The sequence below is a fragment of the Oncorhynchus gorbuscha genome, linkage group LG20 (genome assembly GCF_021184085.1).
Source record: "Oncorhynchus gorbuscha isolate QuinsamMale2020 ecotype Even-year linkage group LG20, OgorEven_v1.0, whole genome shotgun sequence".
NCBI classification, from domain to species: domain Eukaryota; kingdom Metazoa; phylum Chordata; class Actinopteri; order Salmoniformes; family Salmonidae; genus Oncorhynchus; species Oncorhynchus gorbuscha.
The window spans coordinates 30,339,971-30,412,059 of record NC_060192.1 but is presented as its reverse complement, the minus strand read 5'-3'; the positions used below and the strand labels follow the sequence as shown (position 1 = coordinate 30,412,059).

The following is a 72,089-nucleotide window of genomic DNA, read 5'->3' as shown; positions in this document are numbered from 1 at the left end:
AGGGCAGATGCGGAAAGAAAATTTGAGCCACTTTCCCAGCTGCCAGATCATGAAAGAGAAGCTCTCTACCAGTGCGTTCCCAGCGCACAGTTGGCTGATAAAATAGGTATGCTTGCCGCTGACTTTCGACGCCGATTTGCTGACTTTGAAGCACAAAAAGCAGGTTGGAACTGCTCGGTAACCCATTTGCTGTTGACGTGGAAAGCTCACCACCAAACCTCCAAATGGAGTTGATTGACCTCCAATGCAATGATGCACTGAGGGCAAAATATGCGGCAGTGGGTGCTGCGGAGTTCGCCCGTTTCCTCCCCGACACAATGCCCCAGCTGCGCATCCAGGCTGCTCAAACGTTGTCTATGTTTGGCAGCACATACCTGTGAACAACTGTTTTCTTTGATGAACTTGAACAAAACATCACACAGAAGTCGACTTACTGCTGAACACCTCCACTCAATTCTGAGGATTTCCTCAGCTCAGAGCCTTACCCCGAACATTGATGAACTTGTGGAAAAGATGGGACACCACCAAGTATCACCCTCAACCTCAAACAAGTGAACATTACTGTGCAATCACATATTTAGAGTTTTTACTCAGTTCAAGTTTAAAAGTTAAAGTTTAATATTTGTTTTCACTGCATGTTACTTCTCCTTAAACAAAGTGTTGTTTTTGATTAATAGATTTTTGCACTTTATTTTATTGTATTTCAATCCAATTATATTTTAAAAATATTTCAGTTGAGTGGATGATAGAAAATTGCTATTATTGTTTTTTTCTTTGAAGTAAATTTAGCCCACTTTTGCTAAAATAAAAAATATAGGCTACTGATGGTGCCTTGAATACCGGTTTCTTTCATTTAATGTTCATGTTATGGGGATTTTTATATAAAGGAAATTTGTCTTTTGTGTCTGTTGAAAATTAAAGATTACTGACAGAGCCATAAGAAAATATTGCTTTATTTATTTATTGCTTTATTTATCTGATCATATTGGAATATATTTGGTTTTCAGGTTTTCAGTAGGTTCAATTAGGTTCACTACACTATATGCGTCATTTAAACATTTTTCAATGAACATTCGAACAGTCCGGCCCTCGGCTTGTAGCTAAATGTTTTATTTGGCCCTCCGTCCATTTGACTTTGACACCCCTGGTTTAGAGGGTTGGCCAGGTCTTGGTAGATTTGCAGTGGTCTGATACTCCTTCCATTTCAATATTATCGCTTGCACAGTGCTCCTTGGGATGTTCAAAGCTTGGGAAATCTTTTTATATCCAAATCCGGCTTTAAACTTCTTCACAACAGTATCTCGGACCTACCTGGTGTGTTCCTTGTTCTTCATGATGCTCTCTGCGCTTTTAACGGACCTCTGAGACTATCACAGTGCAGGTGCATTTATACGGAGACTTGATTACACACAGGTGGATTGTATTTATCATCATTAGTCATTAAGGTCAACATTGGATCATTCAGAGATCCTCACTGAACTTCTGGAGAGAGTTTGCTGCACTGAAAGTAAAGGGGCTGAATAATTTTGCACGCCCAATTTTTCAGTTTTTGATTTGTTAAAAAAGTTTGAAATGTCCAATAAATGTTGTTCCACTTCATGATTGTGTCCCACTTGTTGTTGATTCTTCACAAAAAAATACAGTTTTATATCTTTATGTTTGAAGCCTGAAATGTGGCAAAAGGTCGCAAAGTTCAAGGGGGCCGAATACTTTCGCAAGGCACTGTATATATATATATATATATATATATATATATATATATATATATATATATATATATATATATATATATATATATATATATATATACATATTACAGTTGTAGTCGGCAGTTTACTTAAACTTAGGTTGTCGTCATTAAAACTCGTTTTTCAACCACTCCACAAATTTATTGTGAACAAACTATAGTTTTGGCAAGTCGGTTAGGACATCTACTTTGTGCATGACACAAGTAATTTTTCCAACAATTGTTTACAGACAGATTATTTCACTGTATCACAATTCCAGTGGGTTAGAAGTTTACATACACGTGTAACGCTCGTCGTCGGTGGAAGGAAGAGTGGACCAAAGTTGAAAAAAGTTGATGCTGTTGAGGGGAGGGCAGGCCCACAACAATGGCCAAAGTGAAAATGGAGACAGTAGATACAGCTGGTCTGTTGTAATATAATAAAGACAGTAGATCTAGCTGTCTGTCATAATACACTGCTCAAAAAAATAAAGGGAACACTAAAATAACACATCCTAGATCTGAATGAATGAAATATTCTTATTAAATACTTTTTTCTTTACATAGGTGAATGTGCTGACAAAAAAATCACACAAATTATCAATGGAAATCAAATGTATCAACCCATGGAGGTCTGGATTTGGAGTCACACTCAAAATTAAAGTGGAAAACCACACTACAGGCTGATCCAACCTTGATGTAATGTCCTTAAAACAAGTCAAAATGAGGCTCAGTAGTGTGTGTGTCCTCCATGTGCCCGTATGACCTCCCCACAACGCCTGGGCATGCTCCTGATGAGGTGACGGATGGTCTCCTGAGGGATCTCCTCCCAGACCTGGACTAAAGCATCCGCCAACTCCTGGACAGTGCAACGTGGCGTTGGTGGATGGAGCGAGACATGATGTCCCAGACGTGCTCAATTGGATTCAGGTCTGGGGAACGGGAGGGCTAGTCCATAGCATCAATGCCTTCCTCTTGCAGGAAGTGCTGACACACTCCAGCCACATGAGGTCTAGCATTGTCTTGCATTAGGAGGAACCCAGGGCCAACCGCACCAGCATATGGTCTCACAAGGGGTCTGAGGATCTCATCTCGGTGCCTAATGGCAGTCTGGCTACCTCTGGCGAGCACATGGAGGGCTGTGCGGGCCCCCAAAGAAATGCCACCCCATACCATGACTGACCCACCGCCAAACCGTTCATGCTGGAGGATGTTGCAGGCAGCAGAACGTTCTCCACCACGTCTCCAGACTCTGACACGTCTGTCACGTGCTCAGTGTGAACCTGCTTTCGTCTGTGAAGAGCACAGGGCGCCAGTGGCGAATTTGCCAATCTTGGTGTTCTCTGGCAAATGCCAAATGTCCTGCACGGTGTTGGGCTGTAAAGCACAACCCCCACCTGTGGACATCGGGCCCTCATACCACCCTCATGGAGTCTGTTTCTGACCGTTTGAGCAGACACATGCACATTTGTGGCCTGCTGGAGGTCATTTTGCAGGGCTCTGGCAATGCTCCTCCTGCTCCTCCTTGCACAAAGGCGAAGGTAGCGGTCCTGCTGCTGGGTTGTTGCCCTCCTACGGCCTCCTCCACGTCTCCTGATGTACTGGTCTGTCTCCTTGTAGCTCCTCCATGCTCTGGACACTATGCTGACAGCCACAGCTCGCATTGATGTGCCATCCTGGATGAGCTGCACTACCTGAGCCACTTGTGTGGGTTGTAGACTCCGTCTCATGCTACCAGAGTGAAAGCACCGCCAGCATTCAAAAGTGACCAAAACATCAGCCAGGAAGCATAGCAACTGAGAAGTGGTCTGTGGTCACCACCTGTAGAACCACTCCTTTATTGGGGGTGTCTTGCTAATTGCCTATAATTTCCACCTGTTGTCTATTCCATTAGAACAACAGCATGTGAAATTTATTGTCAATCAGTGTTGCTTCCTAAGTGGACAGTTTGATTTCACAGAAGTGTGATTGACTTGGAGTTACATTGTGTTGTTTAACTGTTCCCTTTATTTTTTTGAGCAGTGTACATCAAAATACTTCATATTTTATTTTTGTTAGTATATTTGTACTGTGTAGTTGAGCTTGTGTCATAAAACATTACTACACTTGAGCAATTTATAAGTCACAATAAGTGGGGATTTGACCTTTGTTGGAGTTTTTTTTTGTGTACGGCACTCATGAAATAATTACTTTTGGGGGTTACATAGATTGCATTTTAAATTACATTTAGTTCCATTTAACTGTTTTTAATGCAAACATTGAAAGGTCAAGCCCCTCACCCCATGTGACTTAGTCCTACAAATAGTTACTTTGAGATAACTACGACTATGAGTACAGATCCCCCCCCAAAATTGCTACTTTTAAAACGTTTTGAATACAGATCTCAGAATGTAATTAAGATTAAGTAAGATCTGAGTAGTGACAACTTTTCAGAATCTACACTTGCGTGCACAATTATTAGGCAAATTGTATTCCTCAGGATTAAATATATTGTTGAACAAACAAACCTGAATGTTTAACAAAGGAAAAGTGAGTTTTGTCTTTCTCAGGGGAATATATAAGTGTGCACAATTATTAGGCAACCATGTTTTTTTATTTCACCTTTATTTAACCAGGTAGGCCAGTTAAGAACAAGTTCTCATTTACAACTGTGACTAGTGTGCAGAATTATTAGGGAACTAAATTACAAAAATAATTTCTCCCAACTCACTTGTTTATTGTTTATTTATTTTTAGAGTAAGTGTAACAAAGGAGTAACACAAAATGACAATTAAATAAAAATGTCTTTCAAAAATATTCAGTGACCAATATACTATCCACCCATCTTTTCAATAACTGCCTTAGCATTCCATCCATGGAGTCTGTCAGTTTCTTGATCTGTTCACGATCAACTTTCGCTGAAGCAGCAACCACAGCCTCCCAAATACTGTGTCTTCACTCACTGTAAATCTTGAAAGGGCCCACAAGTTCTCAATAAGATTTAAGTCAGGTGAGGAAGGGGACCAGGTCATAATTTGGGCATCTTTGAGGCACTTGCTGGCTAGCCAAGCAGTGGAGTACTTGGATACATGTGATGGAGCATTGTCCTGTGTAACAGTATTGCTTCCGTCCCTCTCCTCGCCCCTACCTTGGCTCGAACCAGGGACCCTCTGCACACATCAACAACAGCCACCCACGAAGCATCGTTACCCATCGCTCCACAAAAGCCACGGCCCTTGCAGGGCAAGGGGAACAACTACTTTAAGGCCTCAGAGCGAGTGACGTCACAGATTGAAACGCACCTCAGCCACGCTCAAGACCGCCATCGATAAAAGACAGTACTGTGCAGCCGTCTTCAACGACCTGGCCAAGGCTTTCGACTCTGTCAAGAACCATATTCTTATCGGCAGACTCAGTAGCCTCTGTTTTTCTAATGACTGCCTTTCCTGGTTCACCAACTACTTTGCAGACAGAGTTCAGTGTGTCAAATCGGAGGGCATGTTGTCCGTTCCTCTGGCAGTCTCTATAGGGGTACCACAGGGTTCAATTCTCAGGCTGACTCTTTTCTCTGTATATGTCAATGATGTTGCTCTTGCTGCGGGCGATTCCCTGATCCACCTCTACGCAGACGACACCATTCTGTATACTTCTGGCCCTTCCTTGGACACTGTACTATCTAACCTCCAAACGAGCTTCAATGCCATACAACACTCCTTCCATGTGTAACGGGTGTGAAACGCTAGCTTAGATAGCGGTGGTTCGCACTAAATAGCGTTTCAATTGGTGACGTCACTTGCTCTGAGACCTTGAAGTAGTAGTTCCCCTTGCTCTGCAAGGGCCGTGGGTAACGATGCTTCGTGGGTGTCAGTTGTTGATGTGTGCAGAGGGTCCATGGTTCGCGCAAGAGGACGGTCTAAATTTATACTGTTACATATGGCCTCCAACTGTGTTAAGGTTTTCTTGCGATGAAGGAGAGGAGGACCAAAATGCAGCGTGGTTATCTCGATACATCTTTAATAAAGATAATAACGAACAATACAAAACAAGAAACGAAACGTGAAAAACCTAAACAGCCCTATCTGGTGCAAACAAACACAGAGACAGGAACAATCACCCACGAAACACTCAAAGAATATGGCTGCCTAAATATGGTTCCTAATCAGAGACAATAATAAACACCTGCCTCTGATTGAGAACCACTCTAGGCAACCATAGACTTACCTAAACAACTCTACTATACCACAATCCCATAACCTACAAAAACCCCAAGACAAAACACACCACATAAATAACCCATGTCACACCCTGGCCTGACCAAAATAATAAAGAAAACACAAAATACTAAGACCAGGGCGTGACAAACTGCTCTTAAACGCTAGTAAAACCAAATGCATGCTTTTCAACCGTTCGCTGCCTGCACCCGCACGCCCGACTAGCATCACCGCCCTGGATGGTTCCGACCTAGAATATGTGGACATCTATAAGTACCTAGGTGTCTGGCTAGACTGCAAACTCTCCTTCCAGACTCATATCAAACATCTCCAATCCAATATCAAATCTAGAGTCGGCTTTCTATTTCGCCATAAAGCCTCCTTCACTCACGCCGCAAAACTTACCCTAGTAAAACTGACTATCTTACCGATCCTCGACTTCGGCGATGTCATCTACAAAATAGCTTCCAATACTCTACTCAGCAAACTGGATGCAGTTTATCACAGTGCCATCCGTTTTGTTACTAAAGCACCTTATACCACCCACCACTGCAACCTGTATGCTCTAGTCGGCTGGCCCTCGCTACATGTTCGTCGCCAGACCCACTGGCTCCAGATCATCTACAAGTCTATGCTAGGTAAAGCTCCGCCTTATCTCAGTTCACTGGTCACGTTGGCAACAGCCACCTGTAGCACGCGCTCCAGCAGGTGTATCTCACTGATCATCCCTAAAGCCAAAATCTCATTTGGCCGCCTTTCCTTCCAGTTCTCTGCTGCCTGCGACTGGAACGAATTGCAAAAATCTCTGAAGTTGGAGACTTTTATCTCCCTCACCAACTTTAAACATCTGCTATCTGAGCAGCTAACTGATCGCTGCAGCTGTACATAGTCCATCGGTATATAGCCCACCCAATTTACCTACCTCATCCCCATACTGTTTTTATTTTATTTACTTTTCTGCTCTTTTGCACACCAGTATCTCTACCTGCACATGTTCATCTGATCATTTATCACTCCAGTGTTAATCTGCTAAATTGTAATTATTCACTCCTATGGCCTATTTATTGCCTACCTCCTCATGCCTTTTGCACACAATGTATATAGATTCTTTTTTTCTACTATGTTATTGACTTGTTTATTGTTTATTATTTACTCCATGTGTAACTCTGTGTTGTTGTCTGTTCACACTGCTATGCTTTATCTTGGCCAGGTCGCAGTTGTAAATGAGAACTTGTTCTCAACTAGCCTACCTGGCTAAATAAAGGTGAAAAAAACAAGGCCTTATTTTGATGTTTTATGGGCCACATCAGGCCTGCAAGTATGGTTGCAAATATTACACAACTTTCCCAGTAATTCTGACTAGCCACAGTAATCACATTATTGTGTGCATGTATCTGTACTCATTGGCTCATAGTCTTTTAGATTGAATTCTGATATTTGGCAAGTGTGGTAATGAGTACAGAAATAGCTCATCCCAGGGTAATGTGTCATTTGTTTTACCGATGTTCGTCTTCGGCCAAATTCTGAACCTCGGCATGGATGACCGGGTGCAGTACATGGTGACCGGGTGCAGTACATGATGACCGGGTGCAGTACATGGTGACCGGGTGCAGTACATGATGACCGGGTGCAGTACATTATGACCGGGTGCAGTACATGGTGACCGGGTGCAGTACATGGTGACCGGGTGCAGTACATGGTGACCGGGTGCAGTACATGGTGACCGGGTGCAGTACATGGTGACCGGGTGCAGTACATGGTGACCGGGTGCAGTACATGGTGACCGGGTGCAGTACATGATGACCGGGTGCAGTACATGGATGACCGGGTGCAGTACATGGTGACCGGGTGCAGTACATGGTGACCGGGTGCAGTACATGGTGACCGGGTGCAGTACATGGTGACCGGGTGCAGTACATGGTGACCGGGTGCAGTACATGTTAGACAGGTTCATTTTGGTAGGAGTAGCTTTTGAATATGTTTTGAATATTTGAAACTTCCTTCTTCACCTTCACTTTCCCCGATGTGACGGTCATGGATGTACATGTATTTTTTGAAGCTTTGTTTTTGTAATATATTGATTTAATATTTTAGTGTGTAGATTTCTTTTTGACCATTACCAAGGATTTTCTGGAAACATGACACAACACATTGGCCCCTCTAAGAAAGATCACCCATCAAATCTGAACAACTGGTGTTTTGTCCACAAGATGGAAAAAGGTAACTTAATGTTATACTTAATAAGTTATTTTGATTTATTTTAAGTACTAAACAAAAGTACTTCTTATTTACTGGTTTACAACACATAGCCAACTATTAACAACTTGAAAAAAGAATACAAATTATGATTGAATGATGACGTCAATAATGACAATATGGAAAAGCTTAGGAATAGGTTTTCAACAGCACTAAGTTTGTTGAAAAGGTGAAAGCAAACATTTGTTAAATAAAGGTAAAATAAGATTTTACTTCAGAAATGACGTACAACACACAGATGATAAACCCTACACAGCACCTTTGACTCTGGACCACAGGTGTCCATTTTGTCTCAAAAATGATGACTAGACATGTCGTAGGTTCTTCCTTTTCCGGATTTGCTGCACGACTACACGTGGCGTTTTTCAGACCTGAATATAAAACGATGGTACTTTTGAATTGTTCCTAAAAAAATGATTGCTGAATTTCGCTCACATGCAGACAGAATGACAGGACGGAGCCCTCAAGAATGATTTGGATGACTTGTTTTGGCTCGTCAGATGCAAAAATGTTGATTGGCTCGGTAAACGTAATGTTCCTGCTCAAGTTAAAGGCCGATATTACTTTAATTGGATGATACCTGCTATGGAACTTTCCTCCATAAAGTATTGTTTGTTTGTTCATGTAGCACTGTTTGGTAGCTTTTATCTTAACAATCAAGTATTTACAGTATGTCAAACACTAGATCAGTAGATAAAGATGTGTTTAGCCTATGCTACTTGTTTTGAGGTTTTTTGCCATCTATGTTTTTTAAAGGTCATTTGCTTTAGTAATTGGAGATGGAAGGGAGTTCCGTGTGATCATGGGCTCTGTATAGTACTGTGCGTCCCTGTGACTTGTTGACTGTTTGCAGGATCAGTGTGCTAACAACCCGCTGGGTAGTCCTGGAGTGGTGGTCTACTACCTGTGTACATGTCCCCTGAACCAGACACCTCTTCATGGAGGGCGGAGGTATGACCATGTTAACACCTCTCTGGTTTAGGAGGGAGCTGGGAGAAACCTCTCACTCAGCTGAATGTATCTACCTATCACAGAAGAACCATGTGGATTTTAAGCGATAACATGAAAACGTGATCTTGTGGGATCTCATTTGATCACTTGATTTTATGGGGTTACGTGTAAAATAATCCCCCTGACAAAATTAGGGAACGAAAACCCCCTCTCCCCCCACCTTCGACAGCACCCCAACCCAAAACATCTTCCCGCGGCCATGATAACGTGAGCACATGTGACAACAGGTCTCTGAGTATTAAAGAGATATGGCTCCAGACTTATTGGCAAGAATACATTCCTGCATTTTGCCAAAAACTGCCCAGAATCAAGTAAACAATTGTCCATTTATTGCCACCGACATTACTTAAACGTAAAACTAGCAGTGCTCAAGGACACGTGACACAGAGTATACATGATTGCTTGGGGATTTGAACTTGCAACCTCTTGGTTATGAGCACCAATGGTTCTGCAGTGCCAGCAGGTTCATACTCATTGCTCAGAACATGTATTAAAACACTCCAAAAAATAAGGGTGTGGTTAGGGTACAGTGTTGTTCCCTGGGGTACAAAAAAGTCAACGGTACACTTCACAGGTACACATATTTATTTGTATTTATTTATATGTAACCTTTATTTAACTAGTCAAGTCAGTTAAGAACTAATTCATATGAGCTCACATGGTACAGTCTGGTACCTTGTAGGTATAATGGGACATTTTTCTAGACAATATTTTGAAAATAAGGTATGGTCATCACAGCACTTTGATAGGTGATGGCAATGTACTGGTGGGGCTCATTAGCATAGTTGCGGGAGAGGTCACATATATGTGTATTTGTGCCAACAGTCAGTGGAAGTGTTGTAGCAGTTTAAGTGTTTGATGGTTATGCCAATGCAAATTGAGCATCTCCTTTGACACTGTCTGTTCTGCAAATGTATGTGTTACTGATGAGTGGCAATGCAAACAGGTCATTGTACATTTTCCAGTAATTTAATGGCAACTTGTTGCTGTGAATTTGTAAGTTCTTAACTGAAAATCATTTGTCAGTAAGTACGTTATTGTACAATTCACAACAACTTAGTGGCAAAATGTTTGCCATTAACCTACAGGTGTCTTGCTGACTCTAGCAATACATGCAGGTCACCTACTGTGCCTTCCCTGAGTCTTCTGTTTACACCATGCAACGTTACTTGCTAATTTGCAGCATACCGTAGCAGTGGCAGCCTATCAGAATATTGAAGGTGTGGTTTTCAGCTACTTGTAGCTCTTTTTTGGTCTCCCAAGAAAGGGGATGCCATCCCAGTGAATGTGCTCAATAGAATTCTGTTCATAAACAATAATATATATGCCATTTAGCAGACACTTTTATCCAAAGCAACTTACAGTCATGTGTGAATACATTCTACGTATGGGTGGTCACGGGGATCGAACCCACTACCCTGGCGTTACAAGCGCCATGCTCTACCAACTGAGCTACAGAACAACCAGCAATAAGGTTGTAGAGTGTCAGTTCTCCAGCCTTGTTAAAGGCTGACTGACATAAGTGCATGTTATACCAAAGAGCTCTTCACTTTTTCATTTATAGCTGTTCACTGTCATTGTAATAGTCACTTCCCTGACAAACCGTCTAGTCAGTGAGTTGACATATTACATACGATCATTTACAGCCAAATTTACAATAACTGACTTGCAGCTAGTTGAAATTAAGTTATTGAAAATCAAACATTAACTTTCTGGTAACCCGCTGCCATTAAGCTACTGTAAACGACACATTAAAACCCCATAACAGTGCAGCTCTTGATTGTCACAAGTTCTTACCAGGGCCGACGCCAAAACGAATCAGTAGAGGCTGTTGAGAAGCCTCTTGGACCTAGACTTGGTGCTCCGGCACCGCTTGCCGTGCGGTAGCAGAGAGAACAGTCTATGACTAGGGTGGCTAGAGTCTTTGACAATTTTTAGGGCCTTCCTCTGACACCGCCTGGTATAGAGGTCCTGCATAGCAGGAAGCTTGGCCCCGGTGATGTACTGGGCCGTACGCCCTCCTTAGTGCCTTGCGGTCGTCATGTTATTACACTAAATTATCCGCACATGCACTCTAAAACGGTACCGACCAGCACCATGTGAATTCCTTTCTGTACCTCTGAAGGTACCTTATGTTAATGAGATTTTTGTAAACCAGGGAACAACACTCTACTGTAACCATACTCTTTTTTTAGAGTGGTATGTTCTTGGTTTCAAATAAATATCTGGTGGCACTTCTGAGACATTAATCCACTCCAGACCAAAAGGTTGCAAGTTCAAATCCGGAGAGCATTTGTGCACACTTAATGTCAAGTGTACTGAGCACTGCTACTTTTTTGTTGGTGTTTTCAGATAGTCACATAACTACTGACCTGATTCTTGGCAACTTTTAGAAATGTATTCTTGACAATAAACTTGTGTCCGATCTCTGTCATGGCCACAGACCTGGTGGTGTAGCAGGAAATTCCAATCGCTGGCATCCCCCTTACAGAAAAACCACATGACTTTACATGTGGAAAATCACATGATTTGTTGTCAGAACACAGCACGTGACATTTCACATGTGAAATCGTTTGATTGCATGTTTAAGAATTTCTCAAAACATTGGTTCTACCAGTCGTCAGGACGTCATGGGATGGTCCTTAATGGTCTCAATCCATCCCAAACCATTATAAGCAAAGTAATGAAATGGTTGTTTTAAAGTTAGAGGTTCACTGTTCAGCTAAAGTATGACCGCACGTGGGATTTGAACTCACAATCTCAAGTGCACTGTACTTTCTTCTGCGACACAAAGTCTATAGCATTCTTATACACATTCATTACATATAAAACATCTCTGCAAAAGAGTGGCATTGATATGTTTTTTATTTTATTTAACTATGTAAGTCAGCTAAGAACAAACTCTTAATAACAATGACGGCCTGCACCGGCCACACCCAGACGACATTGGGCCAATTGTGTGCCGCCCTATGGGACTTCCAATCATGGCCGGTTGTGATACAGCCTGGAATCGAACCACTGCGTTTTATGTTTAGTTGTCTAATGATGGAGTGGCATAGTATTCTGTATAGTTGTCTAATGATGGAGGGGCATAATATTCTGTATAGTTGTCTAATGATGGAGGGGCATAATATTCTGTATAGTTGTCTAATGATGGACGGACATAATATTCTGTATAGTTGTCTAATGATGGAGGGGCATAATATTCTGTATAGTTGTCTAATGATGGAGGGACATAATATTCTGTTTCAATGTTATGCCTCAATCACTTTGAGAAAATATTATATTTATCTTGAATTTATCTGAGATTCACTTTGAATTCCAAAGTGTAGGCATACAGGTGAAATCTGTTATTGACACAGACATAATGGTGAAGTGGTGTAGTGTCAAGATCCAAACTCTGGGAACCAATAGGTTGTGAGTTCAAACCCAGGTTGAGGACATGTTGAACAATAATTACTGTGACATAATGTCTTTTTTCTATAAGGACTGTTTAATTATCTATTTAATTGTTTTGCTTGTTTCCCATTTGTGCTTTTCTAGTCAGATTAACGATGAGGATCCAGACGAAACCATGGAGGTAAATGACACACACACTGTGTGCCTTTATTTGATCATTTTATACAATACCTGTTTTACATATTTGGGGGGTTTTAAAGGGCAATACCACCAAAGTAATGCATGTCTATTGACTGTTCAGTGATGAGCAAATTGGTAAACTGAAGCAAAGATCATACCCCAAGACATAACCTCTGTGGTTAATGGTAATAGTGAGAGATTGGCATGTCTTGGGGTTATGATCTTTGACCCTCTGTAACATTCTCACTCATCATAATTCACAATACATTCAGGATTATCCCTAATCTTTAAAAAAAACATGTTTTAATTTTTTATTAACAACAAATCAAAACAGGAAGTACATGTGGGAACACAAGTATATATACATAATATACAAAGGACAATTGGGCTAGGTGGTACAATATCACATTAAGGGACATACATACACTTAGAGGGACATACATACACTTAGAATTCTAACAGATTTTTTGTTAGTAAGAAAGTGTGGTGTTTTGTTTGTAAGATGTTATTTCTGAACCAATATTCTAAAAACAAAGAAACCAACTAGCTGCAACATGAATTTAAGGACACCAAAAGTAGAGAAGACATTACATTACATTACATAGAAGTGGGTCTTCTTAGGAATTGTTTTATCCAATTGATCTTAAAAGTATTATTTAAGTTAGTGAAGTCCAGAAAATTAGTAAAGGTGTGCCTGGAGTGATGGTCTACAACAAGTGGACCTGTCCCATACATATACTGCCTACTGTAAGAAACACATTGTTTCATTATATTTTCCATTCATTCCCCTGGTCTGAGATTTTTTTTTAAATACAAAAACAAAGGCATTATCACACATTAATATATTCTGTATAGTTGTCTAATGATGGAGGGGCATAATTTTCTGTTTCAATGTTATGCCTCAATCACTTTGAGAAAATATTATATTTATCTTGAATTTATTTTTTAACAAAGCTGAGCTTCACTTTGAATTCCAAAGTGTAGGAATACAGGTGAAAATTGTTATTGACACAGACATAGTGGTGTAGTGGCAAGATTGAAATGCTGTGAACCAATAATTTGTGAGTTCAAAACCAGGTGAAGACAAGGTTGAATAATCATTTCTGTGATATCATTAGATTTTTCTGTAGGGACGGTTTATTAATTGTCTTTTGAATTATGTTGATTGTTTCCCATTTGTGTTTTTCTATTCAGATTAACGATGATGAGGAACCCATGGAGTAAAACCGACACACACTGTGTGCCTTATTTGATCATTGCCTGTTTTATATATTTGGGGCAATACCACCAGGGGTGGCAGCGTAGCCTAGTGGTTAGAGCGTTGGACTAGTAACTGGAAGGTTGCAAGTTCAAACCCCTGAGCTGACTAGGTACAAATCTGTTGTTCTGCCCCTGAGCCTCTTTGAAAATAAGAATTTGTTCTTAACTGACTTGCCTAGTTAAATAAAGATAAAAGAAATGCATGTCTATTGTCTGTTCAGTGGTGAGCAAATTGGTGAACTGAAGCAAAGACAAAACCTCTGTGGGTAATAGTGAGAGCATGACCCTCTGTAACATTCTCACTCATCACAATTCATTCATCATTGGTGTCATTAGGCCTTGGCTTCCAATGCTGTTTTTGATGGTAAAAGAAAAATGTTATGCGTTTCAATAAACACACATCATTTGCACTATAGAGTTCTTTAAAAAAAAAAAGTTTTACTGACCAATTCTTTAATAATTAAATATATTGCGCTTGGTAGTAGCAGGCACTGCAAGAAGCCCCTGGAGTGACACGGTGTCCGCTGTGATTGGTCGAGATATCACCACGCGGTGGACTACCACGTCCCTTGACCCCACCCCTACGGCACCGGGAAGATGTAAACGTCATCACTCAGAAAAACGCCTGTCACTCAGTTAGTCTGCCGCATAGCATTAATGCTCAGCATCCTTAGGCTATTGGGTTTCAGTCAGATTTATTTAATTGTATATTTAGTGAATGAGCAAGATAAGGGTGTTGATATAAATCATGATATTAGGAAAAGTGTTCATTTCTAGCGAGTGTATTTGATTTGAGTTTCGTTTCTTGGCTGATTAGCTATTGGCTGGCTAGCTAGCTGAGATTGAAGAGATGAGAACGTTTGCTGATTGAATCACACATCTTTTGACCGTGACACAGTGCCCCCTGTGGACTGAAGCTGAACTTTACTACAACATATTTAACCCTGTTTGAAATGTGTAATGTTGAGGTGGGAGAACTGACGGTGTTCCCCTGCCAGAATTCTCCCCTTCGTGTAAACGCGCACGCACCCAATTCTTCATTGCTGCGACTTGCCTGCTAGTTGAGAATTCTGATCAAATTAGGCAGCGTTTCATTTGATTTTTTAAGTCGGTTTGATCACGGGGGATGCTCTAGTAATGTCTGCAGTTTTCGGTTTGTCTATTTGTTTCAAGTGTATTAGTCTATCTATAAATCTCTTTGCCAAAATTCGTCATCAGCAAGGCTATTTTCTTGCCTGTCGAAATTCTCAGCCCCCCCTTCCATCTTGGGACTGCAAGAAAATGGCCTTATCGAAATCCCCCCCGCCCTTCTAATTTCCTTAATTTTGTGGTTGTTTTTTAAAAACTATTTTTTATTCACAATAGCTATTTAATTGTTTAATATTGCATTATTGAGAGGTTAACCTGCTAGTAAGCATTTCATTGCACTGTGTACCTACATGTGCACTGAGCATACAAAACATTAAGAACACCTGCTCTTTCCATGACATAGAAAGACCAGATGAAAGCCATGATCCCTTGTTGATGTCACCTGTTAAATCCACTCCATTCCGTGTAGATGAAGGGGATGAGACAGGTTAAAGAAGGATTTTTAAGCCTTGGGTCAATTGAGACATGGATTGTGTATGTGTGCCATTCAGAGGGCGAATGGGAAAGACAAAAAATGAAAGTGCCATTGAATGAGGTATGGTAGTAGATGCCAGGAGCACCAGTTTGTGTCAAGAACTGCAAAGCTACTGGGTTTTTCACGCTCAAAAGTTTCCTGTGTGTATCAAGAATGATCCACCACCCAAAGGACATCCAGCTAACTTAACACAACCGTGGGAAACATTGGAGTCAACATGGGCCAGCATCCCTGTGGAATGCTTTATACACCTTGTAGAATCCAGGCCCCAATGAATTGAAGCTGTTCTGAGGGCAAAAAAAGGATGCAACTCAATATTAGGAAGGTGTTCCTATTGTTTGGTATACTCCTCCATATTATCATGTGTGTATGACAAATAAACAAAGTTGAACTGAGAAGGAAAGGAGAAGGTTAGCCAGAAAGGCAGGGGAAAGATGGTCAGCTTTGTGGTGAGATTGTAGGTGAACACATTGAAAATACATAGGCACTTAAATGATGTGTCCTCAAATGTTATGTAATCTAAAAGTCTCATATTAGCTGGTAGAACTGATGAAATTAATCATAGATGTCTTATAACCTATTCCATTCTACAGGTAATTGGTTTTGGCTCATGTCTCTTTATATTCATATATTTACAGTACCAGTCAAAAGTTTGAACACACCTTCTCATTCAAGGGGTTTTCTTTATTTTCTGCTATTTATCTACATTGTATAATAATAGTGAAGACATCAAAACTATGAAATAACACATATGGAATCATGTGGTAACCAAAAAAGTGTTAAACAAATGAAAATATATTTTATTGCATTTCAATTAACAGGTGTGCCATGTTAAAAGTTAATTTGTGGAATTTATTTCCTTAATGCGTTTGAGCCAATTAGTCATGTTGTGACAAGGTATGGGTGGTATACAGAAGATACAGTAGCCCTATTTGGTGAAAGACCAAGTCCATATTATGGCAAGAACAGCTCAAATAAGCAAAGCAAAATGACAGTCCATCATTACTTTAAGACATGAAGGTCAGTCAATGCAGAAAATCTCAAGAACTTTGAGTGCAGCGGATAAATTCATTAGAGTTACCAGCCTCAGAAATTACAGCCCAAATAAATGCTTCACAGAGTTCAAGTAACAGACACATCTCAACACCAACTGTTCAAAGGAGACTGCATGAATCAGGCCTTCATGGTCAAATTGCTGCAAAGAAACCACTACTAAAGGACACCAATAATAATAAGAGACTTGCTTGGGCCAAGAAACACGAGCAATGGACATTAGACTGGTGTAAATCTGTCCTTTGGTCTAATAAGACCAAATGTGATTTTTTTTGTGAGACGCAGAGTAGGTGAACGGATGATCTCCGCAAGTGTGGTTCCCTCCATGAAGCATGGAGGAGGTGATGTGATGGTGTGGGGGTGCTTTGCAGGTGACACTGTCTGTGATTTATTTAGAATTCAAGGCACACTTAACCAGCATGGCTACCACAGCGTTCTGCAGCAATATGCCATACCATTTGGTTTGCGCTTAGTGGGACTTTCATTTGTTTTTCAAAAGGAAAATGACCCAACACATCTCCAGGCTGTGTAAGGGCTATTTGACCAAGAAGGAGAGTGATGGAGTGCTGCATCGGATGACCTGGCCTCCACAATCACCCGATCTCAACACAATTGAGATGGTTTGGAATGAGTTGGACTGCAGAGTGAAGGAAAAGCATCCAAGAAGTGCTCAGCATATGTGGGAACTCCTTGAAGACTGTTGGAAAAGCATTCCAGGTAAAGCTGTTTGAGAGAATGCAAGGAGTGTGCAAAGCTGTCAAGGCAAAGGGTGGCTACTTTGAAGAATCTAAAATCTATTTTGATATGTTTAACACTTTTTTGCTTACTACATGATTCCATATGTGTTATTTTATAGTTCACTATTATTCTACAATAAAGAAAAAACCTTGAATGAGTAGGTGTCCAAACTTTTGACTGGTACTGTATATTATACACTGGGTATACAAAACATTGAGAATACCTGCTCTTTCAAATCAAATTTTACTGGTCACTTACACATGGTTAGCAGATGTTATGTTTCTAGTTCCAACAGTGCAGCAGTATCTAACAGGTAATTTCTAACAATTCCACAACAAAAACCTAATATCTAACAAATTTCACAACAAAACCTAATACACACAATCTAGTAAAGGAATGGAATGAGAATAAATACATATAAAATATATGGATGAGCAGTGACAGAGTGGCTAAGATGCAGTAGATAGTCTCAATCTGATGAGTTTGGGGGGCACTATGGTGTTGAATGCTGAGCTGTAGTCAATGAACAGCATTCTCACGTAGGTATTCCTCTTGTCCAGATAGGATAGGGCAGTGTGCAGTGTGATGGCGATTGCATCGTCTGTGGACCTCTTTCCACGACGTAGACTGACCAGGTGAATCCAGGTGAAAGCTATGATCCCTTATTGATGTCACTTGTTAAATTCATTTCAATCAATGTAGGTGAAGGTGAGGAGACAGGTTAAAGGAGGACGGGCTCATTTAATGGCTGGAACGGTATTAATGGAAGGCTATCAAACATTATATATATGGAAACCACGTTTGACTCCATTCCATTGATGCCATTCCAGCCATTACAATGAGCCGGTCTTCCTATAGCTCCTCCTCTGGTGGGCACCTACATCCAGGACTTCCTTCCCAGCGGTGCCTGTGTCCTCCAATGAGCTTTCAGCGACACATACTATAGTAGGGATCAGAACCTGAGAAAGTGGTATTTCATTATAGTTATCCGACCTGTTCCTCATGGAGGTTAATTTATTTTGGTATATTACATACCCCAGGAAGACTGTGACTGACATAGACAGGGAGACACTCCCTATGAGGGAGAACACATCACAAGATAACACTATTTTGAATACCAACTTCCTTTGATATGGCAGATTGTTATGTAATGCACTGTTTCAAAATTCCAGTCCTTACGCAACCCCAACAGTCCTAATTTTTATTGTAACCCTGGACAAGCACACCTGATTCAACTGGTCAACTAATCAACAAGCCCTAAATGAGTTGAACGTGGTTTGTCCCAGGCAACAACAAAATGTGTTCTGTTGAGGGTCCTGGAGGACATGGCTATATGTATTACAGCAATGTTTGCCAGGTTTCCAGGCTTGTTGTTCACAGCAGGTAGATATTTGTTACTAAATAGATGGTAAATTGTGATTCTATGTCATAGTGAGCGATTTTCGTAATACTAGTGGTAGTGAAATTAGTTATTAATTATACATTTGTGACAGGTACTGTATGGATCTTTGAAATGGATAGAGAATAGTGTCAACCTTGTACACGGTTGTTGTGAATTACAAAGGTGTAGCGGCTACAATGGGCAAGAAGAACTACATAAAACCTGAGCAAAATATGACATTTTATTCTATTTTATTCCAAAAACAACAACCTCTGCATTTAAAATAAGAACCAATTGTTTATAACAATGTAACTTATCATTGACAATACAGTGTATTATGTATTATCAATCCATTTGATGTACAAAATCAAAAGGTATGGGCCCTCACTCCTCAAACAGGACATCCTGGACAATGCTTTCATCACAGGAAAAATGACCGTTTCCAGACAGACAGTATGGTATACAGTAGTTAATACTGTTCTCACATTGTGAAATATGCATATATTATATATAACCAGAGAACGTCAGGCAAAAAAGTGAAAACGCATGTTGTTGACATCTTTCAGTGGCCAAAAGATATGAGAGTGAGATTTTCCACTGCAAAAACAAAGGAAGCTTATTGGCAAAGAATGATGTGGTCCAATGACAAGGGGACAAGACATCCTTAGAGATGTCCAAAAATGTTGTCAGAGTACTCAAAAAAAGAGCAAGCATTCAACAAATGTATTGCAAATAGCAACGCTTTAATAAAGGAGGGGTTTTGCAGACTAATGTCTAGCTAGCTATAGGTGATGCACGTCATTCACATTCATGTTGTTTCACAAACGTGTGGTCTCAGAACGGATTTGATAGCGCTTCCCGAATGCAACACAGACGTCTGGATATCTGGTGGGGCAAACATTTATGAATTCCAATGGATGCTTCTGTAAAGAGGTAAGTAAAAATATTGTTTTGCAAACACACGGTAAGTGCAATTTCACACATGATCATGCTTTTTACCGGGCACACAAGTCAATAAAAAGACAACACTAATCATGCATAAAGACTTGTGTCTCTGAAATCAAATTCCTTCAAATTGGATATCAGCAATGTGACCTTGAGAAAAGCTGCGCTTGATGACTTTGGTGCAAAATGTTCCTGTACGGACTGAGAGGACAGTGTCCACTGCCACAATGAAGACACTCTTGGTAGACAAGTTGTGATACTGTTGAACCCAACCCCCATCCCTCATCAAGATGTAGACAAACATTACAGACGAACAGCCCATCACATCTCCAAACACAATAACCCCACCACAGACACAGCTATAACAACCCATGGCATCTCCATGGGCCATCACTTACAGAGAACACATCAAAAACACGTGAGGTTATATACAGAGGACAGCAGAACGGTCAGAATTGGTCTATGGGACTGCACAAACTTGCATGAAACCATTTAACTGACACAGAGGACATTGAGACTGAACTACAACGTTTCTAATAACATCTACACAATGTGGGCTGGTCACAGATCAGAATGCAGTAGTCCGACAGGCCAATGATTAGCAGAATGAGAGGCTCTAATAGCAATCTAACAGACGACGAACATGTATTGAGACACGTTACGACACTTGACTACTCATTGCTGAATACACGCTACCGGATTGCCTGGATGACTTCAGTGACCTCATTGACCTCGGAGGACCCAGGAGCTGGGAGGCCTCGTGGAGGATCACTACCCTGTTTAACTCACGGGGAAGGCATGGACATAGAGAAACACAATCAATAGAAAACAAAGCTTTCCCCAGCCCCTTCGACTGTACATCCCAGCAAGGGTTTTAGTTTTGTGCAGTAGAACGCTCACCCCTCCAGGGTTTGTGCTATATATGCTGTCTGTCACCATTAGTTCTTTTGGGAGTTTGACAGACATGACCCTTGATCACATTTACAGATCCCTGTACTTCCTCCTCACTTGTCCCCTGCCTTCTGCTAAAGTTCCGGACAGCTAGGCTCTCTCTGGGGCTGGAGTTAGCAACGGTATGTCAGACAGTTGCTGATTCACTAGAGCGAGTGTCAGTTTCACTGTCTCAGGACGCAGTCTCAGAAAGAGCTCCTCAACAACATTCCCCAGTGGTTGGTGAGGAGCTACACTACAATAACTGCCACTCAGAAACACAACCACTCAGTAGGCCTCAACCTGGAGCAGTACAGTTAGCTGGAGAAGAAAAACAAAGAACGCACTCTCCCAACGTTTACTCACAGACAGGGCAAGACTGGTAGGACCATTACAAGAACAGCACATCTATCTATAAAACGCAACCAGTTTCAAAGAGCAGAATCTGTTGTAGCAGCTCAAGAAACATGGATCATATAAAACAACCTCAAGCAGAGCGAACAATGGACCGGACAGCAGAGGCAGAATGTGTTATGACGTTACATATGAAATGATGAGTGGGGCTTCTTCATTGCTTTCATAGGAGTAATACTTTCAGTTTGTGGATGTATGTAGACATGTGAACCAGCAGTGGCCAGTCAATGCCATGCAGACCACAGCTTTCACAGGAACCTATGAAAACAATACACAATAGCCTTTGTACATTTAGATGTCTGAGTGCTACCTAACCCTCAGACAGATACACAGTACATACACACAACATGTGTCTCCAAGCCATTTATCCAAGGTCTTACTACAACTGGCTGTGGAATCTGCAGTTAACAACAAAATGGAATGAATACTGATGGTGGTGTACATTGATTTAAATACACACAAAAAAAGGACACACTTATCCATGTTACAACGATGGCAACAGCAACTCTGACAGGAAGTTGGAGAGGAAAGACATAGCGGTACTGTAGTGGTTTGTATGAGATGCTAAGAGGACAATGAGCATGTAGACATTGATTAAAGTGCGTGCAAACTCTTAGAGAAAGAGATAGACACCGGTGGATGGGGGCTGGCAGTTGTCTGGAATTCACTACAAAGGGCCAAGCTCCAAACTGGAATACAGCAGTCATCATACCAGGGGTTCAACAGACAGAACATTACCCATTCAAATGATCAAATCAAATACAGAATGAATGTGAGCTGTGACTTTTCAAAAGACTTAGATGGGACTATCAGTCATGATACACAATGTGACAGAGGTTCTATTCCACAGAGGCCACTGAAAGAGCACGGACACCAACACATCTCCAGTCTGTCTCCACCCCGATCTTCTGCTCCTCTATCTTGCATTGTATTTGGTTCTGGATTGGTTTGTTTTGTCTCTCTGCTTTGCTGTCATGGTCAAATACTCCCGGTCCTACATGAAGTGCATCTGCATAGGAAAATAAGCCTGTTACGGTTTAATAACAGATCATTCAGTGTAAGAAACAAAACAGTACGGTAACACTACAAAAAGGTAATATAGTAACAAGATCTTACATTATTCCAGAACCTACTGGCAAACCAACACTAATTGGCATTGACAAATGAAGTATTAAACAGTAAGTGATACATTCTAAAAGGAGCAGAGACAGGATTAGAAGTATGATTATGATTAACCTACTTAGGCCTCTTAGCTGATGCCTTGAATCATAATTCACATAACAGAAGTAGTTAGGGAGAGGACAGTGAGGAGTGGAGAGAGGACAGTGAGGAGAGGAGAGAGGACAGTGAGGAGGAGAGAGGACAGTGAGGAGAGAGGACAGTGAGGAGAGGAGAGAGGACAGTGAGGAGTGGAGAGAGGACAGTGAGGAGATGAGAGAGGACAGTGAGGAGATGAGAGAGGACAGTGAGGAGATGGAGAGAGGACAATGAGGAGATGAGAGAGGACAGTGAGGAGAGGAGAGGAGTGAGGAGAGGAGAGAGGACAGTGAGGAGAGGAGAGAGGACAGTGAGGAGAGGAGAGAGGACAGTGAGGAGAGGAGAGAGGACAGTGAGGAGAGGAGAGAGGACAGTGAGGAGAGGAGAGAGGACAGTGAGGAGAGGAGAGAGGACAGTGAGGAGAGGAGAGACGACAGTGAGGAGATAAGAGAGGACAGTGAGGAGAGGAGAGAGGACAGTGAGGAGAGAGGACAGTGAGGAGTGGAGAGAGGACAGTGAGGAGTGGAGAGAGGACAGTGATGAGTGGAGAGAGGACAGTGAGGAGAGGAGAGAGGACAGTGAGGAGAGGAGAGAGGACAGTGAGGAGAGGAGAGAGGACAGTGAGGAGAGGAGAGAGGACAGTGATGAGAGGAGAGAGGACAGTGATGAGAGGACAGTGAGGAGTGGAGAGAGGACAGTGAGGAGTGGAGAGAGGACAGTGAGGAGTGGAGAGAGGACAGTGAGGAGTGGAGAGAGGACAGTGAGGAGTGGAGAGAGGACAGTGAGGAGTGGAGAGAGGACAGTGAGGAGTGGAGAGAGGACAGTGAGGAGTGGAGAGAGGACAGTGAGGAGTGGAGAGAGGACAGTGAGGAGTGGAGAGAGGACAGTGAGGAGTGGAGAGAGGACAGTGAGGAGTGGGAGAGGAGAGGACAGTGAGGAGTGGAGAGAGGAGAGGAGAGGAGTGAGGACAGTGAGAGGAGAGAGGACAGTGAGGAGTGGAGAGAGGACAGAGGACAGTGAGGAGTGGAGAGAGGACAGTGAGGAGTGGAGAGAGGACAGAGGACAGTGAGGAGTGGAGAGAGGACAGTGAGGAGAGGAGAGAGGACAGAGGACAGTGAGGAGTGGAGAGAGGACAGAGGAGTGAGGAGTGGAGAGAGGACAGAGGACAGTGAGGAGTGGAGAGAGGACAGTGAGGAGTGGAGAGAGGACAGAGGACAGTGAGGAGTGGAGAGAGGACAGTGAGGAGAGGAGAGAGGACAGGAGGGAGAGGAGAGAGGACAGTGAGAGGACAGTGAGGAGTGGAGAGAGGACAGTGAGGAGTGGAGAGAGGACAGTGAGGAGAGGAGAGAGGACAGTGAGGAGAGGAGGGGAGAGAGGACAGTGAGGAGAGGAGAGAGGACAGTGAGGAGAGGAGAGAGGACAGTGAGGAGAGTGGAGAGAGGACAGTGAGGAGAGGAGAGAGGACAGTGAGGAGAGGAGAGAGGACAGTGAGGAGAGGAGAGAGGACAGTGAGGAGAGGAGAGAGGACAGTGATGAGAGGAGTGAGGAGTGGAGAGAGGACAGTGAGGAGTGGAGAGAGGACAGTGAGGAGTGGGAGAGAGGACAGTGAGGAGTGGAGAGAGGACAGTGAGGAGTGGAGAGAGGACAGTGAGGAGTGGAGAGAGGACAGTGAGGAGTGGAGAGAGGACAGTGAGGAGTGGAGAGAGGACAGTGAGGAGTGGAGAGAGGACAGTGAGGGAGTGGAGAGAGGACAGTGAGGAGTGGAGAGAGGACAGTGAGGAGTGGAGAGAGGACAGTGAGGAGACAGGAGAGAGGACAGTGAGGAGTGGAGAGAGGACAGTGAGGAGTGGAGAGAGGACAGTGAGGAGTGGAGAGAGGACAGTGAGGAGTGGAGAGAGGACAGTGAGGAGTGGAGAGAGGACAGTGAGGAGTGGAGAGAGGACAGTGAGGAGTGGAGAGAGGACAGTGGGAGAGGACAGTGAGGAGAGAGGAGAGGACAGTGAGGAGTGGAGAGAGGACAGTGAGGAGTGGAGAGAGGACAGTGAGGAGTGGAGAGAGAGGACAGTGAGGAGTGGAGAGAGGACAGTGAGGAGTGGAGAGAGGACAGTGAGGAGTGGAGAGAGGACAGTGAGGAGTGGAGAGAGGACAGTGAGGAGAGGAGAGAGGACAGTGAGGAGATGAGAGAGGACAGTGAGGAGAGGAGAGAGGACAGTGAGGAGAGAGGACAGTGAGGAGATGAGAGAGGACAGTGAGGAGAGGAGAGAGGACAGTGAGGTGTGGAGAGAGGACAGTGAGGAGTGGAGAGAGGACAGTGAGGAGTGGAGAGAGGACAGTGAGGAGTGGAGAGAGGACAGTGAGGAGTGGAGAGAGGACAGTGAGGAGAGGAGAGAGGACAGTGAGGGAGAGAGGACAGAGAGGAGAGAGGACAGTGAGAGAGGACAGTGAGGAGTGGAGAGAGGACAGTGATGAGAGGACAGTGAGGAGAGAGGACAGTGAGGAGTGGAGAGAGGACAGTGAGGAGTGGAGAGAGGACAGTGAGGAGTGGAGAGAGGACAGTGAGGAGTGGAGAGAGGACAGTGAGAGAGGAGAGAGGACAGTGAGGAGATGGAGAGAGGACAGTGAGGAGAGGAGAGAGGACAGTGAGTGGAGAGAGGACAGTGAGGAGTGGAGAGAGGACAGTGAGGAGTGGAGAGAGGACAGTGAGGAGTGGAGAGAGGACAGTGAGGAGTGGAGAGAGGACAGTGAGGAGAGGAGAGAGGACAGTGTGGAGTGGAGAGAGGACAGTGAGGAGAGGAGAGAGGACAGTGAGGAGAGAGTGGAGAGAGGACAGTGAGGAGAGAGAGAGGACAGTGAGGAGACAGTGAGGGAGAGAGGACAGTGAGGAGAGGAGAGAGGACAGTGATGAGAGGACAGTGAGGAGTGGAGAGAGGACAGTGAGGAGTGGAGAGAGGACAGTGAGGAGTGGAGAGAGGACAGTGAGGAGAGAGGACAGTGATGAGGAGTGGAGAGAGGACAGTGAGGAGAGGAGAGAGGACAGTGAGGAGATGGAGAGAGGACAGTGAGGAGTGGAGAGAGGACAGTGAGGAGTGGAGAGAGGACAGTGAGGAGAGGAGTGGAGAGAGGACAGTGGGGAGATGAGAGAGGACAGTGAGGAGATAAGAGAGGACAGTGAGGAGATGAGGAGTGGAGAGAGGACAGTGAGGATTGGACAGAGAGGACAGAGGACAGTGAGGATGGAGAGAGGACAGTGAGGAGAGGAGAGAGGACAGTGAGGAGAGAGGGAGAGAGGACAGTGAGGAGTGAGGAGTGGAGAGAGGACAGTGAGGAGTGGAGAGAGGACAGTGAGGAGAGGAGAGGACAGGACAGTGAGAGAGACAGTGAGGATGGAGAGAGGACAGTGAGGAGTGGAGAGAGGACAGTGAGGAGTGGAGAGAGGACAGTGAGGAGTGGAGAGAGGACAGTGAGGAGTGGAGAGAGGACAGTGAGGACAGTGAGGAGTGGAGAGAGGACAGTGAGGACTGGAGAGAGGACAGTGAGGAGTGGAGAGAGGACAGTGAGGAGTGGAGAGAGGACAGTGAGGATTGGACAGAGAGGACAGTGAGGATTGGACAGAGAGGAGAGAGGACAGTGAGGAGAGGAGAGAGGACAGTGAGGAGATGAGAAAGGACAGTGAGGAGAGGAGAGAGGACAGTGAGGAGAGAGGACAGTGAGGAGTGGAGAGAGGACAGTGAGGAGTGGAGAGAGGACAGTGAGGAGTGGAGAGAGGACAGTGAGGAGTGGAGAGAGGACAGTGAGGAGTGGAGAGAGGACAGTGAGGAGTGGAGAGAGGACAGTGAGGAGTGGAGAGAGGACAGTGAGGACTGGAGAGAGGACAGTGAGGAGTGGAGAGAGAGGACAGTGAGGATTGGAGAGAGGACAGTGAGGATTGGACAGAGAGGAGAGAGAGGACAGTGAGGAGTTGGACAGTGAGAGAGGAGAGAGGACAGTGAGGAGAGGAGAGAGGACAGTGAGGAGGATGAGAGAGGACAGTGAGGAGAGGAGAGAGGACAGTGAGGAGAGAGGACAGTGAGGAGTGGAGAGAGGACAGTGTGAGTGGAGAGAGGACAGTGAGGAGTGGAGGAGAGGACAGTGAGAGGACAGTGAGGGGAGTGGAGAGAGGACAGTGAGGAGTGGAGAGAGGACAGTGAGGAGTGGAGAGAGGACAGTGAGGAGTGGAGAGAGGACAGTGAGGAGTGGAGAGAGGACAGTGAGGAGTGGAGAGAGGACAGTGAGGAGGACAGGAGAGAGGACAGTGAGGGAAGGAGAGAGAGAGAGGAGAGAGGACAGTGAGGAGTGGAGAGAGGAGAGAGGAGGGAGAGGACAGGAGAGGAGAGAGGACAGTGAGGAGAGGAGAGAGGACAGTGAGGAGTGGAGAGAGGACAGTGAGGAGAGGAGAGAGGACAGTGAGGAGAGAGGAGAGAGGACAGTGAGGAGAGAGGACAGTGAGGAGTGGAGAGAGGACAGTGAGGAGTGGAGAGAGGACAGTGAGTGGGAGAGAGGACAGTGAGGAGAGGACAGTGAGGAGGAGAGAGGACAGTGAGGAGTGGAGAGAGGACAGTGAGGAGTGGAGAGAGGACAGTGAGGAGTGGAGAGAGGACAGTGAGGAGTGGAGAGAGGACAGTGAGGAGGAGAGAGGACAGTGAGGGAGGAGAGGACAGTGGAGAGAGAGGACAGTGAGGACAGAGGAGAGAGGACAGTGAGGAGTGGAGAGAGGACAGTGAGGAGTGGAGAGAGGACAGTGAGGAGTGGAGAGAGGACAGTGAGGAGTGGAGAGAGGACAGTGAGGAGTGGAGAGAGGACAGTGAGGAGTGGAGAGAGGACAGTGAGGAGAGGAGAGAGGACAGTGAGGAGAGAGGACAGTGAGGAGATGAGAGAGGACAGTGAGGAGAGAGGACAGTGAGGAGAGAGGACAGTGAGGAGAGAGGACAGTGAGGAGTGGAGAGAGGACAGTGAGAGGAGGAGAGGACAGTGAGGAGTGGAGAGAGGACAGTGAGGAGTGGAGAGAGGACAGTGAGGAGTGGAGAGAGGACAGTGAGGAGTGGAGAGAGGACAGTGAGGGAGAGAGGACAGTGAGGAGAGTGAGAGAGGAGGACAGTGAGAGAGGAGAGGACAGTGAGGAGAGAGGACAGTGAGGAGGAGAGAGGACAGTGAGGAGTGGAGAGAGGACAGTGAGGAGTGGAGAGAGGACAGTGAGGAGTGGAGAGAGGACAGTGAGGAGTGGAGAGAGGACAGTGAGGAGTGGAGAGAGGACAGTGAGGACAGTGAGGAGTGGAGAGAGGACAGTGAGGAGAGGAGAGAGGACAGTGAGGAGAGGAGAGAGGACAGTGAGGAGAGGAGAGAGGACAGTGAGGAGAGTGAGGAGAGGAGAGAGGACAGTGAGGAGAGGAGAGAGGACAGTGAGGAGTGAGAGAGGACAGTGATGAGAGGACAGTGAGGAGTGGAGAGAGGACAGTGAGGAGAGAGAGGACAGTGAGGGAGGAGAGAGGACAGTGAGGAGGAGAGAGGACAGTGAGGAGAGGAGAGGAGGACAGTGAGGAGTGGAGAGAGGACAGTGAGAGAAGAGGACAGTGAGAGAGGAGAGAGGACAGTGAGGAGTGGAGAGAGGACAGTGAGGAGAGAGAGGACAGTGAGGACAGTGAGGAGTGGAGAGAGGACAGTGAGGAGTGGAGAGAGGACAGTGAGGAGAGGAGAGAGGACAGTGAGGAGAGGAGAGAGGACAGTGAGGAGAGGAGAGAGGACAGAGGGACAGTGAGTGAGGAGTGGAGAGAGGGAGAGAGGACAGTGAGGAGAGGAGAGAGGACAGTGAGGAGAGGAGAGAGGACAGTGAGAGGAGTGGAGAGAGGACAGTGAGGAGTGGAGAGAGGACAGTGAGGAGTGAGAGAGGACAGTGAGGAGAGGAGAGAGGACAGTGAGTGGAGAGAGGACAGTGAGGAGGAGGTGGAGAGAGGACAGTGGAGAGAGGACAGTGAGGAGGGAGAGGACAGTGAGAGAGGACAGTGAGGAGTGGAGAGAGGACAGTGAGGATTGAAGAGGGAGAGAGGACAGTGAGGAGTGGAGAGAGGACAGTGAGGAGAGGAGAGAGGACAGTGACAGTGAGAGGAGAGAGGGAGAGAGGACAGTGAGAGAGGACAGTGAGGAGTGGAGAGAGGACAGTGAGGAGAGAGAGGACAGTGAGGAGTGGAGAGAGGACAGTGAGGAGGAGTGGAGAGAGGACAGTGAGGAGAGGAGAGAGGACAGTGAGGAGTGGAGAGAGGACAGTGAGGAGTGGAGGAGGAGTGATGGAGAGAGGACAGTGAGGAGATGAGAGAGGACAGTGAGGAGAGGAGAGAGGACAGTGAGGAGAGGAGAGAGGACAGTGAGGAGTGGAGAGAGGACAGTGAGGGAGTGGAGAGAGGACAGTGAGGATTGGACAGAGAGGACAGTGGAGAGAGGACAGTGAGGACAGTGGAGAGAGAGGACAGTGAGAGAGGACAGGAGAGAGGACAGTGGAGAGAGGACAGTGAGAGTGGAGAGAGGACAGTGAGGAGTGGAGAGAGGACAGTGAGGAGTGAGAGAGAGAGGAGTGGAGAGAGGACAGTGAGGAGTGGAGAGAGGACAGTGAGTGGACAGAGAGGACAGTGAGAGGACAGTGGAGAGAGGACAGTGAGGAGTGGAGAGAGGACAGTGAGTGAGTGGAGAGAGGACAGTGAGTGAGAGAGTGGAGAGAGGACAGTGAGGACAGTGAGGAGAGTGGAGAGAGGACAGTGAGGAGTGGAGAGAGGACAGTGAGAGAGTGAGGAAAGGAGAGAGAGAGGACAGTGAGAGAGGACAGTGAGGAGTGGAGAGAGGACAGTGAGGAGATGAGAGAGGACAGTGATTGGACAGAGGAGGAGAGAGGACAGTGAGGAGTGGAGAGAGGACAGTGAGAGAGAGGACAGTGAGGAGAGAGGACAGTGAGGAGAGAGGAGAGGACAGTGAGGAGAGAGGACAGTGATGAGTGGAGAGAGGACAGTGAGGAGTGGAGAGAGGACAGTGAGGAGTGGAGAGAGGACAGTGAGGAGTGGAGAGAGGACAGTGAGGAGAGGAGAGAGGACAGTGAGGAGTGGAGAGAGGACAGTGAGGAGATGAGAGAGGACAGTGAGGAGAGGAGAGAGGACAGTGAGGAGTGGAGAGAGGACAGTGAGGAGTGGAGAGAGGACAGTGAGGATTGGACAGAGAGGAGAGAGGACAGTGAGGACTGGAGAGAGGACAGTGAGGAGAGGAGAGAGGACAGTGAGGAGAGGAGAGAGGACAGTGAGGAGAGAGGACAGTGAGGAAAGAGGACAGTGAGGAAAGGAGAGAGGACAGTGATGAGAGGACAGTGAGGAGTGGAGAGAGGACAGTGAGGAGTGGAGAGAGGACAGTGAGGAGAGGAGAGAGGACAGTGAGGAGAGGAGAGAGGACAGTGAGGAGAGGAGAGAGGACAGTGAGGAGAGGAGAGAGGACAGTGAGGAGTGGAGAGAGGACAGTGAGGAGAGGAGTGAGGAGAGGACTGGAGAGAGGACAGTGAGGAGAGGAGAGAGGACAGTGAGGAGAGGAGAGAGGACAGTGATGAGAGAGTGGAGAGAGGACAGTGAGGAGTGGAGAGAGGACAGTGAGGAGATGGAGAGAGGACAGTGAGGAGAGAGGAGAGGAGAGAGGACAGTGAGGAGAGGAGAGAGGACAGTGATGAGGAGTGGAGAGAGGACAGTGAGGAGAGGAGAGAGGACAGTGAGGAGATGAGAGAGGACAGTGAGGAGATGAGAGAGGACAGTGAGGAGTGGAGAGAGGACAGTGAGGAGTGGAGAGAGGACAGTGAGGAGTGGAGAGAGGACAGTGAGGAGTGGAGAAAGGACAGTGAGGAGTGGAGAAAGGACAGTGAGGAGTGGAGAAAGGACAGTGAGGAGTGGAGAGAGGACAGTGAGGAGAGAGGACAGTGAGGAGTGGAGGGAGAGAGGACAGTGAGGAGTGGAGAGAGGACAGTGAGGAGTGGAGAGAGGACAGTGAGGAGAGGAGAGAGGACAGTGACAGTGAGGAGTGGAGAGAGGACAGTGAGGAGTGGAGAGAGGACAGTGAGGAGTGGAGAGAGGACAGTGAGGAGTGGAGAGAGGACAGTGAGGAGTGGAGAGAGGACAGTGAGGAGTGGAGAAGGACAGTGAGGAGGAGAGAGGACAGTGAGGAGGAGAGAGAGGACAGTGAGGGAGGAGAGAGGACAGTGAGGAGTGGAGAGAGGACAGTGAGAGAGGAGAGAGGACAGTGAGGAGGAGAGAGGACAGTGAGGAGTGGAGAGAGGACAGTGAGGAGAGGAGAGAGGACAGTGAGGAGACAGGAGAGAGGACAGTGAGGAGAGAGGACAGTGAGGAGAGAGGACAGTGAGAGGATGAGGAGAGAGAGGACAGTGAGGAGTGGAGAGAGGACAGTGAGGAGATGAGAGAGGACAGTGAGGAGAGGAGAGAGGACAGTGAGGAGATGAGAGAGGACAGTGAGGAGAGAGGACAGTGAGGAGAGAGGACAGTGAGGAGAGAGGACAGTGAGGAGAGAGGACAGTGAGGAGAGAGGACAGTGAGGAGAGAGGACAGTGAGGAGAGAGGACAGTGAGGAGAGAGGACAGTGAGGAGAGGAGAGAGGACAGTGAGGAGTGGAGAGAGGACAGTGAGGAGTGGAGAGAGGACAGTGAGGAGAGGAGAGAGGACAGTGAGGAGAGGAGAGAGGACAGTGAGGAGTGGAGAGAGGACAGTGAGGAGAGGAGAGAGGACAGTGAGGAGAGGAGAGAGGACAGTGAGGAGAGAAGACAGCAAGAAGTAGACAGTAAAGAGAGGACAGTGTAGAGAGGACAGTAAAAAGAGGACAGTAAAGAGAGGACAGTGTAGAGAGACAGTAAAGAGAGGACAGTAAAGAGAGGACAGTGTGGATTACCTGGGCTCCTGGCATGGGGGCAAATGGATTGGTGTGTCGCAGGACAGGCTGGTTGTACATCATAGACTGTGGTGCCATCATAGGGACTCCACCCATCTGCCCCATCTGATGAGGAGGCATCTACAACGGGGGGAGGAGGACAAAATGTCACCTGAGGATCAGTGGTCTTTGTGTGCAGATCCCCCTTTATTGTTAGGCCTGGGTACTGTACCATGGTGCAGATCCCCCTTTATTGTTAGGCCTGGGTACTGTACCATGGTGCAGATCATTCCTTATTGTTAGGTCTGGGTACTGTACCATGATGCAGATCATTCCTCATTGTTAGGTCTGGGTACTGTACCATGGTGCAGATCATTCCTTATTGTTAGGTCTGGGTACTGTACTATGGTGCAGATCATTCCTTATTGTTAGGCCTGGGTACTGTATTATAGTGCAGATCATTCCTTATTGTTAGGCCTGGGTACTGTACCATGGTGCAGATCATCCTTACCATTCCATAAACAGGCAGTTGCTGTGTCGTCATGGGAAAAGCGACTGGTGCTGGAGCCTATGGAGAGAAAGGGTGAAATGGAACAATGCAAGACTAGAAGAACAGACTGAGGAATGCACTACAGGTACTCCCTCTACAGATATTCATGTACTTACATAGCCAGTATAGATCATTCCATTCTGCAGCATGAGGGTAAGAAGAGGAGGAGAAATAGCAGGACATGTAGATGGGAATGGATGGTGGTGGATAATTGAGTGGAAAATGTAAAGAGAAGATGGATGAAAAAATGAAATGAAAAGAGGAGAGAGATAATTAGAGTGCAAACTTATTCAAATATGCAGAGGGAAAATGAGAATTGCCAGCGCCCGAGTGGAGCTGCAATAACCACTTCCATTTTGAAAGATGAGATTTGCAGCAGAATCCCAGTGTGCAATGCGTGCTGTTAGATTTTATAAGGAAAGAGTACATCTAATATCAAAGCCACCTTTTGCATTGCTGGCTTGTCCTTAACATTATATTTGGTGAGAGTAAGCAGGATACTCTTGCAACGCCAGGAACCCGTGTTCGATTCCCGCTGGGGCCACCCATATGGAAATGTATGGACATACAGTATGATTAATGTTGCTTTGTATAAAAGCGTCTGATAAATGGCATATATTACATACTATCACTCACCAGCTGTGGTATGGGCATAGCTTGAGGAGCCATGAGTGTGTGGTGGCTCCAGTTGGGGGTGGTGCAGGTGGTTTTGGCCTGCCAGTGAGTCCCCCCTGTGGGCCTCTTCTCTACCAGGTGGGTCCACTGGAGCTCTGGCCTGAGGGGGTGGGGGTTATGTATCAGATCATACTGGACCAATACTGTAGTATACTGGATCCAATACTATACTGTATCCTATACTGTATCCTATACTGTATTATACTGGATCCTATACTATACTGTATCCTATACTGTATCCTATACTGTATTATACTGTATCTGTATCCTATACTGTATTATACTGTATCCTATACTGTATCCTATACTGTATTATACTGTATCCTATACTGTATCCTATACTGTATTATACTGTATCCTATACTGTATCCTATACTGTATTATACTGTATCCTATACTGTATTATACTGTATCCTATACTGTATCCTATACTGTATCCTATACTGTATTATACTGTATCCTATACTGTATTATACTGGATCCTATACTGTATTATACTGGATCCTATACTGTATTATACTGGATCCAATACTATACTGTATTATACTGGATCCAATACTATACTGTATTATACTGGATCCAATACTATACTGTATTATACTGGATCCAATACTATACTGTATTATACTGGATCCAATACTGTATTATACTGGATCCAATACTATACTGAAGTATACTGGACCCAATACTATACTGTATTATACTGGATCCTATACTGGATTATACTGGATCCAATACTGTAGTGTATTATACTGGATCCTATACTGTATTATACTGGATTATACTGGATCCAATACTATACTGGATCCAATACTATACTGGATTATACTGGATCCAATACTGTATTATACTGGATTCAATACTATACTGGATCCAATACTATACTGGATCCTATACTGTATTATACTGGATCCTATACTGGATCATACTGGATCCTATACTGGATCATACTGGATCCGATATTATAGTGTATTATACTGGATCCAATATTATACTGTGTTATACTGTATCCAATATTATACTGTGTTATACTGTATCCATATTATACTGGATCCAATATTATGTTGTATCCAATATTATACTGTATTATACTGAATACAATAATATACTGTATTATACTGGATCCAATAATATACTGTATTATACTGGATCCAATAATATACTGTATCCAATATTATACTGGATCCAATACTATACTGTATTATACTGTATCCAATATTATACTGTATCCAATATTATACTGGATCCAATACTATACTGTATTATACTGTATCCAATATTATAGTGTATTATACTGGATCCAATATTATACTGGATCCAATATTATACTGTATTATACTGAATACAATAATATACTGTATTATACTGGATCCAATAATATACTGTATTATACTGTATCCAATATTATACTGTATCCAATATTATACTGGATCCAATACTATACTGTATCCAATATTATACTGTATCCAATATTATACTGTATTATACTGTATCCAATATTATAGTGTATTATACTGGATCCAATATTATACTGGATCCAATATTATACTGTATTATACTGGATCCAATAATATACTGTATTATACTGTATCCAATATTATACTGTATCCAATATTATACTGTATCCAATACTATACTGTATCCAATATTATACTGGATCCAATACTATACTGGATCCAATACTACACTGTATTATACTGGATCCAATACTGTATTATACTGTATACTATACTGTATTACACTGGATCCAATACTATACTGGATCCAATATATACTATATTATACTGGATCCAATACTATAATGTATTATACTGGATCCAATATTATACTGGATCCAATATTATAGTGTATTATTCTGTATCCAATTTTATAGTGTATTATACTGTATCCAATACTATAATGTATCCAATATTATACTGGATCCAATACCAATATTATACTATACTGTATCCAATATTATACTGGATCCAATATTCTGTATTATACTGTATTTTATGTATTACACTGATACTGTATACTGTATCCAATATTATACTGTATTATACTGTATCCAATATTATACTGTATTATACTGGATCCAATATTATACTGTATCCAATATTATAGTGTATTATTCTGTATCCAATTTTATAGTGTATTATACTGTATCCAATATTATACTGTATTATACTGGATCCAATATTATACTGTAGATTGTTTGCACATCGGTCCTTTTCAAATAGTATTGACACTCACTTTTTGGCTGGTATTTCTCCGAACTGCAAGTCTGGAAAATGAGCGATTAAGATGTGTTACATGTTCAGATGTTATTACAGACCATATGACCATTTAATTACCACTGAAAAATAAAAGAATATGTGAAGCAACAAGTAAAAGCGAGAGAGACTCACTACCAACAAGGTTGGCTAAAGAGGAGTCCAGGTGGCTGGGTATCATCTTCCCCCCAGAGTGCAGCGGGATCCCAGGGCTGTGGGAGTGGACGTGTGTCGGCTGAGCTGGCTTCAGAAGATCCCCTGGGAGCCCCAAACCTGAGGACAGAGACATACAGGGGGATATAGTTTGTTCTCACTAGGAAAGAGTCCAAGAGTGAATGTTTACTGTTCATTTTTGATTGTTTATTTCCCTTTTGTTTATTATCTATTTAACTTGCTTTGGCAATGTAAACATGTTTCCAATGCCAATAAAGCCCTTTGAAACAATTTAAGTCAGGTCACACAGAGAGAGGGTCAGAGAGTCAGGTCACACAGAGAGAGGGTCAGGTCACACAGAGAGAGGGTCAAAGAGTCAGGTCACACAGAGAGAGGGTCAGAGGGTCAGGTAACACAGAGAGAGGGTCAGGTCACACAGAGAGAGGGTCAGAGAGTAATGGTCACACAGAGAGAGACAGAGTCAGGCTCCAGAGAAAGAGAGAGTCAGGCTACAGAGAAAGAGAGAGTCCAGCTACAGAGAGAGAGAGAGAAAGTCGGGTCCAGCTACAGGTTAATAGCACTAGCCTCAGGAGAGAGAGAGATTTCAGAGTCAGATTGAGAGAGATTTCAGTCCTGTCATATTGTAAGGCTAGAGAGAGTCCTGTCATATTGTAAGGAGAGAAAGAGTCCAGCTCAGAGAGAGAGGCTATTTCAGTCCAGCTCAGATTGAAGGAGATTTCAGTCCAGTCAGATTGTAAGGCTATTTCAGTCCTGTCATATTGTAAGGCTATTTCATCCTGTCATAGAGAGAGCTATTTCAATCCAGTCATATTGTAGGGCTATTTCAATCCTGTCATATTGTAAGGCTATTTCAGTCCTGTCATATTGAAAGGCTATTTCCATCCTGTCAGATTGTAAGGAGAATTTCAAGTCCAGTCATATTGAAGAGCTATTTCAAGTCCAGCTACAGAGTGTAAGGCTATTTCAGTCCAGCTCATATTGTAAGGCTATTTCAGTCCTGTCATATTGTAAGAGCTATTTCAGTCCTGTCATATTGAAAGGATTTCAGTCCAGTCATATTGTAAGAGCTATTTCAGTCCAGCTCATATTGTAAGGCTATTTCAGAGTCCTGTCATATTGTAAAGCTATTTCAATCCTGTCATATTGAGAGAGCTATTTCAGAGTCAGCTATTTCAGTCCTGTCATATTGTAAGGCTATTTCAGATCCTGTCATATTGTAGAGCTATTTTATTGTAAGCTATTTCAGTCCTGTCATATTGTAAGGCTAGAGTCAGGCTGTCATATTGTAGAGGCTATTTCGGGATGCCTGTCAGGTTAATAGCACTAGCCTCAGGCATATTGTAAGGCTATTTCAGTCCTGTCATATTGTAAGGCTATTTCAGTCCTGTCATATTGTAAGGCTATTTCAGTCCTGTCATATTGTAAGGCTAATTCAATCATGTCATATTGTAAGGCTATTTCAGTCCTGTCATATTGTAAGGCTATTTCAATCCTGTCATATTGTAAGGCTATTTCAATCCTGTCATATTGTAAGGCTATTTCAATCCTGTCATATTGTAAGGCTATTTCAGTCCTGTCATATTGTAAGGCTATTTCAATCCTGTCATATTGTAAGGCTATTTCAGTCCTGTCATATTGTAAGGCTATTTCAGTCCTGTCATATTGTAAGGCTATTTCAGTCCTGTCATATTGTAAGGCTAATTCAGTCCTGTCATATTGTAAGGCTATTTCAGTCCTGTCATATTGTAAGGCTATTTCAGTCCTGTCATATTGTAAGGCTATTTCAGTCCTGTCATATTGTAAGGCTATTTCAATCCTGTCATATTGTAAGGCTATTTCAGTCCTGTCATATTGTAAGGCTATTTCAGTCCTGTCAGCTGTCCAGTAGAAAGCTACAAGCCATGTTGACTCAGCGATCAGAGAGAGAGGGACCCAGCAGGAATTGTGTGTTTGTACTGTATGGATGTGTAGTCTGTGAGCCTTCACTCCCCAGGCGTTGCTGTTAGACGTTACAGTGTGTGTTTGTACTGTATGGATGTGTAGTCTGTGAGCCATGTTGACTCCCCAGGCGTTCTGTTAGACGGACCCACATTGTGTGTTTGTACTGTATGGATGTGTAGTCTGTGAGCCTCACCTCCCCAGGCGTTGCTGTTAGACGGTACAGTGTGTGTTTGTACTGTATGGATGTGTAGTCTGTGAGCCTCACCTCCCCAGGCGTTGCTGTTAGACGGTACAGTGTGTGTTTGTACTGTATGGATGTGTAGTCTGTGAGCCTCACCTCCCCAGGCGTTGCTGTTAGACGGTACAGTGTGTGTTTGTACTGTATGGATGTGTAGTCTGTGAGCCTCACCTCCCCAGGCGTTGCTGTTAGACGGTACAGTGTGTGTTGTCTGGATGGTTGGGTTGTAGGCGGGCTGGACGTTGAATAGGTCGCTGGTGAGGTTTGGCACGCTGGGGAGACAGAGGAGAGAGTCAGACAGCAGAGATAAAAAAAGATAGCAGAGCAGACCCCTTCAGGGGAGGGAGGGGGGGTTCCTATTCACTAATAACCCAACTAATATACTATAAAGTGATTTAGCTAGCTCCCATTTTTAATAAGATACATAGAGTAGTTATACAGAGCAAATCAACTGAATGAAACATAGCCATAGGTCTTAAACACGACAATTATCAGACAGCGGGTCTGCTTACGTATTTGTACCGGATAGAACAGATGAGTTGGAGAAGAGTTCTGTGGCCCCGCTGCTGGCACTGCCCACTGACTGGGCACTGGGAGAGATGGTGGGTGTCTGCATGTCAATCACCTTGGCTCCCTCATCCTGTGGGACAGACACACAGGAGTGAATCCACATGAGACAAAAGAACGTACAACAGGGCTGGGTTTTACACGCGTTTCCTAATTAGCCTATATAGGAGCACATTATCTGAAAGAACAATGTATAACAAGTGTTTATAATATGTCAATTATAAGCGTTATAATTTATCCCCATTTATATAAGTTGTTCATACAGTAATGCATTTACATTGTAATGGGCTATCCAAAAAAAGTTGTTCTACAGTGGTAGCAGTGATCCTGTCTGACCTGGAGGCTGTTTGGGTCCTCCTTCTGTTCCATGAGGCTGAGGGAGATTCCAGTACTGGACAGTGACGATACAGCACTGGTTAAGGTGCTGGCTCTAGAGAGACCACACAGCGCTTGTCAGGGACCACCACACACACTAACTGTCACACATAGCACTCTGGGACTAACCTCAGGGATCAGAAAAACACTAATAATGTGTCTGACTGTGTGCCTGTATTGTATTTGTATTGTCAAGACATGACAACTAATGGTGGAGCAGTGACTGATGAATATGTTGACGTGCCAGCTTCAGTGACTGATGAATATGTTGACGTGCCAGCTTCAGTGACTGATGAATATGTTGACGTGCCAGCTTCAGTGACTGATGAATATGTTGACGTGCCAGCTTCAGTGACTGATGAATATGTTGACGTGCCAGCTTCAGTGACTGATGAATATGTTGACGTGCCAGCTTCAGTGACTGATGAATATGTTGACGTGCCAGCTTCAGTGACTGATGAATATGTTGGCGTGCCAGCTTCAGTGACTGATGAATATGTTGGCGTGCCAGCTTCAGTGACTGATGAATATGTTGACGTGCCAGCTTCAGTGACTGATGAATATGTTGACGTGCCAGCTTCAGTGACTGATAAATATGTTGACGTGCCAGCTTCAGTGACTGATGAATATGTTGACGAACCAGCTTCAGTGACTGATGAATATGTTGACGTGCCAGCTTCAGTGACTGATGAATATGTTGACGTGCCAGCTTCAGTGACTGATAAATATGTTGACGTGCCAGCTTCAGTGACTGATGAATATGTTGACGTGCCAGCTTCAGTGACTGATGAATATGTTGACGTGCCAGCTTCAGTGACTGATAAATATGTTGACGTGGCAGCTTCAGTGACTGATGAATATGTTGACGAGCCAGCTTCAGTGACTGATAAATATGTTGACGTGCCAGCTTCAGTGACTGATAAATATGTTGAAGTGGCAGCTTCAGTGACTGATAAATATGTTGACGAGCCAGCTTCAGTGACTGATAAATATGTTGACGAGCCAGCTTCAGTGACTGATGAATATGTTGACGTGCCAGCTTCAGTGACTGATAAATATGTTGACGTGCCAGCTTCAGTGACTGATGAATATGTTGATGTGCCAGCTTCAGTGACTGATGAATATGTTGACGTGCCAGCTTCAGTGACTGATAAACATGTTGACGTGCCAGCTTCAGTGACTGATGAATATGTTGACGTGCCAGCTTCAGTGTAAATGCCTCCTTCAGACTCAAAGTGTTACCTGGTGTCTGTGGAGAGCTCCTTGGTTCTCCTCCCCTCCAGAGAGGCCAGATGCTGCTCCAGAGCTTCCAGGAGGCTGCTAGGGGCCTGATTGAGAAAGGGGGGGGGTGAAGTAACAATACTTTACCAAGGGAGAACAACATTGTGTAGAAAAATTGGGAAAACACACACACCCAAAAGCGTGCTGTCACACACACATACACACACACACACACATACACTCACAGGTGCGCACACATTTTTGCACGCACAAGCACACAGACACACACACACAGACACACACACACAGACACACGCGCGCACACAGAGCCAAATAACACATTGTTCAGCATAGTCTCCATATTTGCAGCTAGTTTTACATATCAATACATCTGGTATAATTAGGTTTGGCTTCACGCCAGACATGCACAGATCAGTCATCTCTCTCATGCAATCAAGTAGACAGGCCTGGGAGGTCATTACAGTGTATGGGCCTGAGGGGGTCAGAATACAGAAAAGAGCTTAGCCCATGCATCTATGCCCCCACACACACACATCACAGTCCATTAATGGCCAGTTAACCAATGGATTCTGTTTATATGCTAATTTGAGTATCACTATTCATTCATGAATATTAATTTAATAAATTGTATTCTACAGGTTAGAGGAGACATAATATTAGTGGATGCTACAATTTTGTCATTAGCTTAGTGTCCAATTCAAAAAGGGTTTGGGAGCCAAACGAGTTAACTGACAGAAAAGCCAAATATCTGATGAAAATGAGGTAAACACATTTGGCAAATGAATAGCATATTTTATGAAGATATAAAAGAAGATGGTTTAATAAACCAAGGATGAGCGAATTAATTTTGCGCATGTCTTACCCATGTTTCAACCAGAGGCTTGCTTTTCCTTACAGAACACAATCTTAACTCATGCAGCTACTTGTATAATTATTTGGGGGAAACGTGAATAATTAAAATTCTGGATATCCTTCTTCAGAGAATGATAGAATATTCTAAAAGTTTAAAGTAAAGAAAAAACCATCTACAGCTCAGTAAAGACATGGGTTACTATTTAGTTGAACAGGGACACATAAGGTCTTCATAAGCACTGCAAACATGACATCACAGTTGACAGAAACATTTGTTCATGATTATTTTTCTCAATGTGGAGGGAAAACATGAGTGTCATTGAAGAAAGCTTCAACAAGTGTTTGTAGCGTCACATCAGATGTTATGCACTGCTTAGGATGGCATTACGGACACTTTGGTAGAAACCATTCGCTGCTCTCCCCACAGCTATGTTGATGGGATATCTTTTCAGGACAAATATGTACAATAGTGTTCATTTTGAGGCAACACTGTAAACTGTATGAGAAATCATGAAGGGATGTCAAACCTTGATGTACAAAAGGATTATATGGGCAGACACCCTAGGCCCATATCTGCTAGGACAGAGGCTGAATTTGCCTGACTTTTCAGTGTCATTTCAAAATCAAACTAAATGTATTTTGTGATTCAACTAGAAAAAAAATACTCAAATCAAGGTAGAGAAACAACAACAAAAAAATCACCAGCACTTGACCCCCCCCTACTTCTAGCTCTGACTCTACTGATAGCTACGTTATTGAGGGAAATGTACTTTCCACGCCTGTGATATGTGTTTGTCCCAACTAGCTATCTTAAGATGAATGCACTAACTGTAAATCACTCTGGATAAGAGCATCTGCTAAATGACTCAAATGTATGTTTTGCACAATCTCCAAAATTAGAAAGGGTCACATATTTGGAACCCATTTTGAAAGTAGCCCCCTCTGTACCCCAGAGCTCAGAGAGAGGGGGGGTTCATCAGAATGAGAGGAAGGGCTTGTGGAAGTCTGTAGGGCGAGTAGGGAATGGGAGCGTTCAGAATGGAGCCACATGGGAGATATTGAGATGAAATGTACCACTGACCTGTGTGAGATCGGGGATGTCACCCTGATCAATTCCAACTTGCTGTGTCACAAAAAAGGAGGGAAGGGGGGGGGTGGAGGGCAAAAACCAAACATAATAAACAAACAAACAAATAAACAAACAAATAAACAACCACGGAATAAAGGGGGGGGGTAGGTGTTTGGAGGAGGGAAAAAGAAGAATCAAACCAAAGGATCCATTACTCCATGCACTGACTACAAACAAAACAATAAAAAGACAACAGGGGAATTGGCATGCCCACACGTACATACAGTACACACACACACAGGATCTGAAGACTGGTTTGAAATGAATGTTTACACATTGAAATGCCATTGACAGGTGTGCCGGGTACATTGGGCTGTAATACTCATGTGACTGCAAGGTGAGAAACATCCAAAACAAACACACAACTAATGTTGACTTTGAACGAAAAAAGGCAGGGACACAAATGACAAACACATTGTTAGACGACTAAATGAATGGGCCCTTAGAGTCAACGTTAGCCCGTATTTGGATAGAAGCCCACCCCCATCACCCCAAACCTTCCTCCAAATAGTAACCAAATCGGTAAAGACAGCAAGAACGCCTTTTAATAAAAGAATGCAGGAGAAACTATAAAACTACAGAGAGATACTAATTATCTTCGCAAATCGGCCTTCTGAATTGCAAGGAGTACTTTACTTGGATAACAGCAGACATTCATCATTGCAAAAGAGAGAAAGGGAAGGAAAGAGTAAGAAAAAACCTCTTCCTTAGACATGCAACGCAGGCATCAGAACAGGCAGCACATGGAGGGGCCTTCACTGTGAGATTTGTATGCCCACTAATAGGCTAACCTCTGCATTCATGACCTCAGCATGAGCCTCCACCACACAGCAACAGAGGGACAGAGAGACGGAGAGGAGAAGAGCCCTACCTTCCTGCTGGATCTATCTGAAACCTTCCTTTCCTCAACACAAGCCAAACAGGGAAACATTACCTCTGCAACTTTGAGAAACTCTGACAGCTTGGTCATTCTGTTCAGAAACGTCTTATAGATCTCCAGGGCGTCTTTGCATTGGTTCTTCTTCATGTCAAAATATTTCTCTTTAGGATACAAAAAGAGGATATGTTAACTAAGCAAAGAAGAAAACAAAAAGGGACAAAGGATTTTAGCTAGGTCTTTTCTAGATACATTTACAAACATCCTAGTGACACCATAGTGACATCCCAGTGACATCCCAGTAACATCCTAGTAACACCCCAGTGACATCCTAGTAACATCCCAGTGACATCCCAGTAACAACCCAGTGACATCCCAGTGACATCCCAGTAACAACCCAGTGACATCCCAGTGACATCCCAGTAACATCCTAGTAACAACCTAGTAACATCCCAGTAACATCCCAGTGACATCCCAGTAACACCATAGTGACATCCCAGTGACATCCCAGTGACACCCTAGTAACATCCTAGTGACATCCTAGTGACATCCCAGTAACATCCCAGTGACATCCCAGTAACACCATAGTGACATCCCAGTGACATCCTAGTAACATCCTAGTGAAATCCCAGTGACATCCCAGTGACATCCTAGTAACATCCTAGTGACACCATAGTGACACCAGTGACATCCATAGTGACACCATAGTAACATCCTAGTAACATCCTAGTAACATCCTAGTAACATAGTAACACCATAGTAACACCATAGTGACACCATAGTGACACCATAGTGACACCATAGTGACACCCTAGTGACACCCTAGTGACATCCTAGTGACATCCTAGTGACATCCCAGTAACATCCTAGTGACATCCCAGTGATATCCCAGTGACATCCCAGTGACATCCCAGTAACATAGTAACATCCTAGTAACATCCTAGTAACATCCTAGTAACATCCTAGTGACATCCTAGTGACACCATAGTAACACCATAGTAACACCATAGTGACATCCCAGTGACATCCCAGTAACACCCTAGTAACACCCTAGTAACACCCTAGTGACATCCCAGTGACATCCTAGTGACATCCTAGTGACATCCTAGTGACATCCTAGTAACACCCTAGTGACACCCTAGTGACACCATAGTGACACCATAGTGACACCATAGTAACACCATAGTAACACCATAGTAACACCATAGTGACACCATAGTGACATCCTAGTAACACCATATTAACACCATAGTAACATCCTAGTGACACCATAGTAACACTATAGTAACACCATAGTGACATCCTAGTAACATCCTAGTAACATTCTAGTGACACCATAATAACACTACAGTAACACTATAATAACACTATAGTAACACCATAGTAACATCCTAGTGACACCATAGTAACACCATAGTGACATCCTAGTGACATCCTAGTGACATCCTAGTGACACTCTAGTAACATTCTAGTAACATCCTAGTAACATCCTAGTGACACCATAGTGACACTATAGTAACACCATAGTGACATCCTAGTGACACCATAGTAACACCATAGTGACATCCTAGTAACACCATAGTGACATCCCAGTAACATCCTAGTGACACCATAGTAACACTATAGTAACATCCTAGTGACATCCTAGTGACATCCTAGTGACATCCTAGTGACATCCTAGTGACATCCTAGTAACATCCTAGTGACATCCTAGTAACATCCTAGTGACATCCTAGTGACATCCTAGTGACACCATAGTAACATCCTAGTGACACCATAGTAACACCTAGTAACATCCTAGTGACACCATAGTAACATCCTAGTGACACCATAGTAACACCATAGTGACATCCTAGTAACACCTAGTGACACCATAGTAACACCATAGTGACACCATAGTAACACCATAGTGACATCCTAGTAACACCCTAATGACACCATAGTAACACCATAGTAACATCCTAGTGAGTAACACCATAGTAACACCATAGTGACATCCTAGTGACATCCTAGTGACATTCTAGTTCTCCTCTAACTAACAGATAGTGTACTTACCCAGCATGTTGATAACTCCTTCATTGTAGGCAGCAAAGAGGCGGATGGAGTCTTTAAAGAGCAGCAAGAAGGCGCTGTTGATGACACCATTGGTCAATTCATTAGAGTTAGCCTGGGAAGAGAACAGATGAGACATTGAGAGTTCATACTGACAGCGAGCTCACTGTCATCATGCAGCCCATATTATGGACCGCCCAACACCCCAACCATGCAGCCTACCTGAAAGTCCAGCAGAGCATCCAGCTGATTCTGAATGATAGGTAGAGTCTTGATCAGCTTGTCAACGGTCATGGTGCGCATCATACCATCAACCCTGTCAGCAAGAGACACGCAGCGCCACTTTACCAGGACAAGTGATGACTAACATGATCATACAGCATGAATCAAACAACTCCCTGTCAATCATGTTGATACTTAATATAATCCACACATTATCCAAAGAGGCTGCTGAAATAAATGACTTGTTTAGCTGGATTACCTTGAATCTATTTAAAGGTTTGTCCCCAATCTTTGCCATTGTTTCTATGACAAAGTCACCGTTTCTCCCTCTTGAGGTGGGCCTGGCCACTGAGGTAAACTATGTATCCCAGGGTGACAATGTGGAGGTTGTCCACACCTAGCCACTACAGGACATCTTACCCTCTCTTCATCTTGGTGAAGTCCACAGCCACCAGTCTGTAGGACAGGGCCTTCTCATTCAGATACCTGCTGTAGCGTCTGATGAACGTTGACATGTCATAACCTGGCAGAGAGGGAGCACTTACATTCATATTTAGAGTGCTGGCATGGCAGCATACAGAACCACACCTCTGCAGCGCGTTCAGAGTGACAGTTTGAATTGTTGTCCTGCACAATGCTGTTCATGCATTGCACGATTATAGTGTTTTTTTATGCCTGTGACATCTGTACAGTTTGTCTCTGCTGTGAAATGGCTTGCGGTGAAAAATTCCCTACAGTACCTTGTAATGCCCCCTTATCCAAGAAGTTGCTCAGGTTAAAAAGTGTGTTTCTGGACGCCAGGTACTGGATTAATCGCTGGTGATAAAATACAGAGAGAGTGGGATCAAAACCAGTAAGAATAAAGATTCAATCAAATGTTTGAATAGCAGAGGACTTGAACAGTGCATAATATAATAATACATGCCATTTAGCAGACACTTTTAACCAAAGCGACTTACAGTCATGCGTGCATACATTTCACATACGGGTGGTCCCGGGAATTGAACCCACTATCCTGGCGTTACTAGTGTCATGCTCTACCAGTAACAATTGAGCTACAGTGAAGCCAGTCATTGCCATACATCATTGGGCTCCCGAGTGGCGCAGCGGTCTAAGGCACTACATCTCAGTGCTTGAGGCATCACTACAGACACCCTGGTTCGAATCCCGCCGTGATTGGGAGTCCCATAGGGCGGCGCACAATTGGCCCAGCGTCATCCGGGTTTGGCTGGTGTAGGCCCGTCATTGGAAATAAGAATTTGGTCTGAACTGATTTTCCTAATTTAAATAAAGGTCAAATTTTAAAAAAATAAAAATGAATGATAAATTTGGTCTGAAAAACTGATTTTCCGGTTCCGACAAGAAAAAAAAAAAAGAAAAAAAATAATTTAAATAAAGGTCAAAGGTTTTTTAAGGTTAAAAATTAAATCAGTTTTGAGGTGAGGTTGATGATAAATTAGGTCTAGTTTTAGGGTTAGGCTTAGTGTTAAGGTTAGGGTTATGGTTAGGAGTTTTTTTGTTTTAGTTGATTAGGTCCCAGCTACTACTGTTTTTGTTTTTAAAGGTCAAGGTTAAAAAGGGTTCTGACATTTTGTTAGGATTTCTAGTTTTAGGGTTAGGCAGGTTAGGGTTATGGTTAAAAAAATAAGGCTTAAATCAGGCAAATGGGGACATTTGGGTTATGGTTAGGAGTTTTTTTGTTTTAGTTAGGATTAGGTCTAGTTTTAGGGTTAGGCTTAGTGTTAAGGTTAGGGTTATGGTTAGGAGTTTTTTTGTTTTAGTTAGGATTAGGTCTAGTTTTAGGGTTAGGCTTAGTGTTAAGGTTAGGGTTATGGTTAGGTTAAAACTGTGTGTGTGCGTGTATGTTTGTTACGTACCTCGTTGCCGTACATCATGAGGTGGTGCGTGGTGATGAGGGATTTGAACACCACCACCCAGCTGTTGTTGGCCGTCCTCTCAAACAATGTGTCAGCCAGGTGGGGCACACTCACGTTCAGCTCGTTGGTGCAGTGGATCAGGTCTGCCAAAAAACACGGCATGTGGGCAATTAAACATCGGACAGTGCTTTCTGTGCTTTACTATGATCAACTCATGCTGAACATTACTAACAGCAGTTAGATCTCTGGTAGGCACCTCCCACCCTAGAAAAATATCATGTTACTAGTGAATTAACTATCACTTACTATGCCTTAATTACAGGGACGAACCAGCGATTAACATTTCAAACTGGAAATCTGATTGTAAAGCAGACGGTGATCATAAGAACTGAAATATAATGATGTATTCCTTCTAGACATTTGACTGTAGGAGGGATTTCCCTCCCAGGAGTTTAAGCTTATGCTAAATCATACAAGAGAATATAAAAGTACATTTCCTACATTCTTACCCACAGGATTTTTCCACTTTCCTCAAAGACTGAAATGTGAACTTACGTGAGGCATCAGGATAATCCATAGCAGTACAGACTCTTTAAATAACTACATTTGCAGTAGGCTACCACATTTTTATGTCCCATTTGAAGTCTTCGATTCCACTCAGAAATGACTATTTTTATTATTTTAGCTTATGTAATTGCACACAAAATGACTCTAACATGACTATAATTTGCACAATTGATTACTTTCAATAAAGATTGGGTAAATAGAGAATTCAACAATGAAAAAATCCTTCCCAGAAAATAACCAGACCGGCAACAAAAGATTTGTTAATTGAACCAATAACCCTCTGGGTCTATGGGTTGATACAGGACAGGACTGATTGAGCTTAATTGATTGACTGGACACAGTAATTATTTGGGTAGAAAGCCACCTAACCTAATCATTAGCAGTTAAATGTGGAGAAAATGCTTGATATCCAACACACACTACAGTTCCAGACCACACAGATACACAGAAATGTTGAGATCAAGGTTGCCTATGATACTGTTGTCATTGCACTAATATGATTGACCCATGGACACCAGCTCACCACAAACTAAAGTAGCTGAGAAACCTCAAAGGGTACATACAGCACAATATACTGTACCTTTATGGCAGCAATAATATCGGAATAATACCATTGTTAATTAATAAGTTAATAGTCTTAAATTAGACTTATTTTAGTCTAAAACTCAGTAGGAAATAGAGGAAATAATAGTAGATTAACTCAAATTATGCCTCTAAACCTAAACTGCCAGAAAATGTTAGCCTACATAGCCAGTCCTATTAAAAGGGGAATTGATTGCATTATTACTTCATACAATGATGGATAAGGTAATAGGCTATTTATGATCACAATGTGTGCATTTGCATGTATGACACTGAGTAATAACCTATTTGTCTCATTATGTTTAGGCTACAGTACGATAGCCTACTGTAGGATGATGACACTGTAATGATTGACTACATGAGCTGTTGAAGGCTATGATGCGCAATTATTCATAGCCTATTACCATAGAATGTCGAAAACCTTGCTATTAAAACTACACCAATGGCCAATCAAACATGATGAACATACAGGTCTTCTTGAATATTCAATGTTACCAATGCTTTTGTTGCGAAATATGTAGCAACGGCGGGACACTGGTGGTCTACTTAACCTACAGTCAAGGTGTTTCTTCTTTGGTCCGCTGACTTCATGCGTCGTGGCCTTGCAGACGGCTTTGCTTATAGCGGATCCTGTCATGCTGTGCTGAGCCGCAGCGATCCGATCCGTGATAGACTGTCCAGACATGTTCCAAAAGCAAGTAATCGGGGTATTAGAAATCAAAATGTATTTAGTGGTGATTGGGAGCGTGCCCTCTAAACAGATTGCCCGTCTGAAAACAAAAAACGTACACTGACGCGAATCCGATGGCAGAATTCATACGGCAGCCAAATAAAATATACGGCTACAGTCAGTAGTAAACCATATATTTTATTGGCAATCCAATGGTCCACACATACAAATCCAAAAACCTTATCCAAACCCGAGCACACCTAAATCAGCCGATAATGATTCGTTCGGATGGTCGTGAATGTATCCCCATAAAAGCGTTCTAATGGTGATGATGCCGGTTAGTGTACAGCCAGTACAGTATACTACATGAACAGCAGCAATCATTGATTAGTTAGCCTACCAATGCTCGGTTGGTGATCACACAACGTTCGCGCTGGTTAGATGATTGCTGCTAGACTGATTTTGAAGACGTTACAAAATAGCATATGATTAGTGTATTTTCTCTCAAGCTTCCCTGTGATCGTGTCGAGGTCTTGTAGCAGTGACACCGAGTTTTTCCGTATCCTTTAATTGCCGTGTTCCATATGTTTTAATCTGAAGGCATTTACAAATGTTTTTTGTTAGGTAGCTGATTATTCATTTTTTTTTCAGTTAAACTTCATGTGTAAAATGGCAGTATCGCCTACGAATCAGGTGACTTCGAAAGGGGTTGATTGGCCAACACAGAAAAGGTCCGGGGTGGGCATCTTAAAGTGGAACACTGCGATTTAATTTTAGGAAGCTGGTTCATGATTTGAAGTGGATGGAATCTGTCTAAAACTCAAACCGATTAGGCCTGCAGTAGGCATGCTGTCCAATCAGATTCAGCCACATCTGAAGACAAACCCCTGGCCTAGTATGGTATTGATGTTATATCATTAGTATTTGGCTATAACAACAACCTTTCACAAAGCACTAGCTTCTCAGTTTCCTGGCTCTCTCTACAGTAGGGTTTACCAATGTTCGTGTTCTCCTATGCAATAAAACAAAAAATATACAAATTATGGACAGCTAGGAGACAAGCTAGGAGACAGCTAGGGGACAGCTAGGAGACAGCTAGGAGACAGAAGACAATAGATCTCAGATGGGGAGTAATCCCAGGGCAGATCTGCTCAGGATTTTAAATCCTTTTACATCAGACAGAAGGTTTATTCTAATCTTTCATCATCTTTATCAATGTAAGCTATCAGCTGGGTTAGCCCCAGTGACATATTCACCCAATCAGCCTTCACACTAAACTGAGTAACTCATTAGAGAGTAGCTGTGAGTGTTCCCTTTCTCTCAGGTTCAGTCTGTGAGGAGGGAACACACATTACACAGCCTGCTGGACCATTTTACATGTTTCTGTTCACATTCCCCTTGGCAAACTAGCCTGTGTTCTTCTCAAATGCCCCGCGGCATGCTAGCATTTCTTTCCAATTGATCGCATGTATTTGTGATTATATTCGAATGAGTTAAGTTAACCCAAGCTGACAATCAAAGGCTGCTGTCAAATGTGTTGGTGTTCTTTATAAGAAATAGAGACCATTGTACAAAGTGATCTTCCATAGGACCAAGACTGTCAAATGTTATCAGCCAGGGAGCTCCCCAGCAGTCTGAAATGTGTTTAGATTAGAATCGTTAATATACTGAGGCTAGTCTGTCTCACACACAGACACACACAGACACACACACCATTTAAGTGTATCTTATCTTAGCCATTGCAAAGACACCCTCTAGAGCAGCCCACAGAGCAGCCCACAGAGCAGCTCACAGACGGCAGTTGTGAGAGACTAGGAGGACTACAGTAAGTAAGCTGAAGCGTTTCCCTATCTGCGTCATTATCTCCCTCCCTTACCTTGGCTGAGGTCTCAAACCAGCCCACAAATCCTTTTTCCCCACAGAATGTGTCCAGATTGAGCTGCTGGGAGCAGACTTAGTCAGACTTGTAGGCCAGCACCACAGCTGGGACAGGTTTGCCATGACTGAGGGTGACCTTAGTGTCCAGGTCGTCCTTCCACTTGAAAGGCAGCCTTCCGGTAACACACACGGGTCATATTCCAATATATTTCTTGTCCTGGGACAAACAAATACGTGAACAGTACATATCAGGGTCAGACCGACATACAGCACTGATCTAGCGTATACTGTAATTATATGTACTTATAATCTAATCATATTGCATTATGATTTAGCACATTCCAAAAACAGCAGAAAAGGTCATAGTACAGACACACACACACATACAGAGAGCGAGAGAGTAACTAGTGCTCATATGGCTCTAATGAGCATGAGACCAGATGAACCCCGTCATTGTCTGTCACGTTCTGACCTTAGTTCCTTTGTTTTGTCTTTTGTTTTAGTATGGTCAGGGCGTGAGTTGGGTGGGTTGTCTATGTTAGTTTGTCTATGATTTTCTATTTCTGTGATTGGCCTGGTATGGTTCTCAATCAGAGGCAGCTTTCAATCGTTGTCCATGATTGAGAACCACATTTAGGTAGCCTGTTTTCCATTGTGTTTTGTTGGTGGTTATTTTCTGTTTAGTGTTGCACCTTACAGGACTGTTCGTTGGTTGTTTATTGTTTTGTTTTCAGTGTTCATTAAAATATTTAAAATATGAACACTTACCACGCTGTGCAGTGGTCCTGCTCTCCTTCCCCAGACGACAAGCGTTACAGTATCAGTGTTTTGTTCCGGATAGCATCGGAAAATAATATTAATGTATACGCTGATTCGGTGAGTGAGTTTATTAGCAAGTGCATCGGTGATGTTTTACCCACGGTGAATATTTAATCCTTCCCCAACCAGCAACCTAGGATTGATGGCAGTATCTGTGCAAAAACTGAAAGCGTGAACCACTGCTTTTAATCTTGGCAAGGCGACCGGGAACATGACCGAATACAAGGCAATCAAACAAGCTAAGCATCAGTATAGAGACAAAGTAGAGTAGCAATTCAACGGCTCAGACACGAGACGTATGTGGCAGGGTCTACAGCCAATCACGGACTACAAAAAGAAAAACAGCCACGTCGCGGACACCGATGTCTTGCTCCAAGACAAACTAAACAACTTCTTTGTCTCACTTTGAGGACATTACAGTGCCACCAACACGGCCCGCTACCAAAACCTGTGGGCTCTCCTTCACTGAGCAAAACATTTAAACGTGTTAACCCTAGCGAGGCTGCCGGCCCAGACGGCATCCCTAGCCACGTTCTCAGAGCATGCGCAGACCAGCTGGCTGGTGTGTTTACGGACATATTCAATCAATCCCTATCCCAGTCTGCTGTTCCCATATGCTCCAAGAGGGCCACCATTGTTCCTGTTCGCAAGAAAGCTAAGGAAACTGAGCTAAATGACTATCGCCCCGTAGCACTCACTTCCGTCATCATGAAGTGCTTTGAGAAACTAGTTAAGGATCATATCACCTCCAACCTACCAGACACCCTAGACCCACTCCAATTTGCTTACTGCCCCAATAGGTCCACAGACGACGCAATCGCAATCACACTGCACACTGCCCTAACCCATCTGGACAAGAGGAATACCTACGTGAGAATGCTGTTCATCGATTACAGCTCAGCATTTAACACCATTGTACCCTCCAAACTCGTCATTAAGCTCGAGACCCTGTGTCCCGACCCCGCTCTGTGCAACTGGGTCTTGGACTTTGACGGGCCGCCCCCATGTGGTGAGGGTAGGAAACAACATCTCCACCCCATTCTCAGCCCTCTCCTGTACTCCCTGTTCACCCATGACTGCGTGACCACGCACGCCTCCAACTCAATCATCAAGTTTGCAGACGACACTACATTGGTAGGCTTGATTCCCAACAATGACGAGACAGCCTACAGGGAGGAGGTGAGGACCCTTGGAGTGTGGTGTCAGGAAAATAACGTCACACTCAACGTCAACAAAACAAAGGAGATGATCGTGGACTTCAGGAAACAGCAGTGGGAGCACCCCTCCATCCCATATCGATGGGACAATAGTAGAGAAGGTGGAAAATTTTAAGTTCCTCGGTGTACAGATCACGGACAAACTGAAATGGTCCACCCACACAGACAGCGTGGTAAAGAAGGCGCAACAGCGCCTCTTCAACCTCAGGAGGCTGAAGAAATTTGGCTTGTCACCAAAAACACTCACAAACTTTTACAGATGCACAAACAAGAGCATCCTGTCGGGCTGTATCATCGCCTGGTACGGCAACTTCTCCGCCCACAACCGTAAGGCTCTCCAGAGGGTAGTGAGGTCTGCACAACGCATCACCGGGGGCAAACTATCTGCCTTCCTGGACATCTGCACTTACCACCCGATGTCACAGGAAGGCCACAGAGATCATCAAGGACATCAACCACCCGTGCCACTGCCTGTTCACCCCGCTATCATCCCGAAGGCGAGGTCAGTACAGTTGCATCAAAGCTGGGACCGAGAGACTGAAAAACAGCTTCTATCTCAAGGCCATTAGACTGTTAAACAGCCATCACTAACATTGAGTGGTTGCTGCCAACATACAGACTCAATCTCTTGCCACTTTAATAATTGGAGGTAATAAATACATCACTAGTCACTTAAACAATGCCACTTAATATAATGTTAACATACCCTACATTACTCATCTCATATGTATATACTGTACTCTATACCATCTACTGCATCTTGCCTATGCCGTTCGGCCATCGCTCATCCATATATTTAAATGTACATATTCTTAATCAATCCTTTACAGTTGTGTGTATAAGGTAGTTGTTAGATTACTTGTTAGATATTACTGCACGGTCGGAACTAGAAGTACAAGCATTTCGCAACACTCGCATTAACATCTGCTAACCATGTGTATGTGACCAATAAAATTTGATTTGATGTGATTAGAATAATAGTGAAGACATCAAAACTATGAAATAACACATATGGAATCATATAGTTAAACCCTTTGCCTTGTTGACAGTTTCTCTCAACCAGCTTCATGAGGTAGTCACCTGGAAGGCATTTCAAGTAACTGTAATGGCAGATTTCCTCCTCTTCGTCTGAAGAAGAGGTGTAGCAGGGACCGGACTAAAACGCAGCGTGGTAAGTGTCCATATCGTTTATTATAAAACATCAACTGAACACTAAGAAATACTTAACAATAAATGTGACCATGAACGAAAACCAAACCGAAACAGTCCCGTGTGGTGACAACCACAGACACGGAAACAAACACCCACAAACCAACAGTGAAACCCAGGCTACCTTAGTGGTTAGAGCATTGGACTAGTAACCGAAAGGTTGCAAGTTCGAATCACCGAGCTGACATGGTGCAAATCTGTCGTTCTGCCCCAGAACAGGCAGTTAACCCACTGTTCCTAGGCCGTCATTGAAAATAAGAATTTGTTCTTAACTGACTTGCCTAGTAAAATAAAGGTAAAATAAATTTTAAAAAAAATCTCTCCAAAACTCTTGAACGTGCCGTCCTTGGCCAGCTCTCCCGCTATCTCTCTCTGAATGACCTTCTTGATCCAAATCAGTCAGGTTTCAAGACTAGTCATTCAACTGAGACTGCTCTCCTCTGTATCACGGAGGCGCTCCGCACTGCTAAAGCTAACTCTCTCTCCTCTGCTCTCATCCTTCTAGATCTATCGGCTGCCTTCGATACTGTGAACCATCAGATCCTCCTCTCCACCCTCTCCGAGTTGGGCATCTCCGGCGCGGCCCACGCTTGGATTGCGTCCTACCTGACAGGTCGCTCCTACCAGGTGGCGTGGTGAGAATCTGTCTCCTCACCACGCGCTCTCACCACTGGTGTCCCCCAGGGCTCTGTTCTAGGCCCTCTCCTATTCTCGCTATACACCAAGTCACTTGGCTCTGTCATAACCTCACATGGTCTCTCCTATCATTGCTATGCAGACGACACACAACTAATCTTCTCCTTTCCCCCTTCTGATGACCAGGTGGCGAATCGCATCTCTGCATGTCTGGCAGACATATCAGTGTGGATGACGGATCACCACCTCAAGCTGAACCTCGGCAAGACGGAGCTGCTCTTCCTCCCGGGGAAGGACTGCCCGTTCCATGATCTCGCCATCACGGTTGACAACTCCATTGTGTCCTCCTCCCAGAGCGCTAAGAACCTTGGTGTGATCCTGGACAACACCCTGTCGTTCTCAACCAACATCAAGGCGGCGGCCCGTTCCTGTAGGTTCATGCTCTACAACATCCGCAGAGTACGACCCTGCCTCACACAGGAAGCAGCGCAGGTCCTAATCCAGGCACTTGTCATCTCCCGTCTGGATTACTGCAACTCGCTGTTGGCTGGGCTCCCTGCCTGTGCCATTAAACCCCATCAACTCATCCAGAACGCCGCAGCCCGTCTGGTGTTCAACCTTCCCAAGTTCTCTCACGTCACCCCGCTCCTCCGTTCTCTCCACTGGCTTCCAGTAGAAGCTCGCATCCGCTACAAGACCATGGTGCTTGCCTACGGAGCTGTGAGGGGAACGGCACCTCAGTACCTCCAGGCTCTGATCAGACCCTACACCCAAACAAGGGCACTGCGTTCATCCACCTCTGGCCTGCTCGCCTCCCTACCACTGAGGAAGTACAGCTCCCGCTCAGCCCAGTCAAAACTGTTCGCTGCTCTGGCCCCCCCAATGGTGGAACAAACTCCCTCACGACGCCAGGACAGCGGAGTCAATCACCACCTTCCGGAGACACCTGAAACCCCACCTCTTTAAGGAATACCTAGGATAGGATAAGTATTCCCTCTCCCCCCCCCCCCCCCCCCTTTAAGATTTAGATGCACTATTGTAAAGCGACTGCTCCACTGGATGTCATAAGGTGAATGCACCAATTTGTAAGTCGCTCTGGATAAGAGCGTCTGCTAAATGACTTAAATGTAATGTAAATGTAACCAACGACACCTGCCTCTGATTGAGAAACATACTAGGCCGAAACAAAAACCTAAACATAGAAACACAAAACATAGACTGCCCACCCCAACTCACGACCTGACCATACTAAATAAAAACAAAACAAAGGAAAATAAAGGTCAGAACGTGTGTCATCATAAACATTGTTTTTTTTTACTGCCAAGCCACACTCATTCTCTTGTATCCTGCAGCCTACTGTAGGCCTAACTCAGAGCATGATTCAGACCCTTGCTATTTCGATCATTCAGGTGGTTACACAGTGTGACATCTGCTTCAAACTCACACTCAAACATGTAGATCCCCTGATGTCACTCTCCAGATCCCAATCACCTCAATTCTAATCACCTGTTCACACACCTGTATGTCATTATCACACACTATTTAGTTCAGTTCCCTGCACCCATCATTGTGAGGTATTGTTTCTGACACACTTCTATTCGGAGCCCTGGTTTTTTTCCCCTGTAATTGAATCCTCTAGTGTATGATAGTTTTGGCCTGCCTCACTAACAATGCCTTTTGTCTATTCCCTGCCTGTACTTTAGCTTATTGGATTTTCTGTTATAAACCTATTGCATGATCTCCCAGATGACGTTACTAGCCTTTTCCTTGCTTGTACTGTTGCTTTTTTGGACTCCCTGTGTATAGCCTTCTGCCTGCCACTGGACCCAGCTACCTGCTTCATCCTGTGGTCCTTTACCAATAAACACCTGCTGCGCCCTGTGCTTGAAACCAGCTCTCTGTCTCCCCTGGTGTTCATTACACACAGTTGTCATCATTCTTTTTCTCCCACAAAGACATTCCCTTTATGTCAGGTATGATAACCCGAATCTGATCTTCATAGGACTCCATTTAAATGCCCATTTGTAACACCCAATGTAGTGCCCCTTGAGATTTTACTGCGTTGATATCTGAGTTCTTACGGTAATGGTGCTGATGAGGAATGAGTAATACTATGTGATGCTGTTACTGCCATTTCATCAGCGGATTTTCACAAACATCTTTAAACATGAAATTGCTATGAAATTAAACCATCGACAAGTTGTGAGGACGGCCGTTATCCAATTCTACATCAAACTCGCCATCACAGGAACAGTTCCCTGTGTAGAATAAAATAATACAAAAGGATACTAGGACAAGGCCTATTTTCGTATCACTGCTTGGGGTAAAACAGTGTTTGACTAGGCCTCCTGAGATCACTGTTTCAGAGAGCATCTTCGATATACGAGATTTCTCAAGAACATGGGATTTGCTATTTCCAGCCGTTGATTGCTCATCTAACAAGGTAATTAATTGCACATAAAATTAGTACACGACCATGTTCTAAAATGTATTATGGATTAATATGCCATTGCCACAGATAATACCGTTGTAAATCGATTTTAGATTAAGACTATTGTTTACGAAGAGCAGAAAGAAGATAAGTTAAATGTGTTTTAAATGTTATAAGACTCGTTCAGATTTATGTAGCCCAGAACTAATACGTTTTATTTTTTGCAATGGTGAAATTAGTATTCAAAACGTAGCCAATTGTTTGTCCATAAAAATGCGCATAACTGCCCTTTTAATTGTGTTTAAGGAAAACGGTTTTTATGTCAACACATGTTATTATTGCACTTGATCGGCTTTGCTATGCAACAACTGTGTATCCACATGTGAGCTGAATATGCGAGTGTTCTTTTTTAAGAGCTGTCTGCATTTACCAGGAAAGAGGAGATGCCTTTCCATAATAATGTAGGGCAGGCAGATACGTTTTTCAAGAAAAAGCTAATAAACCGTGCGCTGTGGGCTATAGGGCAAACAATCAAGTCGGTTTTCGATGTTGTGCGCGGTTTTGAGCACACATCCTCACAAATAGGTTTAAAAAATATAAGCAGGCCTACCACACAGAACTACATTTGTAAAAAAAAAAAATAGCCCGATAAGGATATCACTGATAGTGGATTGGATAGCCTACCCTTGGGGTCAAAACAAGTGTTAAGTTATTTGTTGAGATGTAGACGGGCCATGCGCATGATTTACTAATCGTCCAATATTTTTTTTTTCCCCATAGATTCTATGAGAGATGGAAGCGATATGGCTGTACCAGTTTCGACTCATCGTCATTGGGGACTCGACAGTAGGAAAGTCGTGCCTGATCCGGCGATTCACAGAGGGACGCTTTGCGCATGTGTCCGACCCCACAGTCGGTGTAGACTTCTTCTCACGCCTAGTGGAGATAGAACCAGGCAAACGCATTAAACTTCAAATCTGGGACACAGCCGGACAAGAGCGATTCAGGTGACACTTTTTTGATTAAAAAAAAATATATTCCATTGTAAAGACCACAAATTGTGTGAAATAAATCACAAGTTTTTTTCATAGTCACCTGTAATTATTATTACAATACCAGTCAAAAGTTTTAGAACACCTACTTATTCAAGGGTTTTTCTTTATTTTTTTACTATTTTCTACATTGTAACGCTTTTCCAACAATCTTGATGGAGTTCCCATACATGCTGAGCACTTGTTGGCTGCTTTTCCTTCTCTCTGCGGTCCGACTCCTTCCAAACCATCTCAATTTGGTTGAAGTCTGGGGATTGTGGAGGCCAGGTCATCTGATGCAGCATTCAATCACTCTCCTTCTTGGTCAATTAGCCCTTACACAGCCTAGAGGTGTGTTGGGTCATTGTCCTGTTGAAAAACAAATGATAGTCCCATTAAGCCCAAACCAGATGGGATGACGTATCACTGCAGAATGCTGTGGTAGCCATGATGGTTAAATGGGCCTTGAATTCGAAATAAATCACAGTGTCACCAGCAAAGCAACCCCACACCATAACACCTCCTCCTCTTTACGGTGGGAAATACAATCATTTAGTAGTGGTTTCTTTGCAGCAATTTGACCATGAAGGCCTGATTCACAGAGTCTCCTCTGAACAGTTGATGTTGAGATGTGTCTGTTACTTGAACTCTGTTTCTGAGGCTGGTAACTCTAATGAACTTATCCTCTGCAGCAGTTTCATCATTGCGCTTGATGGTTTTTGTAACTGAACTTGAAGAAACTTTCAAAGTTCCATATTGCCTTGGTTTCTCCCTCGGACATGTCTTAAAGTGCTTATTGAACTGCTAATAATAATAGGGCTTCTATATTCCTCCCCTAACTTGTCACAACACACCTGATTGGCTCAAACACATTAAGGATGAAATAAATTGCACCAATGAACTTTTTATTTTTATTTTTTTTGTGTGAATTTTACCCCTTTTTCTCCCCAATTTTGTGGTATCCAATTGTTTGGAAGCGATGAGACAAGGATTTCCCTACCGGCCAAACCCTACCTAACCCGGAAGACGCTAGGCCAATTGTGCGTCGCCCCACCGTCCCGGTCGGTTACGACAGAGCCTGGGCGCGAACCCAGAGTCTCTGGTGGCACAGCTGGCGCTGCAGTACAGCGCCCTTAACCACTGTGCCACCCGGGAGACCCTACCAATGAACTTTTTAGAAGGCACACTTGTTAATTGAAATGCATTCCAAGTGACTCCCTCATGAAGCTGGTTGAGCGAATGCCAAGAGTGTGCAAAGCTGTCAAGGCAAAGGGTGGCTATTTGAAGAATCTAAAATATAAACTATATTTTGATTTGTTTAACACTTTTTTGGTTACTACATGATTCCATGTGTTATTTCATAGTTTTGATGTCTTCAAGATTATTCTTGTCACGCCCTGATCTGTTTCACCTGTCCTTGTGCTTGGCTCCACAACCCTCCATGTGTCACCCATCTTCCCAATTATCCCCTGTGTATTTATATCTGTGTTCTCTTTTTGTTGCCAGTTTCGTCTTGTTCGTTCAAGCTTACAAGCATTTTTCTTGTCAGCTCCTATCGTTTCCCAGCATCTCTTTGCTAGTCCTCCCGGTTTTGAGATTTGCCTGTCCTGACCCTGTACCCGCCCGCCTGACCTCTCTGCCTGCCTGCCATCCTGTACCTTTGTTCCACCTCTGAATTACTGAACGCTGCCTGTCCTGACCCTGAGTCCGCCTGCCGTCCTGTACCTTTGCCTTACCCAGGATTTTCGACCCCTGCCAGCCTTGACCTGTCTTTGCCTGCTCCTGTTGTTACAATAAATAGTGTTACTTGGACAGTCTGCATCTGGGTCTTACTTTGATCCCTGATAATTCTACAATGTAGAAAATAGTAAAAATAAAGAAAAACCCTTGAATGAGTAGGTGTTAAAAAACTTTTGACCGGTAGTGTATAGCAATATATAATTTTATCTAAAATTTGTCTCATCACACTATTTTGCAATGAAGGTCTACAGTAGCCTCAACCGCACTCTGTAGGGTAGCACCATGGTGTAGATGGAGGACAGCTAGCTTCCGTACTCCTCTGGGTACATTGATTTCAATACAAAACCAAGGAGGCTCATGGTTCGCACACCTTTCATTAGACTTACACAGTAATTATGACAACTTCTGGAGGATGTCCTCCAGCCTATCAAAGCTCTTGCTGCATGAACTGGTTGTCCACCCAATTAAAGGATCAAATAATGAATCTAGTACTGTAAGAATAAGCTACAGCTATCTAACACTGCAGCTTATAAGACAATAGTTGAACAGTTTTTAACAAATTAATTTCTTACAAAATTAAAAAGCAAGAGAGAAATAGAGTGAGAGTCATTTTTTTCCACTTTCAGTTTCTATCACATTTCAGGTATAACCCAGATGCAGACAGTGTCAAAGGAACCAACGTTTATTTCTAATACAGGGGCAGTTAAACGACAGTTCAAAGGCAGGCAGGGGTCAATTATCCAGAGAGAGTGTAAAAGATCCAGAACGGCAGGCAGTCTCAGGGTCAGGGCAGGTAGGGGTCAATAATCCAGTGAGGTGGGGCAAGATACAGAAGGGCAATAAGGGCTGACCTCATCTTCCTGCTCAAGGAAGAGCGGGGGCTGATACCCCAGGGAACACTCAAAGTGATAGACCTGTGGCAGAGCAGGGAAGGGTGTTGCAGGTGTATTCGACCCACACAAGCTGCTGGCTTCAGGTGGTGGGGTTGGCGGAGACCAGGCAGTGCAGAGTAGTCTCAAGGTCTTGGTTGGCTCGCTCCGACTGGCCGTTGGACTGGGAGGGAACCCGGAGGACAGGCTGGCCGATGTCCCAATGAGGTTGCAGAACGACTTCCAGGATGAGAACTGAGGACCCCGGTCGGAGACCATGTCAACTGGCAGTCCATGGATCCGGAAGACGTGCTGCACCATGAGCTGGACCATCTATTTGGTAGATGGTAGTTTGGGGAGAGGAATGAAGTGGGCGACTTTGGAAAACCGATCCACAATGGTCAGGATGGCGGTGTTGCCATCAGACGGTGGGAGACCCATGACAAAGTCCGGGGAGATGTGAGACCAAGGACAGTGAGGGACAGGCAGAGTTTGTAGGAGACCAGCCGGAGCTTGCTGAGGAGTCTTGTTCTGTGCACAGACCGTGCAAGCGGCGAAGAATGTGAGACGTCAGGAACCGTGGTAGGCCACCTAAAGCGTTGTCTCACAAAAGCCTGGGTCCGACGGGAGCCCGGGTGGCAGGCAAGCATCGCGTCATGCACAAACATCCGGTTATCTGAACCCCCCCCGGGGTTCGGCTGGGAACGCTGTGCTTCCCGAACCTGCTTCCCTATTCCCCAGCTGAGTGCCGTTGCCAGGCACGAGGTGGGAAGGATGGTCTCAAGTTCCCGGGGTAGTAGTCGTGGGGCTATAGCGGCATGACAGCGCAGCCGGTAGGAGAGGGAGAAGTTGAACCGGGTGGTCCCGCCTAGCCTGCCTGGAATTGAGGCACTGTTCGGTGTGGAGATATTCCAGGTTCTTGTGGTCGGTCCACACAATGAATGGATGTTCCAACACCATCTTCACCGCGAGAAGCTCACGATTCCCCACATTGTAGTTCCTCGCCATGCCGTTGAGGCGGTCAGAGAATAAGTTGCAGGGATGTAACCTGAGGTCCAGGGCAGACCCCACTCAGACATCCAAAACATTGGCCTCCACTCCGAACTGGCGGGACGGGTCAGGATGAACCAAGATGGGAGCTGTGGTGAAGCGGTGTTTGAGATCCCGGAACGCCCGGTCAGCAGCTGGAGACCAAGTGAACGGAACCTTAGGAGAGGTGAGTGTAGACGGGGGGAAGCCAGGGTGCTGTAGCCCCGGATAAAGAGGTGATAAAAATTGGCAAATCCCAGGAAACTCTGCAACCGTACTCTGGACGTACCGCTCTCTCCCTCTCTCCTTCCTGTTTCACTTACTTAGCTAGTAATGCAGCTAACTAGTTTAGCCTACTGAATCACTCTGCTCAAACTGAGGGATGCTATGTTAGCTAGCTGGCTATGACTTTCCAACACAACACTGGAACTCTTCCAAATCAAAGTAAGCTTTTGGTATTACTCATTTATTGCCACTGGGGCCCGCTGCTAACTGACTGTACACTGTAACGTTACTTCATGATTGTAGCGGTTTACTAACGCATTAGTTATATTAGCTATGTGGACTAGGACATTACTTTAGCTAATATGGTGACAACGATGTAGGCTGTTTATAGAGGTTTGTCTTGGAAAGGGTTTTTCGCCTGGTCACATACAGCTGATTTGTTGTGCATTGAAGTCCACAAGCGACAACGTGGCTGTTATGAGTGAACTCTGTTTACGTATGATCAGGGGTGTATTCATAATGCCGATTCTGTTGAAAAACGTTTCTTAAACAGAAGCAAATGGAACAAAACGGGGATAAACATAACTGAATTTGTCCAATAGAAACTCTCATTTGCAACTGTTGGACTAATGATTACACCCTGTATCAGCTAGATGCAGGCATGAGTGTGCAAGGCGGTATTGAATGTCAATCACCTCAAGTTTGTCTCTCAACCTGTGTGCACCTACATTGTAAACTTTCATTCATTCGCTAGGTTTTAGGAACATGATGGGAATAGGGAAAATTTGAGTATCATGTTGTAGCCTAAACCTATCGCTGTTGTATCGACTGGGTGAATGGAATATGAATGAGAGTACTCCAATATGCTGTAATAGAAATAAGGCCATGCTCATGAATTATAAGAGAAATAAATAATAATAAACAGCACTGACCTCCACTGTTCTCCATGTCACATCCTCTGTTTAAACAGCACTGACCTCCACTGTTCTCCATGTCACATCCTCTGTTTAAACAGCACTGACCACCACTGTTCTCCATGTCACATCCTCTGTTTAAACAGCACTGACCTCCACTGTTCTCCATGTCACATCCTCTGTTTAAACAGCACTGACCTCCACTGTTCTCCATGTCACATCCTCTGTATAAACAGCACTGACCTCCACTGTTCTCCATGTCACATCCTCTGTTTAAACAGCACTGACCACCACTGTTCTCCATGTCACATCCTCTGTATAAACAGCACTGACCTCCACTGTTCTCCATGTCACATCCTCTGTTTAAACAGCACTGACCTCCACTGTTCTCCATGTCACATCCTCTGTTTAAACAGCACTGACCTCCACTGTTCTCCATGTCACATCCTCTGTTTAAACAGCACTGACCACCACTGTTCTCCATGTCACATCCTCTGTATAAACAGCACTGACCTCCACTGTTCTCCATGTCACATCCTCTGTTTAAACAGCACTGACCTCCACTGTTCTCCATGTCACATCCTCTGTATAAACAGCACTGACCTCCACTGTTCTCCATGTCACATCCTCTGTTTAAACAGCACTGACCACCACTGTTCTCCATGTCACATCCTCTGTATAAACAGCACTGACCTGCCACACTTATATACTGAACCAAAATATAAACACAACATGCAACAATTTCAAAGATCAAAGATTTTATTGAGTCACGGTTCATATGAGGAAATCGGTCAATTGAAATACATAAATTAGGCCCTAATATATGGATTTCACATGACCTTAAAAAGAAATGGGCCACACAATGGGCCACAGGATCTCGTCACTTTATCTCTGTGCATTCAAATCGCCATTGATAAAAAATGCAATTGTGTTTGTTGTCCGTAGCTTATGCCTGTCCATACCATAACCCCACCACCACCATAGGGCACTCTGTTCACAACGTTGACATCAGCAAACCGCTCAACCACATGACGCCATACACGGAAACGGTTGTGAGACTAGTTGGAAGAACGGCCAAATTCTCTAAAACTATGTTGGTGGCGACTTATGTTAGAGAAAGGAACATTAAATTATCTGGCAACATCTCTGGTGGACATTCCTGTAGTCAGCATGCCAATTGCACGCTCCCTCAAAACTTTAAACATCTGTGGCACTGTGTTGTGTGACAAAACTGCCCATTTTAGAGTGGCCTTTTATTGTCCCCAGCAGAAGGTGCACCTGTGTAATGATCATGCTGCTTAATCAGCTTCTTAATATTCCACACCTGTCAGGTGGATGGATTATCTTGGCAAAGGAGAAATGCTCACTAACAGGGATGTAAACAAACTTGCGCACCAAATTTGGGAGAAATAAGCTTTTCGTGAGTATGGAACATTTCTGGGATCTTGTATTTCAGCTCATGAAAAATGGGACCAAGACTTTACATTGTCGTGTCTTTGGCATCATGAAAAGTGAAGACTGTTATTTCATCAAATCAATTCTCTGTAATTATAATTACGTGATTAAACTAATCATGTAAATGTAATTAACCAGGAAGTTGGGGCACCAGGGAAATCTTCAGATTAAAAAGTTATAATTTTCCTAATGTAACTCTTCAGATATTTGAATATCTGATCAATTAGTCTTCTAATTAATGAATTATTGTTTACCTCACGTCAGTCTCATTCTAAATGTCGTAAATGGTTGGTTATCTGCACGAACCCAGCCTTTACTATAAATCGTCCATACACCAATTGGCTTATTCATTCATTTACTAACTAACTAAATAATCCCAGAAATGCATAAACAAACAAACAGTAGATCTGTTACTAACAAATGATAGGGGAGATTCCCTAGTGGGCCAAGCCGATATGACGGCTTGGTGGACAAAGGGAAGTGGGTGTGGACTGAGAGAGAGCGGGAAAGACCAGAGGGATCACTACACACAGTACTACTATAATTAATTGAAATGCTAATCCTTTGCACATGAAAGCTCACTCATTCGGGAATAATTGCAAAAAAATTAATAAATTTGCGCCCGTGTGTCATGATCTTTTCTGTTGGAATCCGGTCCGTCTGCTGGAGAGTCAGTTCATCCGCGTCTCTTTCTCTCTGCTGCCCTGAAGATCAGACTTTCGTGGTTACACAATGGATACATCAGAGTATCACTCAGAAATAGATGTTTCGGCGGTTGTCAGTAATAGCACCCCAGGTTTACATAATTTCTAGCTGCAGACTATTAATTAGTATCTAAGATTAGTTCTTATTCTGTCGGCATCGATAGTCTGAGTTGAACCATTTCCAGCCGTGTAGCCATGTGGTATGGTTAGGAATTCAATAACTATTCGCAATCACAGCTCACGCTGTGGGTTTGCTCAATCTTTGTACTCAAATCTGTGCCACCTCATCTGACACCGAGGTATGTGTGGTCTGAAGAGGATTTCCTCAGGAGGGGGTTTTCTTCATAACAGTAGAAAAGGCGGTTCTATGGCGCCTGATCATGACTGTGTTCACAGGGGCGGGCCAATGACTTAGTTCAACTTTAAAGGGAATACATCATTTCACAAATAGTTTCATCTTTACTCATTCATTTTATACAATAATTTGATGCAAACCTCATAACGGAGGCACCTGTATAAACAGAGTTATGGTAATGTGGCTGTATTGTCTTTCATGAGGTCACAAACATGAAACAAAACGGACCGGATCGTAGCTGGCTTCTCCACCGACCGTTTACACATCCTTCAAAACATGAATCAAATTCTGGAATGTAGTAGAATTTGGCAGGAGTTCCTTTGTTCTGCTGTGGAACTCTCTCTCCATACTGCATGAAAAGGGGGAGAGAGTCTCCGCCAGGAATTTACGACCTGAGATAACAGAACAGTAGGAGAGAGTGAGAAGCCATGATCTATACACAGAAAGGGCCACGTCACGACAACATGTGATATTTTTTCAGTGTATTTACCACTGTCCCTCTTCTTTGCTTATCCTCTCACCCTCTCTAGGTCTATTACCAGGGCTTATTACCGTAACTCTGTTGGGGGGCTGCTGCTGTTCGACATCACCAACCGTCGCTCCTTCCAGAATGTGCATGAGTGGCTGGAGGAGGCCCGGAGTCACGTCCAGCCTCACAGCATCGTCTTTCTGTTGGTGGGTCACAAGTGCGACCTGGAGCCCCAGAGGCAGGTGAGCCAGCAAGAGGCGGAGAAGCTGGCAGGTACCTATGGTATGCGCTACGTGGAGACATCGGCTCGCGACGCCATCAACGTGGAAAAGGCCTTCACTGAGCTAACGCGGGACATCTTTGAGCTCGTGAAGAGCGGTGACATCAACATCCAGGAGGGTTGGGAGGGGGTGAAGAGTGGCTTGGTGCCCAACGTGGTGCACTCCTCAGAAGAGGTTACCAAGAGCGGCCGGCGGTGCCTCTGCTGATTAGCCTATCTGTGTAGTTGGCTTCACTCAACCCAGCCCATGCAGTCCTGTTACATTATGTCCCACTAGCTCGCAATCTTGTCACATATATATATCTCACTCACTCCCATTCTGACTACTGGAAGGCCATTCCCACTCTAGTCTACCACTAAATAAAACATGAATACAGCTACTTTCCATAGTAACCTTCCTGGCGTCTGTCTTACCTGTTACAGGCACTTGAAAGACAAGAAATGGCCTGTTTTATGATTTCATTGTCCTCCCTGTATTTATGCTTCATCTTGTGCCCCACAGAAGGAACGCACTTCAAACTTTACATGTCTGTTCTGGAGTCTGGGGAACTCACACAACTATCGGGGGGGGGGGTGTTCAATACAGGGGGAAACACCAAATCTATCACAGCTTATTCCACCTTGGCTATGGAAAGAACCAGAAAGCGTGTGTTGTATTACTGGCTGTGTTCAATGACTCCTGCTTTTGGTGCGAGACTGATGACACCCCCAGTCACATGAACAACCAAGAACACAATAGTGTATTGCCATCATCCTTTTCATCACAGATGGAACCAAAGCTTGCGTGGACTGAATCAGTTCTATATGAGTATCAACGGGGAATTTACACAGTTGAGTGTTGGGTAGGCTGCACTGTGCGATGCCTAACATCAATGTTTTTCATTTGCCGTTTTCTTCATCGTTGCTCATATTAAATGCACAGTTGGGGACACAAGGTACTGCATAACATATCACCTTTTTTGACCACCCTGGCCATCCACCATAATCGTTAGAGAATGCGTCCCGTGAGGAAGACGTTTTATATACTCCAGTGGCTTTAACAGTAAGCTCACCCCTTAAACATTGACATCTACACAACGATAGCGCCTCCTGATGTGGTGAACACCAAGCTTTAAATGGGGTCAGCTGTTCTAGAGTAGTTATTTTCTTCCGTTTATTTAATACCTGCATACTGTAGGGTCATATGCTTGTAGTTTTAACATGATCCTAAGCAACATTCCACACGTCTCCAATATTTCTTCCCAGACTATTGGACTCAGCCACGTGCTTTATCTAACCGTTATATCTCCCAATCACAACCTTTAGTACCTCTAAAATGTATTTTCTCTCAATGCCAGTTTCCACCCTCCCCATTGAACTTTTTGGGTTAGCTATGATCCCATTTGCTGCCAGGCCCATGTCCATATACAACGTTAATCCCAAGCAGACCATATCTGAGAGCAATTTAAAGAGCCTCCTAGGTTCAAAGTATCTATGCAGCAGGAAACTAACCATTTGCTCGAAAGGAAAGCTACAACATGTATTAATCGACCTGAATTTTACTCTCCTTCGGGGTTGTTCAACACTGCACGTGTATAGTTGCATTTTATCCATTTGTAAATAGCCAGGGTGTTCTGGATGAATTAATTTCCAGAACATGAAATGTCATAATGGTGTGATAGAAATGGGAAATTCCATGACTTTCAATATTTGTAGGAGATACAGTGCATTCGGAAAGTATTCATACCCCTTGACTTTTTCCACATTTTGTTACGTTTCAGCTCATACCCAAGAAGAATCAAGGCTGTAATCGCTGCCAACGGTTCTTCAACAAAGTACTGAGTAAAGGGTCTGAATACCAGTTTGGGCACACCTATTCATTCAAGGGTTTTTCTTTATTTGTACTATTTTCTACATTGTATAATAATAGTGAAGACATCAAAACTATGAAATAACACATATGGAATCATGTAGTAGCCAAAAAAAGTGTTAAGCAAACAAAAATATATTTTAGATTCTTCAAAGTAGCCGCCCTTTGACTTGATAACAGCTTTGCACACTCTTGGCATTCTCTCAACCAGCTTCACCTGGAATGCTTTTCCAACAGTCTTGAAGAAGTTCCCACATATGCTGAGCACTTGTTGGCTGCTTTTTCTTCACTCTGTGGTCCAACTCATCCCAAACCATCTCTATTTGGTTGAGGTCGGTTGATTGTTGAGGCCAGATTGTTGATGCAGCACTCCATCACTCTCCTTCTTGGTCAAATAGCCCTTACACAGCTTGGAGGTGTGTTTGGTAATTTTCCTGTTGAAAAACAAATGATAGTCCCACTAAGCCCAAACCAGATGGGATGGTGTATCACTGCAGAGTGCTGTTGTAGCCATGATGGTTAAGTGTGCCTTGAATTCTAAATACATCACTGACAGTGTCAGCAGCAGAGCACCCCCACACCATCACACCTCCTCCATGCTTCACGGTGGGAACCACACATGCAGAGATAATCTATTCACCTTCTCTGCATCAGACCAAAAGACAGATTTCCACCGGTCTAATGTCTATTGCTCATGTTTCTTGACCCAAACAAGCCTCTTCTTCTTATTGGTGTCCTTTAGTAGTGGTTTCTTTGCAGCAATTCGACCATGAAGGCCTGATTCACCCAGTCTCCTCTGAACAGTTGATGTTGAGATGTGTCTGTTACTTGAACTCTGTGAAGCATTAATTTGGGCTGCAATTTCAGTGTCTGGTAACTCTAATGAACTTATCCTCTGCAGCAGAAGTAACTCTGGGTCTTCCTTTCCGGTGGAGGTCCCCATGAGAGACAGTTTCATCATAGCGCTTGATGGTCTTTGCGGCTGCACTTGAAGAAACTTTCAATTGTCTTGAAATGTTCCGCATTGACTAAACTTCATGTCTTAAGGTAAAGGACTGTCGTTTCTCTTTGCTTATTTGAGCTGTTCTTGCCATAATATGGACTTGGGCTTTTACCAAATAGGGCTATCTTCTGTATACCACCCCTACCTCATCACAACTGATTGGCTCAAACGCATTAAGGAAAGAATTTGCAACATTTTCCAAAAGCCTGTTTCTGCTTTGTCTTGTGTGTAGATTGATGAGGGAAAAAACCTATTGAATCCATTTTAAAATAAGACTAACGTAACAAAATGTAGAAAAAGTCAAGGGGTCTGAATACTTTCTGAATGCACTGTATATTACAACAGCTGGAGTGTTGCTCTGTTCAAGGTAATAAGATTGGTTTGGTTTGGTTTCCCCCTCTTTCACTGAAGTCACACCCTCTGATTATGAAAGGAGAGGGATCCCTGGGGAAGTCCACAGCCTTTAGAGAGACATCCGTTACCTATATATTAGACATGCGTATTGAGCCTCCATGTGCCAGACATGTGAATACCCTCCCCACCACAGGTGGCTGGTGGCATCTTAATTGGGAAAGACGGGCTCATAGTCATGGCTGGAACGGAATAAATGGAATGGTATCGAACAAGTGAAATATGGTTTCCATGTGGTTCATTATGAGCTGTCCTCCCCTCAGCAGCCTCCTGTACTCCCCACCAATGTCGTTGAATGGACTCTCCTGGCTGTATTCTCTGCTAAGCCAGGTACCAGATCAGCTGCTGAAATGACAGCACTGGCGCTAAACCAACTTTGTTTTTCCTTCTAAACCATTGAATGACTGTGATATAGGAATGTAGAGAGAACAATCGTTTCATATTTCATGTTCTCTGCTATACCCCTGAGGCTCTGAGTGATGGTGCTTACCTGCACAGTGTCATGCAGAGGTTTCAAATGGCTATGAATCATGTCTTGATAAACCTAGTCAGAGCTAGGATGTATTCCAATTAAATTGTGACTGGTAGATGTCATTTCTTTTTTTGAAACAAACGTAAAGCAGACCATGTTTCTTTAGCGGTGTATAGGTTTGGAGTGCATAGCACAAGGGCAGGTTCGATGTCTCATATGCTTGTAAGGAATAAACATTTGACCTCAGCGAAGGCATGGTCAATATTCCAGTGCTCTATGATGCCCATCCTAAATACATGTGCTCAGTGTTAGTTGCCTTTGAATGAACACGCATACCAATGAATTTAAAAATATTCCCCCAGCCTGGAAAAACACTGTTTATTCAACAAGCAGTTGAAAGAAATTGATATTCCGGAGGTTAAACTGGATGTACACTCTATATAAAAATAAGTATGTGGACACCCCATCAAATTAGTGGATTCGGCTGTTTCAGCCACACCCATTGCTGACAGGTGTAGAAAATCGAGCACACAGCCATGTAATCTCCATAGACAAACATTGACAGTAAAATGGCCTCACTGAAGAGCTCAGTGACTTTCAACGTGGCACCGTCATAGGATGCCACCTTTCCAACAAGTCAGTTCAAGTCAGTTCCCAACAAGCAGCCCCGGTCAACTGTAAGTGCTGTTATTGTGAAGTGGAAACGTCTAGGAGCAACAATGGCTTAACCCCGAAGTGGTAGGCCACACAAGCTCACAGAACAGGACCGCCGAGTGCTGAAGAGGGTAGTGTATTAAAACCATCTGTCCTCGGTTGCAACACTCACTCCCGAGTTCCAAACTGCCTCTGGAAGCAACGTCAGCACAATAACTGTTCATCGGGAGCTTCATGAAATGGTTTTCCATGGCCGAGGAGCCAGAGACAAGCCTAAGATCACCATGCGTAATGCCAAGTGTCGGCTAGAGTGGTGTAAAGCTCGCCGCAATTGGACTCTGTAGCAGTGGAAATGTGTTCTCTGGAGTGATGAATCAGGCTTCACCATCTGGCAGTCCGACGGACAAATCTGGGTTTGGCGGATACCAGGAGAACGCTACCTGCCCCAATGCATAGTGCCAACTGTACAGTTTGATGGAGGAGGAATAATGGTCTGGACTGTTTTTAATGGTTTGGGTCCCTTCGTTCCAGTGAAGGGAAATCTTAATGCTACAGCATACAATAACATTCTAGATGATTTTGTGCTTCCAACTTTGTGGCAACAGTTTGGGGAAGGCCCTTTCCTGTTTCAGCATGACAATGCCCACGTGCACAAAGCGAGGTCCATACAGAAATGGTTTGTCGAGATCGGTGTGTAAGAATGTGACTAGCCTGTACAGAGCCCTGACCTCAACCCCATACTTTTGGTCATTAATGTTAAGTCAGTGATGTATCTATTTGTACTACAAAGATAATATATACTCCCTATTAAATTGTGAACACGTGATAAGAAAATAACCAAAGATTTTTTACATTAACTAAATAAAGTTAGACCACAACCTGTCGTTTCCAATGGGCGGAACAGGCAAGGAGGCAAGTAAGCAAGGAGGTGGGCAGAGCCAAGCCGTGTTCTGGCATGTATTTTAATATTTCCGTTAGGAAACGGCTACTCTTTCAAGTACGCATGTGCAATAACTCAAACAGAAACTGTATTGAGATCAAATGTTTAATCGATGAGAATATTAGCAGAAGGTTGGCCAAAATACATCTCACTCCATCTTCCCCCACTGCCGGCCACTGGGCTTCCTCTCATCACCATATTTGGTAGTGAGTGGAAACGCCAACCGGATGCTTCACATTTATACATCTGGTGAAACATCCCATCTGTGAAACAACTGTTTGAAGTCTTCATTAGTACAATGCCATATACAAACACAAGAGGGCAGCACACACTAAACAATTGACCTTGTGAATGGTTACAAGGCACAACATCAAATGTTTTATTTTATTTAACCTTTATTTAACTAGGCAAGTCAGTTAAGAACAAATTCTTATTTAAAAGTTAAACATTAAAGTTAAAGTTCAAATATAGGGTGGCCAAATCATATGGGATTCTATTGTGAACTTAGAAACAATTCCTATTAATTGTGAATAATGTAACGTTAACTCCCCAATGGCGATCCACACAGCGAAACGTCACCACGTAGCCAGGTCCTGCTGCATCATGAGGTAGATGTTGACAAAGACACTGAACAGAGGCAGCCAAGGCAGCAGGGGCACCTAGAGGGAAGAGGTACAGGTTAGTCATACTTTTACTGCATATCAAGCTGGATTATAAACTGGTTGTGAGACATTCATAAACACTGGACATGTTTAAATTAAATTAATATTCAGAAACTGACCTTGAAGGTGAGGGCTTCCATGATAATGGCACAAAGGGTACAGAGCAGGGCCAGGAGAATCTGAATGCTTGTCATGTTTAACACATGAACCAAAATAAATACTTTCAGGTAGATAGATATTAGACATGCAATGCCATTCCAAAAGTTGCAATGTTTAAGTGTTGTGAATCTGTAGATGTGGAGGAAAAGGATATGGATTTTCCCTCAGTTTGATAAGGTTATTCATTTTTACAACATTTTTATATAATTATTATTTTTTAAATACTAAAATAATTCCATCTACTGTTGAGAATCAACAAAGGCATAGAACGTCATTATAATAAACATTTATTTAGAAAAGACAACCTTAAAAATACACCTAATTTCTACATGACAGGCATATATTCACAGTATATAAAACCAAAGACAAAAAATATAATTGATATTTATGTGACAGCATTTAGAGTAGTACTGATCAATCAGTACTATGGCCTGATATAAGACTTGGTTTACCAGCCCCTGATATCTGAGGCGGGCGGTATTTTCAGGCACTGGTTTCTTTTTGAGATTCTTACAAGTTGTTAAAATGTATGTTAAGA

The 72,089-nt window shown here is 43.9% G+C and overlaps 2 protein-coding genes across 7 annotated transcripts; one reads left to right on the top strand and one right to left on the bottom strand.

Annotated features, from left to right (window-relative positions):
• Positions 1–19,045: 19,045 nt before the first annotated feature.
• On the bottom strand, positions 19,046–48,851 carry LOC124006844 (phosphatidylinositol-binding clathrin assembly protein-like). Of its 6 annotated transcripts, XM_046317041.1 has the most exons (20): positions 48,541–48,850; positions 48,026–48,143; positions 46,322–46,464; positions 45,185–45,260; positions 44,865–44,967; positions 44,445–44,538; positions 44,226–44,337; positions 42,228–42,334; positions 41,246–41,287; positions 39,313–39,398; positions 38,032–38,125; positions 37,641–37,768; positions 37,300–37,400; positions 34,911–35,048; positions 34,756–34,786; positions 32,482–32,620; positions 31,962–31,985; positions 31,807–31,863; positions 31,317–31,436; positions 19,046–22,134 (listed from the first exon to the last, which is right to left on the bottom strand). In XM_046317041.1, exons 2-20 carry the CDS (start codon positions 48,105–48,107, stop codon positions 22,102–22,104), a joined length of 1,710 nt encoding a protein of 569 aa, XP_046172997.1. In that variant the 5' UTR covers positions 48,108–48,143; positions 48,541–48,850; the 3' UTR covers positions 19,046–22,101. The 6 variants fall into 6 exon arrangements, with proteins under 6 accessions (XP_046172997.1, XP_046172993.1, XP_046172992.1 ...); XM_046317037.1 differs by having other exon boundaries at positions 34,914–35,048; positions 48,026–48,851; XM_046317036.1 differs by having other exon boundaries at positions 48,026–48,850.
• A 7,112-nt stretch (positions 48,852–55,963) lies between these two features.
• On the top strand, positions 55,964–67,206 carry LOC124006722 (ras-related protein Rab-39B-like). Its single transcript, XM_046316836.1, has 3 exons — positions 55,964–56,342; positions 57,111–57,337; positions 65,183–67,206. The coding sequence occupies exons 2-3, from the start codon at positions 57,123–57,125 to the stop codon at positions 65,607–65,609; spliced, it is 642 nt and encodes a 213-aa protein (XP_046172792.1). The 5' UTR covers positions 55,964–56,342; positions 57,111–57,122; the 3' UTR covers positions 65,610–67,206.
• The last annotated feature ends 4,883 nt before the right edge of the window (positions 67,207–72,089 follow it).

Bases quoted from the DNA above. Each gene is read 5' to 3' on its own strand.
- LOC124006722 (XM_046316836.1), top strand. From the start codon at position 57,123: ATGGAAGCGATATGGCTGTACCAGTTTCGACTCATCGTCATTGGGGAC. The intron at 57,338-65,182 runs GTGACACTTTTT...CACCCTCTCTAG, and splicing joins GCCGGACAAGAGCGATTCAG to GTCTATTACCAGGGCTTATT.
- LOC124006844 (XM_046317036.1), bottom strand. From the start codon at position 48,155: ATGTCTGGACAGTCTATCACGGATCGGATCGCTGCGGCTCAGCACAGC. The intron at 44,338-44,444 runs GTAGGCTGCATG...TTCTCTTCCCAG, and splicing joins ATGCTCTGCTGGACTTTCAG to GCTAACTCTAATGAATTGAC. The intron at 31,437-31,806 runs GTAAGGATGATC...CCCCCGTTGTAG, and splicing joins AACTGCCTGTTTATGGAATG to ATGCCTCCTCATCAGATGGG.